General features: G+C 33.9%; 3 protein-coding genes, 1 long non-coding RNA gene and 1 pseudogene across 6 annotated transcripts; 3 read left to right on the top strand and 2 right to left on the bottom strand.

The window, feature by feature from the left end:
• Positions 1-1,535: 1,535 nt before the first annotated feature.
• Positions 1,536-32,575, bottom strand: LOC128039973 (triosephosphate isomerase, cytosolic-like; annotated as a pseudogene).
• Positions 23,960-24,925, top strand: LOC105794562 (uncharacterized). Its single transcript, XR_001134039.2, has 2 exons — positions 23,960-24,313; positions 24,407-24,925. It is a non-coding gene; the product is annotated as an uncharacterized LOC105794562 (long non-coding RNA).
• Positions 32,576-36,370: 3,795 nt separating the features above from the next.
• Positions 36,371-37,355, top strand: LOC105794560 (protein NOI4). Its single transcript, XM_012623800.2, has 3 exons — positions 36,371-36,535; positions 36,784-36,990; positions 37,084-37,355. The coding sequence occupies exons 1-3, from the start codon at positions 36,527-36,529 to the stop codon at positions 37,105-37,107; spliced, it is 240 nt and encodes a 79-aa protein (XP_012479254.1). The 5' UTR covers positions 36,371-36,526; the 3' UTR covers positions 37,108-37,355.
• A 13,913-nt stretch (positions 37,356-51,268) lies between these two features.
• LOC128039974 (uncharacterized) lies at positions 51,269-51,886 on the bottom strand. The gene has a single exon (XM_052628924.1). The coding sequence runs from the start codon at positions 51,884-51,886 to the stop codon at positions 51,269-51,271; it is 618 nt and encodes a 205-aa protein (XP_052484884.1).
• An 11,317-nt stretch (positions 51,887-63,203) lies between these two features.
• Positions 63,204-70,534, top strand: LOC105794565 (regulator of G-protein signaling 1). 3 transcript variants are annotated; one of them, XM_052628463.1, is made up of 12 exons: positions 63,204-63,520; positions 63,706-63,826; positions 63,915-63,978; positions 64,045-64,129; positions 66,720-66,793; positions 67,238-67,429; positions 67,620-67,708; positions 67,841-68,079; positions 68,273-68,397; positions 69,044-69,165; positions 69,276-69,490; positions 69,781-70,534. In XM_052628463.1, exons 1-11 carry the CDS (start codon positions 63,441-63,443, stop codon positions 69,483-69,485), a joined length of 1,401 nt encoding a protein of 466 aa, XP_052484423.1. In that variant the 5' UTR covers positions 63,204-63,440; the 3' UTR covers positions 69,486-69,490; positions 69,781-70,534. The 3 variants fall into 3 exon arrangements, with proteins under 3 accessions (XP_052484423.1, XP_052484424.1, XP_012479255.1); XM_052628464.1 differs by having other exon boundaries at positions 69,788-70,533; XM_012623801.2 differs by lacking the exon at positions 69,781-70,534 and having other exon boundaries at positions 69,276-69,574.
• The last annotated feature ends 1,555 nt before the right edge of the window (positions 70,535-72,089 follow it).

Here is a 72,089-nt window from a genome sequence, read left to right on the forward strand (position 1 = left end):
TTCATGAGAATGGGACCATGGGTTTAGCGGCACTATTACGTGATGAGCATAGGGTGTTTATGCATGGAATGCAATGTTGGGTTGAGTACCAGGTCAAGCTCCACAAGGCAAAGGCTATGTTCATCAATGAAGCGTTATAGTGGCTAAAGGACTTGCAAAAACACTATATTATTCTAGATTCGGATTGCTTAAATGCTATAAATTCTTTATACTCACAAAATTATAATATTTCTAATTTTGGTTCGATTTTATAGGATTGTTTAATGTTGAGTTTCAACATGTGTCCTTTCAACGAATTCAATGGACAACAAATAGGGTGACTTACAGTCTCGCTAGGGTGGCCTTATCATCTGCAACCCATTTTGCTTTTAATCATATTCTAGATTGTATTTTGAGTATGTCTTTTGATGCTACTTTAATACCCATTAAGAAAGAGGGACTTAGAACTGGGTGTATAGGGTAAGCATATCGGCTTGGGTTTTAATTTTCCCTTTCTTGATTTGGGTTGCTTCTGTGTTTTGTGGATTAATGAAAGTTGGCTTTTCTTCAAAAAAAAGAAAAGAAAAGAATGAAAGAACGAAAGAAAGAAACGAATACTATTATTTAATTATTTATCTATATTTTGATTATAAAGTTACTTAAATTATTTTTAATTTATATTTTAAGTTCAATAGTTTTGTTTTAAAATCAATTTTACCTTTAATAATATTTGATTAATTTATGTTAAAATTCATGATAAATAATAAAATGACTTATAGTTTAAATTTTAAAAATAATTATTCATTTAAAATTAGATTTTATTAAATATTGTTTTGTTCATATGCATACTTCAAATTTATTAATCATTATTAAACGATTTTGACAAGTGTCAAGGTTATATTTCAACAGAACCTCAACATATTCTTTTAGAAATGATACACCATTTTTATGACCTTTTAAAAGATTCCTTGTGAAATCTTGTACAAATAAACTCTAATCTGTCAAGGTTAGTGTAATGTTTCTCTTATAAATACATGAAACACCCCTCAACCCTCTAATCATAAACTCTAACTCATAATATTAAATCCTTTCAATTGAAATGTGTGATAAAAATTTGTCAAATTATCTTCTAAACCTATTCAAGCTTCGACAATCCTTTGTTGGATAAATGATTTCAATCCAATTCTCACTTCAGTTGAAGATGACATCATTTCTCTTGATTTTTGTAAATCGTACCATTCCTACACTTTGTTTCACTAGATTTTTGTATTATATTACTTTTAACTTAGACAACTAAATAAGATTTTGAATTCAACCTCACTTATATTTGTTTGACATGTTTTTCAAGGAAGTAATAAAGAAAGGATGTGTGGAAACATATAGGTTATCATATGGAATTTTAAATAAAGGATGTCTCAAAACTAAAATTTTAAATATTATTCAAGCTAGAAAAACTATAATACCCATTACCCAAGTCTAATATTCTTTAATTCAATAATGAACTTCATAAGCAAAGGATTTTTGTCTAAAGCAAGTCTATAAGCAAAAACATTATTTTACTTTGTTACTTTTTCAGCAGTTATTTTGGTTTGTGCTGTGACAACAATGGTAGAGCTAGATTTTAACTCTTTAAGAGTCTCTCCAATTGAGACAATCAGTCTTCTTCATCATAAAAAATCATGCATCACTTTCAACCCTTAAGAAAGAGCATATACTACTTTATCTCCAACAAGCTTATTAGACTTATTTAGGAGAGTCGTTCTTTCAGAGTTACCAATAATAACCCATGGATGCCAAATTAACAAGCATCTTAGTACTAGTTTCTCTAGTAAAAGCATCAATTTTGCAAACCTAACAATTCTAAGCAGCAACATGGAAACCAAATCGCAACAAAGTTTTCATGAAGATAAGAAAACAAATGGAGGGGTCGCTGTTAAATCGTAAAGCAAAATTTGATATAAAACTTAATAGACTATGATCTATCTTGTCAGATCATCAAGAATAAATCAAGAAAAAAAACTAAAAGTGGAAGCGTACCTAAATCCATTGATATTTTGAGATCTTCAAGTCTTATAGTTTTGATCTTCTAAATAAACACACAAGTAATTTAGAAAATATGGCTCTCTCTCTTTTCTTTCCTGAAGATGGGATGTCAAAAAAGTTACGAATGTGTAATTTGGGGACAATAACCTTAATTTTGAATTCGCTCATCATCAATTAGAGATTCGTTACTAGAATATCTACACATATTTGACACATACTTTATTTAATAACTAAAGCCCATTAAATCTTAACCGAATTAGATCACTTTTAATTTTGATAACATTTTAAGTAGAATTAGGCAAATATGTTGAATTTAAATGAAAATTAGGATTTTAAAATATGTTTCTAGAAATTTAGGAAAATAGGCCATTTTTGGAGAGAGAATACAAAAATGCCTAATGTTGGATGCGTTCTTCTCCCCGTAATTTTTCCGACGGTCAATTTTTTTTCAAACGGTTACAATTTTTTTCAATGGCTAGTTTATTTGCAATATATACCCAACTTATTTTTTTTTTCTTTCAATCATATTCTCTCAATTATTTTATTCTCAATTTTTCATTCAATTTCTTTCAATTTTGTTCTTGTATCAATTTTCTATTTTGTAATTACTTTGATTTTATTTGATTTTCATAATTTTAAAAATTTTAAAAATGTTAATGCCTCTTATTCGCTTGGATCAAAAACATTTTTTCGGGTTCGATTACAAAGAGTAAGAAAATATTATTACATTTTTTCTTTTAATTAATATAATTATTAATTTGTTAATATTATTAATTTTTTAAATTTTATATGTTTATATAATGAGATCGAAAATCGAATTATTGAGACGTGTATACACAATCTAAGTGCGAGGCCACCGCATGTTATTGAACAACACTTGGAAGAGGTAGGATTCTTGCATGTGTCTTGTATGCTCGGGGGACTAAATTGGAGTCCACACATTAGCGCTTTGCTGGAAAGATGGAGATCCAAGACACATACATTCCATCTTCCGTATAATGAGTGTACAATTACACTTGAGGATGTAGCATTACAACTCAGTTTACAGATTGATAGGCCAGTCATTATGAGGGTAGTGCATGTTGGCGATTGGAACGCAATCTGCTACGAACTATTAGGCAATGTGTCGGACAAGTTTATTAGTAGCTGAATAGAAATGAAATGGTTAGAAGAAAATTTCTCATATCTCAAAACTCCTCTAGTGCAGTTGAAAGACAACAATTCACTTTAGCATTCATATTGAGGGTCTTCTAATGTTAGATAAATCACGAAATCTAATACATTTAAGGTGGCTCCTAGAACTAGTCGACTTAAAAAAAGCCAGGGGACTCAGTTGGGGGTCAACTGTGTTGGCTACATTGTACCCAGAGATGTATCGGGCAACGAAAGCACAAAAAATAAAATCGGTGGTTGTATACTCCTTCTTTAGTCATGGACATGATAAACTTCCCTTATCAATTCCCACTCATAATAAGGCAAAATTAATTTAATAATACAGTTATCATATTATTACTATTCATTATTATGTTTTTGAAATAACATATTATTTGAATTTGAGAAACAATGACGGAAGTCATGTGGGTATACCAAACGAGCTCAAAGATATCCGACTATTGTTAGATCAACGATAGGAAGTCGATGTTAGTTTTTGAAAATTTCAATTATGTAATATTTACGTAAGGATTTGAAATTTAATATTAGGTACATAATAAAATTTATAATTTCGTACTGTAGTTTGAATGGATGTCATACTTGATCTGAAAATTTAAGAATGCATCCCGGTCGAATTTTTGGCGAATCACAATATTTGAAATGTTAAAGTGTCACTGATAGTTTTTGCAATGGTTGAGATGCACAAATCTGATTGAGTAATGTGCTAGTTTTAGTTTATGCAAAGTATTCTGATGTCACCCTAGGAGCTCGATGAACTTCACGAGATCGACTTGCGGGGGAGAACCAATGAAGATTGGCCTAAATTCCATGCCAAATATATCTACACCTAGTAACTTAGGTACAATTTCATACCTATGTGCAAACCAATTGTTTGAGCGGATTTTGCAACCTCTTTAGATTACATGACATAGTTTAGAATTCACGATAAGATATATCTATTACTATAGGAGGAAAGGAGTAGACAAATTCATTTTAGAAGGCCAACACGACCCCACATAAGGTTGGGATCAGGAGTACATGCGTTGAGTTCATCATCATCAGCTTTAACACCAAATACTATACTGGTGGGTGCACCACCTCCCGTTAATATGGTTTATATTTTTTTGGTGCTTTTACTAACCCCATGTTTTTTTACAGAAGCACCACATTATGCACCATCATATCATGTATCAACACCTTCTATAGGAATATTTTTTGCAACACCTCCATCCCTAGGAGCATATTACACACCACTGCTTACAACAACAACCAATGTATCCTCCATTGCCTACAATTTCAGCATTCTATCCACACCCAGGTTATCCAACACCATATAATTCTCCATTGATAGTGTCACAAACACCCCCATCGATGATATACAATGGGAACCTAAGATGCAAAAGCATTCCAACATGAAAGAACAAAATGAAGATGAAGAAAATGTTGGAGATGAATATCAAGATCAAGATCATGGAGGTGGAGATGGAGGTGAAGATGAAGATGAATATGATGAGCCAAAACCCCAACCACAACGAAATCATCCTCGTAACCGACACCCACCGGGTTGTGGCATACATTGGGGCCGAAGATGGAGATGATTTTTTTCATTTTAATTTTTTCTCATGTAAATCATCATTTAGTTTGTATTAAATTGTTCCATCCATAATATACTTATTCATGTTTTATAAAAAAAAGTGTTTGTTTATTTTTTTTACATCAATATTATACTTATTTACAATTTACGAAGAAAATGAAAAAAAACTATTTGTATTGCATTGTATTTTTACATCAATAATATACTTATTTAAAATTTACAAAAAAATGGAAACAATTTTTTATATTGTATTATATTGTATTTTTACATAAATAATATACCTATTTAGAATTTACCCAAAAGTGGAAAAAATGAATAAATGAATAAATTTTTTAATTCGATCCTCTCCTTAATGTTCCCTCCAAGTGTGGACATGTTGTCCTTCTATGCCCATGGTTCTTACAATAACTACATAACCTCGGTTGATCTATCTTCTCCCGAATATCCATATTGTTATGTATTCGACTAGAATTAAGTCGACCTTTTGGCTTGCGACGCAACTTAATATTTGGTAGCAACTTGAATAAAGCACTCAAAACAGACGATCACATACTTTCATTTGGGATAGGTGGGAATTCATATTTCCATACTTTATATATGTGTTTTAGTTTGCACACTTCATCAACATAGCTCATACAATCTAGATGTGCCGGGGTACATACAACAATTGCATGTCCGCTTGGAAAAAGAAGTGCTTGAAATCTCTCACTTTCGTAGGTATTGTGTCTCAAGTATACATGGTATAATCCCTTGATAATACTTTCGTCGAGTCTATAAAACCCCGTAACACAAAATATTTGATTAAGATATAAGTGACATGCTGCAACATAGAGTTCACTTTTTCTGTATTTTTTGTAATATCTTTTATCACTTCCTCGCACCAAATGTGGTTTCCCTTTATCTATCCAACATATTTTTCCGCTCGCTTTGGAAACAAGGCTGATAAGCAGGAATATGTTTCTTTGACCACTGACGTTACTAGCAAATGATGCATCCCCTTCAATACAAAATTTTTGGATTCCACTGTTCATTGGGTATCCCATCAAGGTATTTCACACCGCGTTCATTTATAGCCTGCAAGTTCTCTAAAATTTCATGGAATCGATGTTGGATAAGCTTGTAACCTGTCAAAGAAAATAAAGAGTATATCAATGTATGAAAACAATGTATATGTTAAAGAATGATATAGAAAATGATATTTACTACGTACCCATTTTAATAACATGTTGCCACTCAGCATCCTTATGAAATTGGCCCATGTAATTTGACTCGATATAAGGTATACACTACTTATGGTGTGCATGATCCCATAGGCTTCCACGTCGATCAATTGCAGCCTATTTCCGGGTGCCCTAGTAGTAATGATGTATATACCGGGTTGCGACAAAAGATGTTTTCTCAAATTAGTTAAAAAGAAATCCCACGCATTAGCGATTTCTCTTTTAACAATTGCAAAAGTTATTGCCTGAAATTTTCGATTACCATCCTATACAATAGCTAGCAACAACTGATGTTCATATCTCCAGTACATGAATGTGCTGTCAATATACAAGTGGGTAAAATCATATAATGATTTTTGGTAATGGTGCAAGGTACTGAATTAGTATGACACGGTGTAATTGTATTAACTACAGATATTGACAATCAAAACCGGCACCAAAATTCTAGATCACACTTTCACCATAGGTAAGATAATGTCAGAGATCATGCCAGAATCCAATTTCGAATGATCTTATAACATACCTGCAACAACACAAGTATTTCACCATACGTAAGACAATGTCAGAGGTCAAGTTAGAATCCAATTTAGGATGCTCTTGTGATGTACCTACAATAACACAAGTACAAGAAGCATTATATTTCTTTACTGTTCGGAACCCCATCTTTTTTTCTCACAAATGTTATAATTTATCATGGACATCTATTGTCACACATTGCGTACTTGACCTCATATTTTTTGACTTGGGATTTTATAGCATAGAAGTTTACCCTATGCTTTAAGTTATACCGCTTCATTGCAGCAAAGAAAGTATCTTTGGAGGAAAACTCCATTCCAACTTGTAAATGGTCGAAATTCGTAGAACTCTCATGACCTAGTCTTCTATGAGGAAGTTTTGGAAATTCTAATACACCTTCAACATCAAGGTTGACATTAAGCATGTGGGGTAGAGCTACATATGTCGTAAAATCTAGATGGGTTCTTCCAGCATTTTTCAAACCTTCACCGTTAGAACCAGTCCCTTCTAGTTCAGTAGAAATGACCTCCGGTTCAAAAAATAATGCAATTTTCGAACCATCCAGCCTTTACTCCTAGATTAGATCATCATCGATTTTAGATCCCTCTTTGTTCTTAGCTCCCCCTTCATTTTCTTCATTCTCAGCTTCCTCTTCTTTATCAACCTTAGTTAAATGTCTAGGGTTGGATGTCCCTTCGCCGATGTAAGTTGTAGGAAGTACATTCTCCATTTTTGTAATCCCTACACTAAAACCAATACTACTTGCGGATTTTCCACTAGTGTAATTAGATGGAATACCCACATAAGTGTTTCAAGCGTAGAACATTGGTGTTGGGAAGTTGAAATCAAAAGTACTCACAGAATGTCGTGCTGGGGTCTCCAAGTTCGGGTTACCAATGAAGCTATATTCTCATGAAACTAAAATTTTGATAAGCTTAGTGGAAACACAGAAATCTCAACAGTTACTCGTTCCTATCACATAAACCTGATTCCAATCGACTAATTAAACGGCCAAGAACAATTCCTAACCTTCCAATTACTCAAAACTATACAGATTCATAGTTTCAAAATTTTGACATACTATGGTAATTTTCACGAAAATTCAATAAAACCTTAGAATTCTTTAATTAAACTTTAAGGAATGTTTAGAAACCTGCTAATCACATAAAAACAAGTTGAAAAACACTTTGAAACATCATTTTCCCTTTAAATCTCGAAATCTACCATTAATGACTCAATTTTCGACTTTTATTCAAAACATTCGATTCAATAGGTAAAAACTATATTTAAAAGACTAGATTCCATTTAAAACTAACAGGAAATCGAATCGTTACCTTCAATGGGAGAAAAATGAACATTTGGTTAGAAATTCAGAAAAACTCACAAGTTGTGCAATGGGAAAATCAATGGTGTTCTTGTTTATGGAATTCTATAGAGATTTAACACTTGTAAGTTGATAGGAATAAAAAGAATTGATGTTTGGAAGAGAAAATAAGTGAATGATGCTTAAAAATGTAAGGGACGGCAAAAACAAAGAGAAGGGAAAATGTTTCATGATTTTTTTGTAGTTGGGGAAAAAAACAAGTTAATTTTTAAACTTTGGTAGATTAACCCTTATAGTACTCTTAGTTTTCACCCTCTTTTCAAAATAGTCCTCTATTCAAAATTAAAGGTCTTTAGAGTACCATTTTCAAAAATTGTTTTAATCTTCTAAAAGCCATAGACGAAGACATTTCTGGTTTACCATGCTACGAAATTTCTAAGCACACCAGAGCTAAAATCCCTAAATTACCCTCAAAACTACTAGGCCCAATTTTAAGGTGTGACAACCTACACATAATACTTCTGACATCACTGCATATAGAGCGATTATGTTTTATTTGATATTACAGAAAGACTAGATTTGCATCAACCATTGAAGCTACGAAGAGATGATGAAGTGCATATAGAGTCACAAACAAAGTATTTTTTTCCGCACTTGATCACAACCCTATGTAGACGAGTTGAAGTTTCCTTGTCTCTGGTCGAACCATTCATGCGACCGACGAGGAACGTAATTAGGGGCAACATGTACAACCAATTCATTGAACTCTAAAGAAAGCAAAATTAGGACTTCGAACAGCAAACAAAGCATAGGAGGGATCCCCAAAGGCCTGGTAAAAGGAGGACTAAAGCACAAATATCACAAATGACATGATTGATGAACATGTCAATTTCCGAATAGAAAATGCATTAGATGTAAGACATGGGCAATATTATGATTCACCTTGTGCAGCAAAATGGATGGCCGACACCAACACCACTACCAGACATATTCGTGAGATTTCCACCTTCGAGTGATGAGGAAGACAGTAAGCAGGAGTCGGAGCCTGAGTCCGACTAGTTCTGAACAATTTTTATTTTTTTTTTAAAATTAGACAGTGTACTTTATTTTTTATCTAGGATGATTGTTATTCATTTGTTTTGATTTTTATTAATTAAATTTTTAGTATTTTATAGTAGGAACCCCAAAATTTTGAAGGCATAGTAATGTTGAGCCAAAAATGAAAGGAGGAGTAGTCCCACCGATTGTGTTGCACGAATCACGGCAATCGAGGAACCTCTTTCCTTTATATTTTTATTGCACATTAGGGACAATGTGTCAAATAAAGTGTTGGGGTGACTTAGGAAAATTTTTAAAATTTTTCTGTTATTTTCCTTTATTTTTAGTAGTTTTTTAATTTTTAATTTTGTATGTTTTCTATATGCTTGAGTTTGTAGATATACAAGTGACTGGTTAGGAGCATGCTCATAGAATTTTCTCAAATAAAATGTAAATTTAGTTTGATATTAATTGATTCTAAATTATTTAAATTTAGACTACTCAGTTCAATTTATTACACTTTGAATAAATTTAAGGCGTTAAGTATACCACATGGTAAATAGGTATATAAATAGCTTGCATGTTTAACTAAATTGTAGGTTGTAGAAATTGATAGACTTGTCTGATTTAATCCATGTATAGAATTACCTAGGGACAACCTGAGGCATTGTTTGGTAGAATATTTTTCAAGCCAAAATGCTATTCCGTAAATATTTTCCCTAGCACCTATTTTGAGCCTTAATCTATTTTCTTGATGAACCATGAATGAAACATTAAGTCTAAAGAATATTCTATTTGATCCTTTATTTCTTGGTCCTTGCACGGATTTAACGTCCAGCCATTGATATTGACGGATTAGGTAGATACATCGTGGTTGTTTCAAAAGAAAAAAAAATAAAGAGTGAACTAAGGAATTGTTTGGTATAGTGAGTATAAGATTCATTGAGCTTGTATAAAAATAAGGCAAAATACCAACTGAGAAAATATTAATGAAAATATATATAAAAGCAAAGTGAGTTGGAAAAAAAGTACGCTCACATTTGTTCAAAAAAAATGAGCTCGGACGATTGTACTCATGAATACAATATGACACCTTAGTAAATGGAGAGTTAAGGAATGTGAGAGAAGTGAATATAAGGTGGTGAGCCACATGTACAATTGGGGGAGTGTCGGAGACAATATCACATGCCAAACTACTTTCGTGCTTAGCCATTTTGTCGAGCTTGTTCTTTGAATTCCAAACCAACCTAAGTCATAGAATGTTACAAGCTGAAAAGTCCTATGTGACTTAGGTAGTGCTTATGTAGATGAAATTGTGCCAAGGATTGATATTTTTACCACTTATATTCATTTAAAAATAATTGTATATTTGTTTTGATGGAAGCCTATACTTAACATTCTTTTATTTATTTGCTTTGTAATTTATTGAACTAACCCGTTTAATTTTAGAAGTTGTGAGTCTATTGTATATCATGTTAGAGTTGTATTTTTATTTACATTATCTTGTTAATATATTTCTATCAAATTTCATGTATCAAGTTAGCTCAAGTACATTTTTCTTTCTTGCATGTTTATTTTTCATTTTTAGTTTAGTTTGTTTTTATTTTTATTTGGTTTTTATTTAGTTTGCTCGAGGATAATCAAAGACTTAACTATGAGGGTATTTGACTTATCGTCAAATATAGTAGTAATTTCAGTCTATTTTTGCACTTCAAAAGCTTGTTTTCTAGCCAATTTAGTATTTTATATTATGTTTTCAGTATTTATTAGTTAGGATTAAATATTAGTAAAATAAGTGTTTTTTAACACATTTTGTGTGTTGTAACCTTTTAGGCCAACACAGGCCTTAGGTAGTGCTAATGTGTTAAATTAAGTGTGTAGGATGATGAATCATAGGCCCAATTGACGTGGGAGCAAGGTACGAGTGATCCACAAGCTTTTTCGAGCTGTCAAAGCATGGAACGAACCATAAAAGGCACAAAAGGCTTATCGTGCTGCACCATAAGCATTGCATGGCAGGGCATAGGGCCGACGTGGTGCCTAAGTCTTTCAACGCTATTTTTGTTTCCACAATCGAATTTATACGAAGGCCTAGGACGTGTGAAGACCAAATTCAGGCTGCCAACAACCCTATAAATAAGACCTTAGGGGTTTGATGTAACTAAGTCGTCTTAGATGCCTTCAAAACCATCGTAGTTTAGGATTAGGATTAGATTGAGTTTTCTTTTTGTTTTTCATAAACTCTTTGTTCTTTCCTCTTGGAATTGATTTCGATCTAAGAGTTATTTTATAATATTGAAGTATTTTAGTTATTTACCTTTGCAAGTGACGACATTTTTTATTCTAATTGAGAGATTAACTACTCCGTTCTTCAATCGACATCAAATCCATGATTATTCTAATCTTTTTTCTCTTTCAATTTAATCATGTTTTTTACATGTTTTATGCAATTGAAATTAAGATTATGAATAACATGAGTGGCTAAATCCCTTAGGGGAGATTAACGAGTGGATGGGGATGTGATTAACGGAGGATTTAAGGTTTCTCGAGAGGATTAGTTGGTATAGATTACGTGTTCTTAAACCCTAGGCTTGGCAAACCTAGGAAGTAATAATAGGTTAAACGAGTTTGGGAGATAAGTTTGGTCAAGTAAAATGTAGTTTATCCTGGTTGAGAAAGTGAGGTCAAGAGATAAACGAGTATCAACCAATCGATTAATTAGTTAGAGGCCGAGAGGTAATAATTGGTTAATTGATAGATAATCCATCCTAAAACCCTAATTTGAAGTTAATTACAAACCTTGAAATGAGTTAATCTTCCTGCTGGTTTAATTTGATTAGCCATTTGTTATTGTTTATTTATTTTAGTTATTATTTCTCTTATTAATCCATTTTATGATCTGTTGTAATATATTATTTAACTATTACTATTTAGACTTATTATTGTAAAGAGATTTTCTATAGATTTATTTCATCCTCCCTTGGGTACAATCCTCAGAATACTTCCAGTGTTTTATTGTACACATATAGTGTATTACAATTTGACTCGTATACTTGCGAACACTACAAATTTAATTTCTTATTTTTTTGGTGTGATATTTTTAATATAAACGATAACACATTTATAGACAGTCACCGTGATTCTCGAGTGTAGGGTTAAGGTTGGGTTGCGATTTTAAGAAACTCGCCATGGGGACACGTTTAGCTGGGATAAAAACATATCCAACAGGAGGCGCTTTTCTATTGTCTCTCCAAAAACAACCTATTTCCCTAAATTTTTAGAAAAGCAACCTAAAATCCTAATCTTTGGTTACATTTGACATATTTTTCTAATTCTGCTAACATTTTATGATATGAAATAATAACATATAATTATTCTTATTATATATGTGATGTCCATATTTTCCCAAGAATCTCCTACTTAGACCACATATATATATACATACATACTATTTACTCTATAATTACATGTCATTATAAAACTTTATGAGCTTAAAACTTTACTATTATATCCTCAAGGTATTCCAAACAATCTCGTTCGTTAATTATGTCAACATAGAACTAAGTCGACTTTTTTACATATATTGTAACTAAATTCATCCTTGATCACGCATATTAATAAAAACAAATGACATAGATCAAGTATGAATATGTAGCATAGAAATTACTTGCAATTTGATCTAAACACGTCTATTTCCAATTGATGCTCTTTAAACCTTGTGAGATCAAGCCCTACCAAAATCAAAGTGTGAATAAATAAAATAAACCTTATTTCTATAGAAAATAACCTTAATATCCATAAACTAAAATAACTGAAATGTGTCTATAATAGAAAAGCATTTAAAATTACAAACTCCCACTAAATTGAATATCCTGAAATGACATTACACCCATATGAGCAGTGTGCTCATAAAAAACCTTGGGTGATAGTCCTTTAGTAAGCGGATCCACAATCATAAAGTTCGTCTTAAGATGCTTTATAGACACCTAACCACTCTAAACTCTTACTTTAACAACCATGAGTTTAAATTCTATGTGTTTTGAATTTGATTTGCTCCTATTATTATTGGAATAAATTATTGCAACTTATTGTCACAATTTGCACCCTAGTGACAAAAAATTGCATTCATATTCCATTAAAATGGGAGTTTGTATACCTGGCAATCTTTAACTTATCAGACCTCTAATATGTGAGCATATAATGTTTTGATTTCTGAAGATAATGCATGAATCATTTGGTTACTTTCCAATGATCCATACTCAAATTGCTCAAATATTTACACAACATCCCAACAATGTATGCAATATCCAAACGTGCAGGGAATCTTATGCATTTCTGTAATCTCAAAATCAATCTTGGGGCATTGATTAAGATTATGCTTAATCCCACTGAACTTGTAATATATACAATCATTAACGAAAACCATCTCAAAACCAAATGAGATAAATACTTGGTAAATATTGTAATACCATTGGTAGGAGATCTACTTAAACCCATCAATGAATTTCTTTAATTTGCAAACCATTGACTTTGCATCACAGATCACAAAGTTTTCTAGTTGCACCATATAAATCGTCTCACCAATATTACCATTGAGAAACACAATCTTCACATCCATTTAAAGTAGCTCAAGGTCAAAATATGCCACTAAAGCCATTATAACTCTTTTTCTAGTATACCTTCTTAATGGCATTAGTTCTTGAGGTTGTAGAGTTTGTTGCTTAATTGAGAGGTTCAACGACATTGTCTTGATCTAGAGTTTCCACTTGAATAATATCAGGTACAACAAACTATCATTGATAATTATCAATTGAAATTAAAAGAATATGTTGAGAAATATCAACATATTCTTCTTCAAAGACAATGTCTCAAATTCTTTCTCCCCTCGAAAAACTCAACTTCCTCATAGAGTGAGCATTATTCATCTTTAAAATAACCTTAGTAATAAGATCATAAAATTTTTAACCCTTCGATCTTTTAAGGTATCTAAAAAATTAAAAGGATTAGGAATATCGTCAGACACAATTCTCTTAATTCTCATTTTGGAGATATAACCTAATCTTTTGTGCCACAACGAAGTCGAAATCTTAGTGGTTAATTTGTATCTCTTACCTATTACGGTAGTATGCAAGAATTAATCAGTGGTATTAAAGTATCGATTTAGCTTATCCTCAGAAAGTAAGATCTTGAAAGTCATCCCTATGTGCATGTTACGTAAAATCTGGCTTAGTCCCTTTAATTGTTATTTAGTTATATTGTGCTGTATAGTTAGGTTCCTGCTGATGGATAGTTATGTAAAGTATAAGATGAGGAGGAGAATCTGCAAATTGCTAAAATGAGTACAAAATATGAAAAAACTGCAAGGATCAGAGGGTAAGCAACAAAGGCAAATAAATCTGGAAAATAAGATAAGTTTCAACTAGTTTTGATTCAATCATGGAAAATGAGACATATAATTACAACAAGAAAATTAATTCGCTCCCTCAGTTGGTTGGTTAACGGCAGCAACATTTTCTGAATCCTCTTCTCCCTCTTAACTGGTTTATTCAATAGAAGCAGGACTAGTCACCTCAGGTTCTTTAGGAAGGAAGAAATTATCGGACCCTTTCTGTAAAATCCCGTTTTTCAGTGGTGAGAGAATAGTGGTTTCGAGACTAAAAAATTTCCATTGTGTCAACTCCTAAATATTATTTACAGAATATTTACTAAGTCATTAGAGTTGTATTAAAATTTGGTTAAGAAATTTTGAAGTTTACATAGTTTATTAAGTGAAAAGGACTAAATTGTAAAAAGGGTAAAAGTTGAGTTCTATTAGTTAAAGTGATCCAATAGCTTTGAGATCTTAAGCTAAAGGACTTTAATGGTAAATATATCATTTAAAGAGTTACTGGATGTGCATAGGCATGGTTTTATTGAAATTATTGATTAATGATAAGGGTAAAGTGGTAATTTAACAATTAAAAAGAAAATTAAGTAAGAAAAGATGAAAACAAAGTTATCATCTTCATGATTTGTCATTTGAGAACCAAAATTCACCATTTAAGAGGAGAAAAGCTTCGATTTTGATTTCTTCTTGAATGGTATGTGCATTTGATCCCGTTTTGAATGATTTTTATGTTTTTGAGATTGTTGCAACTAGGTCCAGCTAGCCCGTAGCTTCGTTTTTGAATTTGTTAAAAATTTTAAAAGTTTCCATTGATGAATCTTGAATTTTTTTTATGATATCTATGCATTTAAAGCTTTGATTGTGGTATTTTATTGTTTTGTGAAGTGATTTTTGTTAGATTTTGATTTAATGATTGAATTGTTAAAATGACAAAATTTCAAGGTTTGATAGTGAATTTTATGTATAATATGGACTGTTAAAGTGCCTGGTATATTTTTCTATAATTTTATTCTTATAAAACGGTTAATTTAATGATTTTCGGTTAGAGGACTAAATTGCCAAAGATGTAAAGTTTAGGAAAATGTGTAATTAATGAAAATTTAAGGGTCATATGCATTGAGTGGAATGTGAAATTTGTATGAGATTAATGTATTATGCTTAATTATTATATAGATCAAGATTTGAATCAAAGAGATAATAACTGAGGAAAAGGGAAAATAACAGAATAGTCCCTACGTATTGATCAGAATTAAATCGTAGGTAAGTTCATAGTATTTCAATATGTAAATTAAATTCTATGTGTATATTATATTTTTTTTCTTTATTTAAAATTTTTATATATAACTATTGTATGAATGCACATTTGTGCCCCTATTTTTACTTCGGTACCCCAGAATGCACATACGTGCCCCTGTTTGTACTTCGGTACCCCTGAATGCAAATACGTTCCCCTGTTTGTACTTTGGTACCCCTGAATGCACATACATGTTCCTTTTTGTACTTCAGTACCCTTAAATGCACATACGTGCCCCTGTTTGTACTTCGGTACCCCTGAACACTTATGCATGCCTTGTTTATACTTTGGTAACCCTGAATCAAAGTACATGGACTGTGTCTAATTATATTTAGATTAAATGTTATATCATGTCTTTACTAAGTTATGTAAGCTTATCAGTTCTTGTGGATTATTTTGTATATAATTGTTGCTGACGTTTTGGAAGGATCAATCAATCGGATCACACTATCTATCTAAGTTGAGTTTTTGTATCTCCTAGGGTAGTGGCATGTATATAAAGATATATATATGTGGTTTTGAAATGTATATGATGTTTTGTAATGGTATCTTGGTTGGTTTATGCTTTGAAGATTATGTTTGGTTGGGTGTGCTTTAATGCTTCACCAAGTATTGTCATTTTGGGCACTTTCAAATGCCTGTATATAAGGTTCCTTTTTGGTATTTTATGATGACTTGAAAACGGTTATTTATGATAAGTTTGGTAAGTGCTTGAACTAGATTTTATACATGAACTAAGGTAATGTTGGCTTGTTTTGGTATGTAATGTTTTGATGTATTTGTGGTGCCTTTGAATGACACATTGGTTAGATGAATTAGGATGTTTGAAATGACATAATTATGTGTATTTGAATGATGCTTAGGTCCTTTGAAAGTGTGCATAAATGGATGGTTTAATTATTCAAGAATTGGTTATGAAATGGCTTGATTTTAGGAAAAATTTTAGGTTACACGGCCTGGCACACATGTGTGTGTGGCAACTCAAAGAGTAACATAACCTTGTACACGGCTTGTCACACTGGCGTGTGGGGCATCTTAGTGAGTTAGTTCGAAAGTTACACGACCTGGGGTGATGTCAAACAGTCGTCTGGCCCCTATTTTCCATTTTTTGCAATTTTTTCTTAAACCCTTAGATTTGTTTCAAATTAGTCCCGAATTGTGTCTAAACTATTTTTAGTGCCTCGAAGGCTCAATTTAAGGACGAAATGCCTATGACTGATATGTTTTAAATGTCATGTAATTATTTTAATGTCATATAGATAAATGATTCTTGATTTTTTGGTAATGCTTCGTAACCCTAATCCGGCGACAAAGACGAATTAGAGGTGTTACATTTTCCATTTTTGTTGAAACTCTTCCCACTCCTCACCCGAAGGACAGAGCACATCAAAGCCTAGATCAGTATTGGTGAGCTTATGCATGCAATTAGAGTTCACCTGCTTCACATCGAAAGGTCCCACCACTACTTGGTTATGCAACATGAGATATGAACTCAGCTTAGGCAGATAATCCCTTATACTAGTTGTGGTTACTTCATTGTATTTCTCTAAGGCTTCATGGCTCTCTTTTCCCAACTACTCCATATCAACCTGATATTACTACTTCAAGGTTTTATTTAAATCTCCAATTGGAAGATTCTCTCTTTTAACTCATTCTCTCTAGTCTCCAAAATACTTTTATTTGGTATCCCAAGTGGAGATAGAATTAACAAGTTCCTGGTTTTGGCGGACAACTGCCTCATGTAATTGGCGAAGTTGGATAAGTGTTTGCTCACTGGAGTGTATGACCCTCTCAAACTCTGTAACGCCGCAAAATTTCTAATTTTGTTATTGTGAAAATATGACACAAATATCTGTCAGCTTTAGTGGTTATGTGTTCTGGGAGTGTTTGGGAGGTCCCAAGTTCAAGCCTCCGCTTGGGAAAATTTTGGTATTTTGAATGAATTAGGCCTTACTCTTGTTTAGTAGGCTTTTATTTGATTGTTGGGTAAATTACACCAGAATGGGTCTGCTGGTCTGGTGGTTGAATGGTGTGTTATTATGGTGGAGGTCTTGTGTTCGAATCCCTATGCAGGCAAGGGTATTATTTTTTTTGCTCAGATTTCGGGATAGAGTTATGTAATAGGGGGATTCTGAGTAGCAGGTGTGTAGTGGGAATTAGGGGAGAAGATTAAGGGATTTTGGGAGTTATCAGGGTTTTATTTTATTTTTTCTCATAACCGAATTTTGACTCTCTTTTCCAAAAAAAATTTTGCCATCTATTCTTCTCCCTCTCCTCTTGCCCAAATTCCCTGACTTTTTCCATCTTTCTCTTTTTTTTCTTTTTCTTGATTTTTCCCTAATCCATTTATTTTCCTTCATTTTCGCACGCGGTTAGTGCTCGTTTAGTTTTGGTAAGTGTTTCTCTTCAATTCTGTCATGAATATCTTAACGACTGAAGTGGTAATGTTTTTTCTCTGTGATTTGGGCGTAGGGGGAGGCTCGGACTGGTGAATTCAGTGTTCTCGTCTTAACAATAGTTAAACGGAGGGTTATCGTTGGTGTTAAGTTGGGTTTCTTTTCGTTCTTGGTTGTTAATTCACTTTTAAATCCATTAAATTGATGTTGACTATCTTCATTATAGGCTTTGGAGTGCTCGAGGACTATTTTAGCATCAAACAAAATCAGATGTGTAGCCGAAATGCAAAAAAAAAAAAAAGGATTCGACGAATAGCCAAAATTGCTTGTTGTTTGGACAGCAGCAATAGGGTAAATTTGAAAAATCACCATAAATTATGGAAATTGAATTAGAGGATGAACAAAATATGGAATTAAATTTTATTGAGTCTAGTTTCTCATAGAAGAAACAGTGTAAGTAATGGAATTGTAAATCATGAGGTATAGTAAACTTTGTGAGACAAGATCAGATTGAATTCGGGTTCCCCTATTCTGACTTTGGAAAATCATCAAAAATTGGATAAAAATATTTAGGGTTTAAATTTTACATGTTTAAATTATTAATAAGTCTATTTTCAATAGAAACAAATGGACACATCATCCAAATTTTGTACTAAAAGATAATTAATTTTTAGGAAAGAAGGGACGAAGTTGTCAGACTGCAGAACAGGGGTAAGTTTGAAGATTTTACTGTACTTATTGGTTAAACCAAAAATTATAAAAATTTTATGGTAGAAATCTATTTGAGTATAGTTTCAAATAAATCAAACGAATCTTAATTTGGAATTCTGTAACTCAAGATATAAATAATTTAGTAACAGTGACTCAAGTAGACAACTTTGAAGGAACATATAAGTAAATAGTGAAAACATATATGAATAATTAACTAGCACGGGTTACATTAAAAATGGATCACGTGATCAAGGACAATTTGGGCCGAGTGGGCCACCTGGGCGTGTGAGCCCATTTTTTTGGAAAATTCTGTAAGGTTGCACGGGTCGCCCAAGTTGACTGTGGACCTACTGTAGGGTCGGTAAGCTTTACTTAGACCCTTATATGTGTGATCTGTCTGTCTGATTTCTATACCGAGCATGACTTATGATATTTGAATGTATGTGCTATGAATTGCATAATGGCATGACATATTTTGTATGGTACATTGCATCGGGGTGGGTTGATGATATTTGGAGAAACTGTCTGAAAGGCTATTAAGCCTGTTACTTGGCAGCTCAGCTGCAACCTTCTGATTATGTGCCGCATTTCAGTACAACATGGTGTGTATGGATGGGTGGGTAGATTTAATCCCCACAAGGTGTGTAGGGTTGGACGGAGATGGTGTGTAGAGGTTGGTGGGTAGGATTCTGATTTACTGTATCTGCATTCTGTATCTGATATGGGCCAAGGCCCTAATATATTTCTGAGATTGTATCTGAATGGGCTAAGGCCTAGACTGATTCTATGATGGGCATGGGCCCTAGACTGTATCTAACCGAATTTTTTTGATTATCTGTAAGTATGTTTTCTATAGGGATTACACACTAAGTTTGCGAAAAATCACCGTTTTTTTGTATGATCTGTACAGGTAATCTCTAGACTTGACGGGTCAGTGCAGCGGAGGACTTGACGGTGGCCACATGTAAATTTTAGACTATTTTCCGTTAATGCCTAGAATTTATTACGTATTTAGGGTTTTTGATGTATCTTCTAGACTATGGACTGGTTGGCTTTAAATTTGGGACTTTATACTGTTTTTTATGGATTTTTTTAAAAACTGCAACTCCACAAAACACGATTTTTCTGAAAACTAAGGTTTTTCGTAAGCAGAAACGATTTTCCCTAAATTAATTGGTTGCAAAAGCGCTAAGAGACAAGTTTTAAAGCAAATCAACTAGTTTTTTTTTAATTAAATAAAAGTTAACTTACTGTAACGGTTTTTAAACTCGACAATCTTGTCTTCAAATTCCTTTCCATGTGACATCACCAAATTCAGTCATAACGTCTAGGCCGGGTTTGGGGTGTTACAAACTGATGTGATCCCGATCGCATCATGTAATGACACAACCCAACACTGTCGAGATTGGCCTAAACACGAGGGCCCCAAGTGCAAGATGAAGCTCATTTCTGGTTCATTCGAGCTCAAGTACATGGATATAGGACAACATTTAAATGAGGCATGTTGCCGAATTTAATAAACAGCAAGACATGTATTAAGGGAGCTGTCCAGCATGCAAGGGACGTCTATTAATGCGCTTCTGCACTTTTCCAACCTGCCGAATTAAATAAGTGCATGGGACTTGGGTCGGCATTAAAAGAGGTGGCTGCTGTTGCACATTTTCCAAACTGACTATTCAGCCACCGATGTATTTTTTTAAAACCCCACCAGCTGAAGACCCTTCAATTCCGTCTATTCACACTCCTTTGGCCGATCAGCTCCTTGTGTTCACATTCTATGACTATTGACGAGCCCAAGTTAATCAATAAATTTCAAGATTAATTAGCTGACCAAAGCAGCCCTTTTCAAGGCTCATAAAAGACCTTGGCTGAACCTGGCATGCCTTTTTCAGTTCAAGGCTCTTCGTGCGCATCAAAGACACCTTTCAAAGCTGTTCGTGTAGCTCAATGGTCAGCCAAGCATTGAAGACGTTCCATGAATGTTTCCAGTTGAGTTAACACCATCTATAAGCTGCCCATTTATCTACCTTTTGTGACCATTCGGCTTGACATTTAATATTAGTATAAATAGTTGTTTTGTGATCATTTTGGGGTTAGATAATATACTTTTGAACCTTATATGAAATCTGATTACTTTGTGAGTTTGTTTTCAACTCTCATTGTTCTCCAAAGACTCGTCTGACTTATTAAGTAACCCTTGTGGCGTCAACCCGTCTTTCTTTTTCGAACTTATCACTTTGCACCCAAAAGTGTGGTGTTCAAATTATACCGAGGTTCCTATCATCTTTGATAGTGGGTCGAGGTTCCATTTTATTCGTTCTCCATCCATACAATATTTAACCTACCTAAGTATTCCTAGAATTCCCGGGTTAACACACTTATATTGTGTTGGTTCAACTTGAATACTTGGTTTTCGTTCACCTATCAACCTCAATCCATTCCATAATCTCTTTTGAACTAAATTTGAGCCTTTATCTCTTCTTTCTTAACCTATCTTCGACAAACCTTAATATTACTCCAATTCACGATCAGGCACATCAACGACTCGACTCTCATCACCGAGGTCGGGGCGTATCACAAACTCAGCCTGTTTGGCTTTATTTACACTACAGAATTTTTGAAGGGCCCAGCCGAGGAGTCCGCACTCCTCCACCATCATTTGGAAAGAGCCTACTAATTCTGCCAAGGAAGGTTGGCTGGGCACTTATGGTGGAAGAGGAAGGGAAGGTATGTTCTTTCAGCTCCAAAGGCAGGTCTTCCTCCTACTTTTGCCTGACCTTATGAAGGGAGATAGAATATTGACTGATGCTAACGTGATCTCTCTATGGGAAAAAATTGGATACCTCACCAGAAGGAGCAGTGAAGTGTAGAGAATTAACGAGAAAAGAGTGTGGAATGGTGCAAATAGTGCCAAAGCTGGGTTCCACGGGAGGGGGTTTGGTAAATTGAGTGGGTAAGTCCACAAGAGTGGTGAATTCTATTTGTACCTCAAGAATAGAAAGGATAGTGGATGGGTAGCTTCCCTCTCATGAGTGATCGATTCTTTACCTCATCTGTGGTGGACAAGCCTTCCACCACTACTGTCTTCAGTACTCTATAATCTCTCCTCTACCCTTGGCCTATTGCGACCACTGCTGCTAGCTCGTGTTCTTGGGGCTGCAACTTCTTCATTCTCTCGCACATTATCTACTAAAGCTTCCACATCTATGTTGTTGTGCTGAGAAGATTGAGATTAACCAAAAGAACTAGAATAGCTTGTAGCAGTAAGAGAAGTGTCAACACCATTAGGAACAAGAGCCCTACCTGTTGACTCACCCCGTTCAACTGATAATGAAAAGGACCAGTGACGAGGACGTAGCTTGCAAATTGTATAGAATAAGAGCCCTACCTGTTGACTCACCTCGTTCAACTGATAACGAAAAGGACCAGTGACGAGGACGTAGCTTGCAAATTGTGTAGAATAAGTTAATGGGCTCCCTTCTTTTCCCTACCAATGCCCAGGCTAAGTCATATATGTGCTGAAAACTGTGTAGAATAAGTTAAGCTTGCAAACAATTCCAGTCGAGGCCCCTTGGGTGATGACCTTCAGCTGATATGTGTGTTGGAAAACGTCGATAAAGGACGGCTCTCCTAAAATGTAGTTATCTATAAAAACTGCCACCAGTATCAACAATAATAAGCCGATGAGTTTTCTCGGCACAACCCCGTAGTCGTCCAACACCGCACAAAAGAAGGGATGTAGAAGAAGAATGAACCCATCGTTGGAGTAGTTCAACCAGTGCTCCATTTTAACGATTTAGAAGTCATAGGCAAAGTTGGGCAGACTGATTCCCTTAGTTGCCAAATGTTTGACTATCTCCTCTTCAGTGGTCGTGCATTTGTAAACAGGAGTTTCTACTGGCGTACTGGCTTAATGATTACGTGGCTCATCACCACCTTCAACAATAGGACCACCTCCATAGCCTCTCTGATTTTGGCCATCGCAACCCCTAATCCTACCCCCTAGGCCTACACTGATTCTAGCCATTTGAAGTAGAAGGAAAAACAAAGGATGCTAAAGAGGAAGGATTACCTTTAGAATGGACTGAGTTATGAGAATGAATGAAGTAATGCTCTGGTGATGAGAAACGAAAGAACAAAAGAAGAAGTCGAACCAGTAGAAAAGAGATTAGGGCTTAGAAGAAACTCAAGAGACAAGAAAAATTGGGAGAAAACAAATTGAGAAAGTAATGATTTCCTCTTCTTTGCAATTGATTATATAAGGCAATTTTCTTCTAAAAGTTTCAAGTTTCAACATTTTCGTTCTTTATAAACCTCTTTTCAATTTCGGCCATAAGTTCTTTATCATTATTAATCTTATCGGACATAGTGCCCCTAAATGTTTCAATGCATGCAGTGATGTTGGTAGGTATAATAGTAGTTGAATAAATTCAAAATAAGCTCATTTAATATTACAAATTTAAACCAAAATAATTTGAATAAAGGTAAATTTCATCTCAAGATACCAATCACTCCGTTAATACTTTATCTTTGTATGAAATATTAAATTGTAAGTTATATATTGGCGTAGTAATCAAACATTAACAATAAGTTTTCTTTTGACCTAATTTTTACTCGCATATAAAATCAAATAATCATCACATGTCTATTACCACAATTGAACATGTAATTTTGTCAAATATTAAGCTTCCTTTGGGTCAATCAATATTATATAAGTTATATGCTCACAATATTCTATAGTGTAGAATAAAATAATTTTCACAACATAAGTCACCTTGGCGACTTATTTTTCAATTTAAGTTATTTTATATATATATATATATATATATATATATATAAACATACCAATATTTAAATTTAAAATTCTCATAATAGTCAAAGGTCGAACTAAATTTTTTTATTGCACTAAAGTTTTCAAAATAAGGCTGTCTAAATGACACAATTAAAACCGAAATCCTTAATATTTGAATGATTTTTTAATACTTAAACAAATAACCATCAAAATGTTACAATTAAAATTCAAAACCAAAATTTTTAAAACCAAACTAAAAATAAAATGCTTTAAACACGTATCATGGACAATATGATTTTGCATCAAATCACCAAGAAATTGAATATATATATCCATATAAAAAGTAACAACTTTAACGAATACCCATATCAAATCAATTTTAAAAAAAAAATCATAATTGAATCCATAACGAGCAGGCCACAAATCCAAGAATCAGCAAAGCCAGCTGTTCACCTATAAATGGGCCACCAAACAGTGCACCCTTAAAGAAAAAGAAAAACAAAACAAATCCTAATTCAAAACTAAGCAGAAACCTAAAAGAAAACAAAACCAGCCTCTGTTCGTCTCCCTCAAACCATTCCATCGCCATTTTCGCATCAGTAGCAGAGGTAAGTGCTTCTCACCCTTCACAGGGAAATAACCATCAGAATATCCAAGCCCTCTGCTTAAAACTGAGTTCTTCGGAACCAAACTGACGAATTTCCGGTCTCAGCCTTTACCTTTCAAAATCATTCATTTCCAATCCCAATCCTATCTTTATTAACAATATCTTCAACTGAAGCCGGAGCCTCCTCCATCCAGTATTCCAGTCGTTCATGACTTCTTCCTTCCTTTGCAAGTGCATGTGCAGTGGCATTGGCCGAACAAGGTACAAATCGAAACTTTATTTTTGTGAAATTTGCACATTTGCTCTTAACTGCTTTAATCACATTGCTAATACAAGATCTATCTTCCCCTGTAGTTGTTACCCCTTTATCTACCATCAACGTATCACCTTCCACACAGATTTCCCGAAAGCCTAACTCTTCCCCGAAGGTGACAACATGCAAGCACGCCCAAGCTTCTGCCATTTCTGGTGTCGAGATATTTGTACTCGGGTTAATGCATGCAACCATAATTAATCCATCTTTATTTCTTGCAATTATACCTGCCTTGGAAGTGTTAAGATCTTGTTGAAACGAGGCATCGAAATTGATTTTAGCCATATCTCCATCAGGCGGTTCCCATTTAACACTTTTAGTCACTGTTTTTGGCACCAAAGAACGTTCAAGTAACTCATTTTCCACCATGTATGCATTAATAAAAGAAATCACATCTTGTTCTTTTGGTTTTAAACCCTCATGGTAGGCTCTGTTTCTGTTGAACCATAGTGCCCAGAAAGAAACTACAAGAATCTTACATTTTATACAGTCATTTTTATGTTAGACGTCAGAAATCGAAGCAAGAAAAGATAGAGAAAGGCGAGGAAGATTTTAGAGAAGATGAGAGTATATTGAAATATTTCTTCTGAATTTTCGATAACTGCCTCCCATGCAGCACATGCAATTTAAAAGGAAATAACAAAACTAGACGTGGCACATTTCAGTTATTTGCAAAACGCACAGTTCTACTAATTCCCAAAACTCCCCGTTTTAATTAAACTATTTTAACTAATTCCTTCCTGTTAACATTTTGACTCGTAACAATTCCCTCCCACAAACACATTCTTGACCTCAAAGATAAAATTGAGGAAATTTGGGATTGAAGTGCAGCAAGTGGTTCCCATGTCGCGTCCTCCGAAAAGGAATTAACCCATTCGACTAACACTTCAGTCATAGCTTGGTTTTCTCTCTTGACTATTCATCTGTCTAAAATGCGGATTGGTTCCTTAGGCAAAGCACCGTGATCATCCACCAGAGGTAAAAGAGCTTGAGTTGGGGCCAAACCAATGTGTTTCTTCAATTGAGAAACATGAAAGGCAGGGTGGATTCGAGAATTTTGCAGAAGTTGCAGAGTATAAGCCACTGCTCCTACCTTTCCAATAATAGGAAAGGGTCCATAGTACTTTGGAGACAGTTTCTGATTGATGATCCTTCGAAGAGACTGCTGTCTATAAGGTTGCAACCTTAAGTAGACTAAGTCACCAATTTGAAAGCTCCTTTCCAAACGATGCTTGTCAGCAAAGTGTTTTATACGAGCCTGAGCTTTTTTTAGACAGAAGTGAAGTAGCTTCTTTGTGGCCTCATGAGCTTGTAGGCTGCGATCTACAATAGCAACAGAAGAGGCACCAGCTAGATAAGGCATGTGCGTTGGCAGAGGTTGGCCATACAGAGCCTCGTACGGTGTGAGCTGAATCGAAGAATGGAACGAGGAATTATACCACCATTCAGCAAGAGGTAACCAATGGAACCATTGAGCAGGTGTTTCCCTTATGTTTCCCCTGTCATACAACGCAAGTAGTTTTCAAGACACCGATTCAAGACCTCAGTCTGGCCATCCATTTGAGGGTGGTAGGCTGTTGATAAGAGAAGCCTAGTCCTCGATTTTCGAAAAAGCTTTTGCCAAAACCTGCTGACAAAAATTTTGTCTCTGTCCGATATGATAGACTTGAGCATGCCATGGAGTTTATAGATATGAGTCAAATATTCACCAGCTACATCTTTGGCTGAGTAAGGATGAGACAATGCTATAAAATGACCATACTTAGTGAGGTGATCTACCACCACTAAAATGGAATTCTTCTTGTTGGAATATGATAATCCTTTAATGAAGTCCATACTGATTACCGACCAAGCTCGATCCGGAATGGGTAATGGCTGTAGCAACCCCGGAGAAGCTACTATTTCACCCTTGCACTTTTGACAAACCACGCATTCCCGAATCCATTTCTTAACATCAGTAGTGAGACCCTTCCAATACAGGAGACTTGAAAGTCGTATCCTAGTGACATGCACCCCTGAATGGCCTCCTGTCACACTGTCATGAAAATGGGAGAACAACTTCTGATGCAAATGTGGAACCTGTCCCACCACAATCTTCCATCTTCTCAGCAAAAACCGACCATCCCAAGAATATTTCTGGTCCTGTCCTGGAAATTGTTGAAGATTTTGAATAATCTTCTTTAATTTGTCATCCACAGTGTATAATTGTTGCACTCGCTCTAAGAGACTCGAAATAATCAAGCTAGTCGAAAACTGATAGTGCTGACAATGTTCTAGTTGGGGTTGACGAGAAAGAGCATCTGCCACCCTGTTGTTTATTCCCCTTATGTAAAAAACCTCAAACTCATAGCCTAGCATTTTAGCCACCCAACGCTGCTGAAACGGGGTAACCGCCTCTTGATTGGACAAAAATCTCATACTCTGATGATCCATTCAAATTTTAAAGTGTCGGCCGACCAAATAAGTGTGCCACTTGCGCACAGCTAACAGAACCGCTAACATCTCTTTCTCATAAATCGATAAGGCCTGATGACGTACACCTAGAGCCTTGCTAAAGAATACTAGAGGTCGACCTTGCTGCTGTAAAATCGTGCCAATGCCAAACCCACTTGCATCTGTATCAACTATAAATTCCACCTGAAAATTAGGGAGCATCAGCACAGGTGCAGAACTCAAAGCTCATTTAAGTGTTTGAAAAGCCTCTGTGGCCCGTTCTGACCAACCCCACCCATTCTTTTTCAACAAATCGGTTAAAAGCCTAGCAATCACACTGTAACCCTTGATGAATCTCCTATAATAGCCCGTGAGACCAAGAAAACTGCGCAACTCCTTTACTGTTTGAGGAATCGGCCATAAAGATATGCATTCGATCTTAGTAGGGTCCATAGAAACAGTACCTGCATGCAAAATATGTCCCAAATAGTGGACTTGAGGTGACCCAAAATAACATTTGGATTCTTTATCATATAACTGTTGTTCTCTGAGAATGAGAAGAACTGTCCTCAAGTGGTTCAAATGTTCTGTCCAAGAAGCTGAATACATAAGAATGTCATAAAAAAAACTAACACGAATCCCCTCAACCATGGCTTAAAAATCGAGTTCATGAGAGCTTGAAAACTAGAAGGGGTATTAGTGAGGCCAAAGGGCATCACGAGAAACTCATAATGCCTCTCGTCTGTCCGAAATACAGTTTTGTGCACATCAGGTTCCCAAATGCAAATTTGGTGATATCTCAACCTCAAATCTTGCTTAGAGAAGACTCTAGCTTCCCTCAACTCATCCAATAGTTTTTCAATGACAGGAATAGGGAATTTGTCTTTAATTGTATGTTGGTTTAGTTACCTGTAGTCCACACATAGCCTCTAACTCCCATCCTTCTTTTTTACCATGACAATCGGAGAAGCAAAAGAGCTTGTACTATAGCGAATTATACCAGCTTAAAGCATCTCCTGTATTAGCTTCTCCATTTTATTCTTCTGGAATGCTGGATAAAGATAGGGTCGAATTTTAATCACGACCCCTTCATCCTTTAAAGGAAATTTATGGTCATGTGCCCGTCGAGGAGGTAACCCCTTAGGAACCTGGAAAATATCATCAAATTCCACCAACAATGTTTGAAGTTGGTCCTCAGGATCCTCGACCCCAGTGGACGAAAGCTTTATTTGCTCAAGTGAACTCAATACTGCTGTATAGGGTCCCAACAACTGCCCCATTATTGCAAAACATTTTGGATCACTATTGCCAACTGCTAGGGCCCCAAGAATAATTCCTTGAATAGTACAAGGTCTCCCATTTAAGTGGAACTGTATAGTCAAAGAGTTAAAATTCCATATGATATCTCCTAGCGACAAGAGCCACTGCACCCCCAGTACCATGTCACAACCTTTCAATGATAAGACCATGAAGTCAGTCTCAAATTTGTGATCCTGCACCTCCCATCTAACTCCTTTACACAATCCCTTAGTGAATAGGCAACTACCATTTGCTACCGATACTTTTAATTGCTCTTGACTTATCACTGGTAAGGACAGTCTATTGACCAATTTCGTGTCAATGAAATTATGAGTACTTCCAGAATCAACTAAGATAATAGCCCAGCATGACCCTAATCGAGTAGCCACTCTCATAGTATTGTGTCCTTGAAGTCCTGTCAGCTCATGCAATGAAATAACAGGAGATTTGGGTCCCTCTTCTTCATTACCATTCTCTTCCAACTTCTCAGAACACTCTTGAAATTCCTCAACTTCATAATCAGAAAAAGGCTCCAATAAAAATTGGTACAACTGAGACTTCATACACTTATGCCCCGCATGATATTTAGCTGCACACCAAAAACAGAGCCCCTTTTGTTTTCTCTCAGCCATCAATGCTGGAGATATGGTTTTGGACCCTGACCTGCTAGATGACATATTATTGACAAATTGTGTACCCGAAATAGTCCTGGTAGAAGAGGAAGAGTACCTTGATACGATCGATATGGTGGGTAAAGTTCTAGGTGAACTAATTCCCATTGTTGTAGGTCCCTTCCCAGAATGGGAAATAAGCACCTCTATTTTTTTGGCCAGCTGGAAAGCTTCCAACAATGTAGAAGGTTCAAACAAGTCCAAGTAATGACCTATTTCGGCCTTCAAATTGCTGATAAAAATACTAAGAGCATAGGTTTCAGGGAGATGCAATTGATTCAGTAACCCTACAAACACATCCTGATATTGCTCAACCGTACCATGTTGCTTCAAGTTGACTAGCTCCCTCATCGGAATCCTGAACTGCCCAAACCCGAAACGATCTTGCAAGCTCTTCGAATATGCAGGCCACGACAGTATGTGCAAGCCTCCATTTCTCTGAGAATAAAAATGATGCCATTCAAGTGCACGCCCCTCCAGATTCAACATTACCAGATGAACCTTATTAGTATCTGGTGTACCTTCTGCCTCAAAATATTGTTTCAGCTTAGTCCACCGTCCCCTGAAATCAGTACCATCAAACTTGGGGCATTCTAACCTGCTACATTTCCCCGAAACTCTCGATGTAACTGGTTGCTCTCTCACGTGTACACTACCCCCATCCGTAACAAACGGTTCTAGCTGAGCATGGGGTGGATCAGAATATTTAGGTAAAAACCCAAGAGGAGCTCCCAAAACCCCTTTTCCTTTATCCGCTATAACATTTGCCGATGAACTTGTCGGCGGTGGTCTAAAATACTGACCCAACAATGCTTGTAAATCTCCACGGAACTCAGTTTTGAACTCCTGCAGTCAAATTTCCATTTTGGTCTCCCAATGAGCTATTTCCTCTTGGATTTTAGAATTCTCTTGTTGCATACCTCCAACCTCTTTCTGCAGACGGGTAGACACGCCATCACCAGCCATTATAAGGATCGAATAAGCTCTCATACCTTTGTTAGACGTCAGAAATCGAAGCAAGAAAAGATAGAGAAAAGAGGGGAAGATTTTAGAGATGAGAGAATACTGAAATATTTCTTCTGAATTTTCGATAACTGCCTCCCATGTAGCACATGCAATTTAAAAGGAAATAACAAAACCAGACGTGGCACATTTCAGTTATTTGCAAAACGCACCGTTCTACTAATTCCCAAAACTCCCCATTTTAATTAAACTATATTTTTAACTAATTCCTTCCTGCTAACATTTTGACTCGTAACATTCAGCATTGGGCCCCAACTCAAGCTCTTTTACCTCTTGCCTAAGGAACCAATCCGCATTTTAGATAGAAGAATAGTCAAGAGAGGAAATCAAGCTGTGACTGAAGTGTTAGTCGAATGGGTTAATTCGTTTTCGGAGGACGTGACATGGGAACCACTTGCAGCAATTCAATTCAAATTTCCTCAATTTTATCCTTGAGGTCAAGGATGTGTTTATGGGAGGGAATTGTTACGAATCAAAATGTTAGTAGGAAGGAATTAGTTAAAATAGTTTAATTAAAACGGGGAGTTTTGAGAATTAGTAGAACGGTGCGTTTTGCAAATAACTGAAATGTGTTACGTCTGGTTTTGTTATTTCCTTTTAAATTGCATGTGTTGCATGGGAGGCAGTTATCGAAAATTCAGAAGAAATATTTCAGTATTCTCCCATCTTCTCTAGAATCTTCCCCTCTCTTCTCTATCTTTTCTTGCTTCGATTTCTGACGTCTAACATTTTAAAGAAAAAGTCCACTAACCAGTTTTGACAATTTTGATTTCTGTCTGTGGTTGAATCTTCAACTCCTGGCTCTTGCAGGATCTTTCTTGTGAATTTGCAGTCTCGAATCAGGTGTATCACAGATTCTTCATCTTCCTTAGAAACTGGGCAGCACACGTTTCTCACTAGTCATTTGGTTTTTAAGTTGTAAAGCGTAGGCAAAAATCCCTTAGTTAATTTCCACATGTATATCCGAATTTTATTCGCCACTTTAAGATTCTGCATCTTCGTAAAAGAAGATTTCATTCCAGTATTTTGTAATGCGGTGTTATCTTCTGTATTTTGTAGACTATCTGTAATAAGCCATCTGTAACTACTTTTGACTCTGTAAACTTCTGATTTATCACCCCACCAAACCAAAACATCCGTCTGGCTCTGACACACTAGTGGAATCATAAGGATTTGTTTCACCATCTCTTCATCAAACAGAATTCTAAGGGTTTCAACATTCCAGGTAAATTATTCTAGCTTGATTAAATCCCTAACCTTTGTACAATTGATGTTAATTTTTTGATAGCGTATTTTTCCCTCCCAGGTCCTGGAAACCATTTATCGTTCCATATGTTTATAGAGGTGCCATTCCCCACCTTCCATCCCAATCCTTGGTTCAGTAAATAATGGGCATTCCAGATACTTCGCCAGGTATACGAGGGGTAAGAACACAACCTTGCACTTAAAAAATCACCTCATGGGTAGTATTTAGCCTTAATAACTTGTACAAGTAACTGGTAGGGTTCATAAGCAGATTCCATCCTTGTTTAGCTAACAAGGCAATATTAAACTTGTGTAAGTCCCTAAACCCTATCCCCCATTGCGATTTCGAATTACACATGGCTAACCAGCTGCAGCAATCGTTTGTAACTGTATTACGCCACCAGAATCTGTTAAAATGTTTTCTTACTCCCGACAAAAAGAAATTGGTAACATAAAGCATTGCATTTCATAAATCGAGACTGCCTATAACACTGATTTTTATCAACACTTCCTTTCCTCCTATAGGTAAAAACCGCACGCTCCAACTTTCTAACTTCCTTGAAATTCTCTCTTTAATACCAACAAATGAATGTCTTTTGCATCTCCCCACCATTGTTGGTAATCCCAGATATTTCTCAAGATTGTTTGATGTTCGTACTCCAAATATTCTAGCCACTTACTCGTTAATTCGTGTATTTCTGCTAAAGTAAATCAATGAATTGTCAAAATTTACTAACTGACCCGATACATTCTCAAAGTCTGACACCACTACTTTCATCGCTCTTGCACCCTTCTTTGTTGCCTCTCCAAACAATATACTTTGGTTAGTGAAAAATAGGCATGTGATTGCCAGTCCAGTTCTTCCTACCTTAGCTCCTTTAATAAGGCCATCACTTTTTGCCCTTGTAATCAAAATGGAAAAACCGTGCACGCATATAATAAATAAATATGTTACTGTAGTTACAAACTTCATTATTAAATTAATTCAACCATTGCAAAAACCCATTTTTTGCATCATCTTCTTGATAAAATTCCATTCAACCTTATCGTACGCCTTACTCATGTAAAGTTTTAAAGCAAACAATCCATCCGGTCCTTTCTTTTTCTTTTTGAACGAGTGCAGTATTTCGTAAGCCACTAATATGTTATCTGTAATTTGCCTTCTTTCCTAGAATGAAAGCGCCTTGATGTTCATCCGTACATATATCCAGTAACCTTCTAAATCTATTGACCAGTATCTTTGATATTATTTTATATATCACATTACACAGGTTGATCGGTTTATTTAATAATAGAAGCTTAATAAGTCCTAATCAAATTAAATCACTTTTATTTAGGCTAACCTTTTATAATAATAAATAATAGCATGTAATTATTCTTATTATTTATGTGATATTCGTATTTTTCCAACAGTCACAACCTCTACGAAATCCTCGTAAGGGACTTCAACTTCCTTCAGTGATGTAACACGATCTTTTTAACTTGCTTAATTGTTCCATCACATTTCCAATTGCTACCGACGAAGAATTTCTTAGCCATGAAATTTTGCTTGGGATCTTTTCTTTCTGATAATGAAAACGAGAATTAAGAGAGGAACAAGAAATCGAACGCTACAAAAGCTCACTATAATAAGAGTAATGGAACAATTTGTCGATTCATCGTTTATTTCGAGTGATGGATTCCTCCTCTTCTACATTTCAAACAATATTTTTATAATGTTTAATGGGATGTGAAAATGTTAAAGCTAGAAAAGGTTAATGTAGAAATGAAATTGAATACGTGACAAAAAATTGTAAACTAGGCACAAATAGGGTGCAAACATTTTTTGTTTCTTTCCAAGATAATGAAGCCATTTTTCAGTAAAAGAAAAGAAAAATCTTAAAAGAAATGCATAAAAACCATTTTGAAAACAATTTAAGTAAAAGGTTGATTATATAATTAGTTCCTATAACTTAATGTATTGTTTTTTCTTTCATTTGATAAATATTTGCTTAATTTGACTAATAATGATGAATATTTATTTTAAAAATACAATAATTAATTTAGTGAAGAATAATTTCCAAAAAATTTTAATGAAAGATACTCGTAAAGTACCTAACTTAATAATCAATTTCAACTCGTTGGTATTTATAATTCAAAAGAGTTATTTATAAAAGAATATACCAAATGGAAAAATTATTTAGAAAATTAGGTTAGTTTTAGATTATTTAAAAAGTAAGATAAAATTTTAAAAGTTAAAAGAGAAAATTGTTATATCAAGCTCCTAGAATAGAAGCATTTTATGCGATTTTCCCATCTCTATTCATTTTTATGCAATTTGTGTTGTAGTATATATATAATTATAATTTATAAAATCTATAGGAATAGATAATAATGACATTAAAAGACCGATCGTTTTATTTTAAAAATAGATGTCTTTGACATTTAGCATTGAATAACTTTTCTTTTTAAATAGCAGTTCCAAAAAAACGTACTTCTACAATAAAAAACCTATTTAAAAAAATGTTTTATAAAACTAACATGTGTCGTAGCTCAATTTTGACACGAACGCAACCACGTGATTTCCAGTACCTAAAAACAGTATCCCAATGATTAATTTAGTAATTGATTTACAACTCAAACACAAATTGATCGTGAGCTTAGCCTCTCAAACCCGAACAATGCACACGTACACTTACTGCCAAAAAACCGATCGCCTCTTGATCTTCCCCTAAGAACATACCGAAATTAATACGAACCCCAAAACACTTCATAACCCCATCATCTAAAAATATTTGCAACCCATAACCTTATAAGAACGAACAAAAAGAAAGCTTACCCACCACAACTTGCAGTCAATAGATCGAAAATTACAGCTCCAAGCAATTTATTGAACGCAAAAAGAAAGAACATCGAGTAACCATGCACAAGAACTTAACAAGGAAGATAAACAGAATTAAAGAAAAAGAACATGGAAATTGGATGGATGAAAGATGTTTAGCAGGCTTGAAAGAAAGAAAAGAAAAGAATTAATTAATGATAAAATCAAATAAAATAAAAGTTGAGTGAAACATGGAAAGAGAGGAAACGTGCCTAGCCACCCCACTCTTTTGAATTTGAAACCAAAATTAAACAAATAAATTAGGATAAAAATAAATAAAAGATAATAACCACCCTATTTTGAAAACTTATCAAACTTCTTATTTAACTCAAACACACCCAAATTCTACTATCCATCAATTCCACCGACAAAAGCTAAAATATTGACACTTCGCTCAGACTTATGAAATTCTAATATGAGTTGACCAAAAATATAACTTAAGTCAAGCAGCTATGGATAAAGCTAGAAACAAAATAAAAATAAAAATTTAAAAGTGGGGCTTGAACCCAATATCTCAAACACACGCCCAAATTACTTAACCATTAAAGTTATGACAGAATTCGTAACAATAGGATTAAATAAATTAGGGCATTACAGTCACTACTAGAACTGTTATTGATGTGGGTAATGGTGAGCTTGTACTTAATGTAGGTGATGAAAAAGTTACTCTTCAAGCACGTGATTTTGTTAAAGTTCCTAGTGAGCGAGATGATACTCGTTATTCTATTAATGATAGTAATCATGTGGCATAACATTCTTTGCAAGAATTTACTAATGAATATGTGTTCAAATAGTATTCATCTCAAGGTGATAAAAATCAAGGGACGATGGAGAGCAAGTGCTACAACTCGATGAATTAGATGAATGGCGAACAAAGGCTAATGAGAACCTAAGAACGGTCAAAGAAATAACTAAGCAATGTCATTGTGTGCATGTAAAGAGAACGAACCAATTTAAAGTTGGGGACAAAGTGCTGCTAGACAAATCAGATCCACGAATGTTCCCTTTGGAGCTTAAGTCAAGAGGGTCGAGCCCATTTGTGGTACAAAATGTATTTCCATACGGAACCATTGAGGTAACACACCCTGATTATGACACATTTAAGGTAAACAATTTTCGTCTCAAACTTTATTTTGGTGGTAATATTGACAACGAGAGAAAGGAGCTTCGGCTCCAAGATCCACTTTAACTGTTAGCTTGAAAAGGGAAATCGAGCTTGGACTCTGAATAAGCATTTATTGGGAGTCAACCCGAGTATTTTTATTTTACTTATTTATTCATTTTAATTTCATGATTATTCTAAAAAAAAAGTTGAAAAAATTCAAAAAATTCAAAAAGAAAAGAAAAGAAATTCAAAAAAAAGGGTCACACGATCTGGGGTGATCCACATGGCTTGGAGGCACGGGTGTGTCACAGGCCATGTGAAAACTAGAGCTAATTTTTTTTAATTTTCTTTTAACCCACAAAGACACAGAAAATTACACAGCCTAACGACACGTCCATGTAATATAAATACAGAAAATTCTGGAATTCTAATTAAATGAGTTATCAAGGCATGAGATTGCTTATTTATACAGCATAAGCAACTAACTCATAACAACATAACTAATCTATAACAGACACACACTCAAAACTACACTTAACTGCTAACTGAAGTAACTAACAGTTAGTCCAAAAGTCAGTAACTTATGTCTAAGTGATTTAAAAAAAAATCATACCAAGTAATTTAAATAAGTAGGTAGGAAGCAATAATATTAAGAAAAGTTTTTTGATATAACATATCTTCTAAGAAAAATATAAGATCTCGTGATAAGTTGTATTTAGAGTAATCATGGACAGTCCAATTCCACACTAAGTGCCTCTAAACAAAGTTAACCTGTGCTTATGTCAAGTCCTTAGAGTAGAGGAAGTAAAAATGACAAATAAATCTATGTGAAGGTTCCTAAAAAGAAAAAAATCTATGGTAAAGATGTTATGAAATTAGTGGGAAAATCTCATACCAAGCATTCTTAAAAAAACTAGAATACTTAGAATTATATCGAAAAAAATTAAAAAATTAAATAAATATCCCATACATCTAATCAATCATTTCTTTTAAAAAGAAAATAATGATATACACATAATAAAAGTTATCGTGTACATTACTCGGATCTTCATGCATCGACGCTTGAACAAACGTATGTGTGGGATCTTTGGCCATTAAGAGTAGGAATTGGATGCCATTTCGACAATGTATAATCCTGATGGATAACAAGAAGGGGAACATTGTCAATTATTTTTGTAGTTTTTTATTAGGGGTTTAAAATAAAGGGTATTCAATCCTAAAAGCCCTTTAGGCCACCGTTTAATACCGAGTGGTCGAGTCTCCCACCCACCCCAAGACCCCACTGTTCTGTTCAAAAGCAGAGTTAAAATAAAATGGAAAGATCCCGTGTCTTAGACGAGTTTGATCCGCGTGGAAAATCATTCCCATCGTTTGCGTTTTCGATTTCCCCCCTCTAAACTCAAAACCCCCCACCATGATATAAATTCACTCACCTTTGAATAATCATCACATCTTCATCAATTCATCCATTAACAAAAAACTATCTTTTTCATTTCCTTTACACTCCCCCTGTTACTCTTCAATCATGTCATCCGTAAGATTCTCTCCACTCTCCTTTATTTTTTTTCTCAGGAATCTTCTTTAATTTTCTGGGTTGTCTGTTTTATGTTGATTTCTTCAATCTCATTTTCAGATATTGAAAGAAAAAGTTATGAAAAGAAGCAAAGTTTTGTCTTTTTTTTTTCAATTGCATTGTTTTCTAGAAGCAAATGAAACCCAGAAAGCCCATGAAAAACCCAATTTTTTCCCTTCACTAATTTGTTGATTTTTCCATGTTTGCAGTATGGTAAAGGACAAGCACTGCCAAAATTTGGTGAATGGGATGTAAATGATCCAGCCTCAGCTGAAGGATATACTGCCATTTTTAACCTAGCTAGAGATGAGAAGAGAACTGGTGGGAATGTCACAGTTGTTGCCACTGAAGGTATAAAATCACAACAGAAACAAGGTGCGCGCAAGGAGAAAAGAAAACACAAATATTGCATTAAGGTTAAGACCCATAAATTCAAAGATTATTTGGGATCTCATTTCTACAAAAATTCACCTCATTAGTAACTTTCCTTTGTTTCGATCTGAATGCAGAGAAAATGGTTTTGCTTTGCTTGAAATCTGGAAATTAGTCAAATTTATCTTAATGCTGAAGCTCTCAGTTGAATTGATAGTACAAGATAGTTGACAGTGTCAATATTTGTTGGCAATTTTCTTGTATCTTTTATTCTGATTACTTTTTTTAGTGCTTATGGTGTTCCCATGTTTTTCATGGAATTTTTCTATGCACTTTTTTTTTTTGGTTATGTACATGTTTCATTTGTGTAAGAAGGCCATCATAATTTATAAAGCTGCAATTTTGCTCATTTTCGTTTGGAATGCCTTCTCACTTGTGTTATTTGATTTTGGTTATTCGGAGAATTGGCTATAAGCATATGATTATATAAATTACTTTTTATTTTTATTTAAAAGTTTTGTTTACTTGTTTGGTATTTATTCATTAAACACTAATAGCACATTTAATTCACTGAGATGGAATAAGATTGTAACGGAGTATATATTATGTGGAATAAAATAAAGTTATAATGAAATTGAATAGGTATAACAGTGATTTGGTTGGATTGAATAAAATGAGTATTATAATAATATTCATACATTTAATTGAGAGGAATAGATATCTAATAGTAAAAAATATATATTCGAATGACAAATATGTCCTTTTAACATTTAAATATATTTTTCACATCGATTTAGTATTAAAGAATAATATTTTATATTAAAAGATTTTATTTTTATATATTCTAAAATTTGAAAATAATATTTTATATTAAATTATATTAAAATATTTTATATTAAGATTTTATTTTTATATCTTCGTTGGTCCCCTCTCTCTCCTTAAATTCATCTTCATCTTCCTCTCCGACATTTTACAAGACAAAAAGCATCAATTGCATCATTATATGTGCATTCGTTTGGTTCCTTCCACTCAATAACTCTGATTATTTCTCCATTTGGCCTTAACCAAATCACACTGTCCCAACATTTTCTCCTCCATATCACAAACCAAAAGATTTAATCCACCGATCTCTCTTTATCCCCATCCATGCATATCTAAAGAAAAAAACAATGCAACCCAAGCAACATATAATTCCTGGAAGTCCGGGACTAACTATACACATGCACAAGAGAGCGCTTCACCATCCTTATTTATATTTCATAAGCAAAAAAAGGAAAAGAACCCATGACTTATCACAAAACATGTCAAAATCACTATAATTTCATTTCATTTCAGAAAACAACTAGTCATTTACAACTCCTGAGGGGCAAAACACAACTCTATTACGTTTGGAGTAACCAAAATGTTCAGCTTCTCAATGCTTGCTTTATCTAAAATTACAAGCAAATTCGAAACGGTTTGAAAAAAAATTACACCAACTTTCTACAGGTAATTTGAGACTGGACATCAGGAACTGGCAGTCGCTTTTCAATAGAAACATGGCAGAACACCTTTTGCACTTCTCACAGCAAGTGCTGAGAAAGAAACAACATTATTAATAATTAAAGAAAACAAGTTCCACATCCTTTGATAAGAAATGAAAATATTACACACCATATGCCAAAAATATGTTATGCCACTACAAGTCATGTAAATACCATAAGAATATATTTATGAGTATATATGATGCCTAAGCCAAAGCTTTCATAGACATATTTGCATTAAACAACAGTCCAATATTGAGAAAACAGCCAAAATGGAAAATAACATTGTCAGTATTACAAGGGCAGATGCAAATACTTGCAAAGAACATGATGTCTACAAGGAAGCAGAACTACCCTGATTTGTTCCTCAAAGCAAACTCTACACAGAAATATTTTCTGAGTGACAGATCCATTCAATTAATAAGCAAGCAATACAGTATATATTAGCCAAACAATTAGAATAACTTGGTAACAACTTAAGCTTGGTGCTAAAATAATTAAGATTTAGTCCCTATAGTCCTTGAAATGCTTAACGAGCAGGTTACCAAGTTTCAACAAATTTTGGAGGACAATTAATAGAAAAACCCTAACTCATTATGTTTCTATACATACATGTGTGTCAACCATCATCATTATATATTCTAGTTCCCTAACTTCCCCTTACATATGTATCCAACAATGTACATACCAAAAGTATCAATTGCTTACAATACAAAACAAAAACCCAACTCAGAAACCAATTCAGTCAACCAGCCTATGATTGACCCATAATTCCAAAAGAAAAGTTGTTTAAAAACGATAATGACAATTCAAATGAGAAGAATCTTTAGGAGAAGAGAAATAATGAGTCAAACTGTGAAACAATGGCACGAAATCTTACCCGATAATTTATCGGAGCCAAAATCCAATGAATAACAACCTGAAATTGAAATCTCATACTATTGATACAAGCAACCTGAAATCCCTTGCAATAAAATAAATTCCTATAAAAACCAATCAAAAAACAAGCAGAGAAGCAAAAAAAATAGAAATGCAATTCGAAAAAAACAAGCTTAGATTTCTAACCCTAAATTGCCCTAAAACAATCGAATCAACCAATCGACCAAATTTTTTTCGAAAAATCATTTTTTTCACAGCTTCCTACTAATGAAATACAAGCAGAGAAGCAAAGAGATGAAATTCTCACAATGAAAGTGAGATTGATGGAAATAATAACCTTACTCGTATCAACTTTAGATAAGCTTTTTACAATGTCGAGATATCTATCGATGATCGTTGTGGGATGAGAATAACCAAACGAAAACGAGGAGACAAGGCTTGAGGTGTGGTGGCTTGAGATGTTTGGTGAGGGAGAGTGGTAAAGGGCAATAATGGGAAGTTATGTTTTTTTCTTTATTCGGTGGAGGTTGTAATGTCCTATTCTTTGGGTCTGGTGAGGAATGACCATTACAGGAGAAGGTGGAATAAGAGATGAATGATGATTTTGTTGAATAAAGGATTCGATGAATCAAACTATTGAATCATTGTTTATCACCGAATCAAACCAGAATAATTTGGTTATTCATCCCAAGCAAATGTTCTGTAAAGGTTTATTATAATTCCAATTACAAAGATAAAAGCTTTTTTTTTTAATATTACATGCAACTAAAAACATATTTGCGAATTATACAAATACAATATTGAAGTAAAAATTTTGGCAGGGACAAGTCACCAACTCGTCAAGGAAATGAGTTAAGAATTTTTGAACACCTATACGCTCAACGGTTTGTAACAATCTTGACATGGTTGACTCTTGAAATATATGAACTGTCATATTAGTTGTTTGGATCAATCGATGAGGTGAATCATTTTTGTGGAATTAAAGATGTAACACCCCAAAATGTATAGAGTTAGAATAAATAAACCACCAAGAAATGACTTAGTTTTGATGGTTATGTAGCTAAAGTAATCCTTAAGAAGTCTTAGGTTTAAGTCACACTCTTCCCATTTTCTTCATTTTTTTAGCAACTAAGGAACAAAATCTAACTAGAATACATATAAAATTGTGGTAGAAACATGCCAAGGGTGGTTAATTTCCCAAATGGTTAAGCATTTGTATTCCTTCCTTTGCTTCCAATGTTCAAGTCATGCTAAACACTTTTCCATTTCCTTTCCCCTTTTTAATTTCAGCAAGAAGGGTTAATTGCCAAGTAGCCCCTCAAATTTTGAAAACCTAAGTATTTAATTTCATTCTAATCAAAATAAAACTTTAGTTTTTCGTTTCTAAATGAATTAAAAGTTTGTTTTCTTTTTCTTTCCCTTTTTCTTTTTCATCCTCCCTACAAATATTTTTTCATTCACTGCTAAAATTTTATTTTGATCCTGAACCCAAAATCGATCTTCATTCTTCTTATCGATTTTACGAAATGCCGACAATCTCGTCTCTAATCCTAGCCAAGAATAGGTAAGTATGTTTCAATTTCGATACTTGATCTTGAAATTCAACAAAATTTTCACTTATTGATAAACCTTGCAATCGTTAAAACAATCTTTTCGATTATTTTATAAAATCTTTCATTAACCTTGGTAAATATTGAAAATTTTTGTTAATTCTTGCATAATTGTCAGTTGAAAGACTTGTAGGTATCCTGGATCAGATTTGGACAGGAAAACCACCATTCGAGACCCCAGTGATAGGTGTGTGTTCTTTTACAAGAAAATCGAGCAATATCAAACCAAGATTAAGGCCACATGGCCAACCATACAGATGTGTGGACCACCCATATGGACCACACAACCCCTCTCAGAGCCATGTCCCCTTAAAGCCCTAGCATGTTCAATTCTCACATAGCCTAAGACCCCCCACACGGCCGTGTCACCATCTGAAGCTTAATTTTGCATGATCCACATGGCCATAGTTTGTTACACGGCCACAGTCTGTTACATGGCCTAGTCACACAGCCCAAGGCTTTTTATAGAGCCGTGTGCTATTACATGGCCTAGTCACACAGCCCAAGGCTTTTCACATAGCCGTGTGTCCCCTAAAACTCAAAAATTATGGATTTAACCTAGAATTTTATGTTTTGTTCAGTTTAGTCCTTGATTAATTCCCAGACTAATTTTAATGTTTAATTTTGTTCAATTAAGTCCATAACAGAATGATTTAGGCTAGAATCCATGATTGATTGATTTAAATTATTAATATTATGTAAAAGTATGATATGTTAAGTTTAGTCCCTGTACATTCTATAAATTATTTTTAGAGTTTTTTACTTGCTCAATTAGGTCTCTGATAGTGTATGAATTTTTAAATTTATGTCTAATGCCTTAAGTTTTCTTATTATATCACATGATATGTGAACGTTATGAGTTTTCTGATAAAATGAAATTGCTAAATTGAGAGTGATAATATTGTTACCGCCCTACGAAGAACATGATGAGCATGTTAAGTGTTAGTGATGAATTGAGTACACGATACATGACTACTACTAGTGTTGATATTTCATAATATAAAGCATGACATAGTGCATTGCATGGGGTAGGACATTGTACGGAGGAAGAGTGACAGTTTATTAAATCTGCAATCAAGTGGTGGCTCGTCCACAAAACCCAGTGGCAGTCTGTTTAATCTATGAATATGTTCTGCACTCACAAAAAAATGACAGTAACTATAAATGTTTTTATCTAAAATACTAGTGGTTTACCCATGTTTTTCTTTACAAAGTGGCGGTTTAACTGCAAATTAGTGGTGACTCACCCACAATCCGAAGTGATATGGTAGATGAGTTCTGGCAAACTTATAAGTGAGGTGCGTAACGGAGTTGGGTAGGAATTTTTTGTTAATTTGAAACTGCATTGCATTTATAAGTATGTCATATAAAACTGTGAATACCGAGATAGTGAAGTGAAGTGTTTTATGTGAAAAATCGTTAATCTGATGTGCTTTATAGTTGTGTTTAATCTCAGATTTACTAATCTATGTGTTTTATTTGTTTATTGTTTTGTTCAGGTATTTCTTGTGATAATAACTCACTTCCTTTTTAATTTTCATATTTACAGATAACCCACCAAGTTAGGACGAGGACATGGCATATGGAGGGCTCGGAATCATATTATTTATATGAAAGTATTATTAGGCTTATTATTATTATTTTATTTCGAAACTGTGCTATTTATTTATTTTGTGACATGAGACTCATATTTAGGTTTTGGTTTTTAATTAGCTTGCATGATTTTTAAATTGTTTTTTTAAATGAGGAAATAAGGATTATAATCAAATATGCATTAAATACAAGTTTTATTAAAACTAAGCTAAAAATCACTTTACGTTATAAGTAAATTTTGGAAGAATAAATAAATTAACCAAGTTTTCAAAAATAATCACCGTTACTTAGAAAAGTTAAACTAAAATATTTTTTTATAACCCATGTATTTTTTTCTAAAAATAGGTTAAGTTTTGTTCTAAAATAAATAAATTGACTGTTTTTAAACTCTTATCGCTACTAAAACCTTTTCGGTGGCCGATGTAGTCTCATGAGTTTGGGTCTAAGCCGAGTTGGGGAGGTTACAAAAGAAATAAGTTAATATTATGTTATTAACTAATTAAATTAATTGATGTGTAATGTGATGTAAATTATCTTATTTTAATCAAATTTTTCTTTAATTAGGTATCTTATATAAATGTGATATTAATAAAATTTTATTACTCATTAATTTTTCCAATCTTTGATGTACCTAAATTCTAAACATTAATCCAAATGGATCAAAACGAACAAAACTATATTAAAATGGCGAATTGAGTTATTCCAATTATTTTTATTTTCTAACAAAAAATGTTAGGATTTTCACTTAACATACACATTTTAAAATTCTTTACATATACCTTAATCTCTAAAAGAGTAAAGAAATAACAAAACTATTAACAAACACTAAACCTTATACACGCTATTTTTTAATGGGTGAATTAGAAAAAAATGCCGGTTTCAAAATATTTAGTAAAATAAATCTATTTTTTTTTCCAAATTTAGGGACATAGGTCTATTTTGGAAAGAGAATGAAGCGTTTTCAGCCGACACGCCAAAAAATGTTTTTTACAAAACATGTTTTCTTTTGATACATTAGTTCTTTTGATTAGATGGTTAAAATGTTAGTGGTTTTATCATTGAGTCCCGGGTTTGATTCCTCTCATACTCACATTTGTATTTTTTTTATTTCATGTTGTTTTAAATTTTTAAAATTTTAATTAATAAATATATTGTTTTCAAGTTTTTTTAATTCATCTTTTAATTAATAACTTTTTATTTATATATAAAATAAAAATTAATTTTGATATTATAATATTAGAATTTACCATACCCACAATGTAGATGAAAAACAATGCTATTTGAAATATTTTACATATAAAAATAATAATTATATTTAAAATAATTATTTAATTTTATAATATTAGAAATCACCATACCCACAATGTATATAAAAATATATCAAACAAATTAGTTAAAAATAAAATATATTTAACATAATGATAAATATTAAAATATACAATTCCATTATATAGTAACATATTTATTAATTTATTTATATAAATAAAGGAATTATTAATTAAAATATTTTTAACATAATACTATATATAATATATATTATTATATAATTACATATTTATTATTTTATTTATATAAATAAAAGAATTATTAATTAAAAGATGGATTAAAAATAATATATTTATTAATTAAAAAATTAAAAAATTTAAAACAACATGAAATAAAAAAATATAAATTTGAGTAGGAGAGGAATCGAACTCGGGATTCAAAAACAAAACTACTAACATTTAACCATCTAGCAAAAAGAGCTAGTATGTAAAAAGAAAATGCATTTTGAAGAAAGCATTTTTCGACATGTTAATTGAAAACGCTTCCTACAGGAAGGGTTTTCTGTTTCTCTCTTCAAAACTGGTCTATTACACTAAATATGGGAGAGAAAAAAAACCTACATTGTAAAAAAAATCGCTTTTTCCCTAATTTTCCCATTATCTAATTAAAGTATTAGAAAAAAAATCATTCTTTGTCTAGTGGGTGCATCAAATCTTCATCCATTATTTGCACAAATTTAAGATTGACATCTACGTCTACGAAGTCAAGGCCTTTGTCAGGCTCGACAAGTACAAGAGCCAAGAAATCTTCAACACCAACGCCTCTATCTTGACCTCTACCTTTACATTGAGCTTAACCTCCACCTTGACCACGATCTTGTTGCTCAAGTTTAACTATTAGAAAACTATTTAGAAAATAGGCAGAATTTCTTTTTCTAAATTAAACATTTATGGTCTAATTAAATAACTACCTGTGTATTGAGGCTTAGGGAGTTTGTCCTTGTCACAATACCTCTTTAGGAAGGTTCCCAAACTTTTCAATTAATCCGAACCAAAGTTTTTAACCAATTGGTCTTTTTCGGATGCTAGAGAGTGGGTTTTACATTAAAGAACTTAACACAAGACAAAAATCGAGACTCTTTTAGGAGAGCCTTGCAAAAACCTTTTGGTATTTTCGAAATTGAAATTTCAACTTTTAAATTTAAATTATAATTGATGTTAATCTAAAATCTCAACTTATGAAAAATAGATATTTTATTTGAGTAAAAAGATTTTACTCAAATGAACTTTCACTAAATTTCTATAAAGATTTCCTTAGTTTTTGATAATCTTTAATTTTGGGCAAAGCATAGGGAATTTATAAAGGAAAATATATAAGTTTAATTCTCATTCAAAGTTTTTAATTAATTAAAACAGAAGTTTAAATTTGGATATGACTTCCCAAAAGAACATAGTCGACGACATACATGGGAAAAACACTCCCATTGCCACGACATCCTAATCCATTTGGGTTAGTTGGGTTTCCACTTCTCTGAATTTAAATAGAAAAATCAAGCTCAAATATTTGATTAACTAAATTATTAAATATTCTTTGAAATTAATTATTAAAAATTAATTTTAATTAAATAAATTAGTTATTTTAATTAAATAAATTTAATTTAATTTCAATTCTGTTAAAATCATGATAATTTTATCATATTATAATTTATTCATTCAATTAAATAATAATACAAAGAAATTAAATTAGTCTTAAGGCATTTCTTGTCTTCTCAAGAAAATGCATTTACAGTAAATAGTTTATTTCTCATTCATCATTGTTGTCCATTCATTCAAAGTTGTTATTATCAATCTATTCAGTGTTATAGTGAGGTAGCAGAGGGATCGAGTACTGAACCTATACAATTTGGGCAAAAATAATTTGTAATTAAGTTCCAACTATTCATTTATTAATTACAAAGTTATTTAGTCATGACGTTAATCTACTAAAAGTATCATGACTAAACTCCTCAATTATATACCACTATGAAAGCTACTTAAATTAAACTTTGGTCCAATGACCTTGTCATATGTGTGTTATATTCATAAGATATTCATAATACCTTTAGGTTAAATTTGTTCATCTAATCCAATCCACTTTTATCTTATGGCCACAATTGTATCTTCCGCAATGAAAATGATCTGTACATATACTCATAATGATTAAATCATTTTTTCCAGACAAATGATCCATGTCCATGTTTCATTTTCATAATTAATACAATGCCAATTAGAGGATACCATTTACCTTTTTTTTTTTATTGAGCTATAGTTCCATTATTGTGAGTAAAACTATGTTATATGCATAAGTCATGTACCCAACATATAAGCTTTCAATACAATACCTTGAGAGAACAAGTTTTCAATATTTACGTGAGTCATACACACACGATCATTCACTTAATCAAGATTATTTAAGTCACACTATGAATGTCTTAAGTGAACAAATAAACAGGTCTAGGGTAAGTTCAATTTGGATTTTGTTCAATGTATTGTTAGTTCAAACAATTACATCTATGTCTTTATTTTTTAGAGTCAATCGAACTCTGATAACCAAAACCAACTATCTCCTTACTTAAACTTATAGATGATATAGTAGTTTTAACGTGAGTCATTTTCTCAATATGACCTTGTGAATTACAAACAATTTAGATTACCTACTAATATAAATTGACTTTCTGCATTACAATCCAACCATGTAATACAACTTAATATTGGTTAAATTTTAGGTATTCAATAATTCTATATTTGCTAATATAATTTGTTTTACATGAAAAAATCATTGAAGAAAAATTATACAAAGAAAATTAAATGATCATGTAGAAATATATATTTATTCAATTCAAAAATTACAAGTAGATAATGATAAAATTAACAACACTCAAGGCACAAATCCTAACATCAACAGCTTTGCTTACGCATTGGTCTCTACCACGAGGTCATAGGTTTCTCCCTCCTTTAGCTTGGCCTACTTCGACAGGTTCGTCTCATACTTCTATGTTTTTCCTCCTATATTGCAAAATTGGATATTAAATTCGATGTATAGGAGCATGTCCCAACGAGTTCATATGCAATTTACCATTTGCCTTAAACCATTCGACATAAATCATGGATGTTGCATAGTTACCATCTTTAATCAATGCAAATTATGGTTTATACTGAAGATGATTAATGTGTTATGTGCTCAACATGTTTAATAGCTTAATTATTATTAATAGAGACCACTAAACATGAATATTCAGTTACCATATACTTTTGCTATTGATCCATAATCTCAAGAATATTTAATGTATGTCTTTTCCTTAATATGTATATTATTTTCTTTGATTTACGAGCTAATTAGAGCCCTACTTGTATATAATCATCTCATTGTTTTGTAATAAAAATAAGAAATACATCCCTTTCTTCATATTTTAGCATGGTATCAGAGTGTGGTTAGAATTCCAGCTCTTTCTTTTAACCATGACAGAAGACTCTTCTTTAAAAACCCCTCAAATAAACTTTGAAATATTTTCACCCTATATCCTTCATGCTTCTGACAACCCAGGGACATCTTTAGTAACTTGTCTCCTAAAAGAAGAAAATTACCCCACATGGCGTCATTGTTGGAGCAAAGTGCAACAAACAGCAAGGTTCAACAGAAAGCTTGTCGAGCAAGAATCTTGACTCGTGGCAGAAACAAAGAAGGAAAAATGAAACAAATTTAAAGCAAAGCTAAAATAGAGAGCATATGGATGAAAACTTGTTGAATTCATTCAAAAAACTAAAAATGGCATAAAGCCAATACATAAACAAGTTTACAACCTGACAAAACAGTAGGTTAACCTAATCAACACCTACTACCACTAAGCAACTTGGTAGCTTGAGCTAATTGACTTGTACAAATAAACAAAGCTGATTTATCAGCTCAATCACCATCAATTTTACATCAAACATAAACCTAACATAGTTGAAATACAACTAAGTTACATTACATCAACTTAAAATACAAAATAAAGCAAAAAAAACATGCTGCTTGATAAACTAGCAGCTTCTGCATGTGATGGCCTCGACTGTTTTGGTTGCTGCATACTGACCATTGCTTCAACACTCCTCATTGGTTAGCATGTTGCGAACTCCCATCTTAGCTCTCAGATATTAAAACTTTGAAACACTGAGTGCCTTTGTTAAAATGCCAGCAATTTGCTCTTCAGAACTGCAATGAACCAGTTTAATAGCATGAGCTTGCTTCATTTCTCGAACTGCATGAAGCTTGATATTGAAATGCTTGGTCCTCCCATAAAAAACAGGGTTCTTTGCAATTGCAACAGCAGATTGGTTATCACACATTATCTCTGTTGCTTCATTTTGTTCATGGTTAACATCTTTTAAAATTTTTCTAAGCCATATGGCTTGATTGACTACTGCAGCAGCAGCCACATATTCTACTTCTGCAGTTGACTGAGCCACTACTCCCTACTTCTTTGAGCTCCAGCAAACCATAGCGGTGCCTAGGTTGAATGCATAACCTGTAGTGCTCTTCATGTCATCCAAAGAACCAGCCCAATCATTGTCACAATAGTCAACTAGCTTCAAGTTCTCAGCCTTGGTAAACTGCATTCCATAGGACAAGGTTCCCTTGATGTATCTTAGAACTCTTTTTGCAGCTCTAAAGTGACTTTCATTTGAACAATGCATGAACCTCGAGAGTAGGCTTACAGCATACATTATGTCAAGTCTAGTAGCAGTCAAATACAGCAAACATCCAACTAGACTTCGATAGGTTGTTTCACAAACCTTTTCATGCTTATCTTGGCTCGATAGCTTTTCTCCAATAGCAACTGGTGTGCTGGTTGCTTTGCAATTCTCCATTGAGAATTTGTTGAGAACCTTCATAGAAAAGGTTTTTTGACTTAGCCAAATTCCTGTTTCAGCTTGAGTTACTTCCATGCCTAAGAAATAAGACATCAATCCCAAGTCTGACATCTCAAAGTGCTGTTGCATTTTGGCTTTAAAGCTGCTTAGCATCTCTTGATCTCCTCCTGTCACCAATAAGTCATCAACATATATTGAGATAATGAGTTGAGTTTCAGTACTAGTCGATTTAACATATAGAGTTGGTTCGCTGAGACTTCTTTCAAATCCCAGACTAGTCAGATAACTATCTATTCTGCTATACCAGGCCCTTGGAGCCTGTTTCAAGCCATACAAGGCTTTGTTGAGCTTGTACACCATTTCTTCCTTTCCAGGTGCCTTGAAGCCTTGAGGTTGCTCCACATAAATCTCCTCTTCAAGGAATCCATTGAGAAATGCTGATTTTACATCAAGTTGGTGTATCAACCACTGCTTTTGTGCTGCTAAGGCAACTAGCAGTCTGATGGTGTCTAGCCTGGCCACTGATGCAAAGGTTTCCAGGTAGTTTGATCCATACCTTTGACTAAACCCTTTCACAACCAGTCTAGCCTTTAACTTGTTTAGGCTACCATCAGCATTGTTCTTAACTCGATAAACCCATTTAACACCAATAATTTTCCTATTTGCTGGTCTTTCAACCAGACTCCAGGTCTGATTCTTTTCAATTATCCTGATTTCTTCAATCATTGCTTGCTTCCAGCCTTCCTGGCTTTCTGCTTCTTCAAAGCAACTTGGTTCAACAGTAGCCACTTGTGCTCTTTCATAGACATCAGCCAGTCATCGAGTGCCTCTGATTGGAACATCATCTACATCCATTTCAGATGTGTTTTCATCATTTTCAGCTTGGTCCAATGCCAGGTCTTCAGCCACTGCCTCTGGTTCAGCCTTCTCCCAATTCCAGCATCTTTTTTCATTGAACACAACATCTCTGCTCACCAAAATTTTGTTTGTACTAGGTTCTAGAATTCTATAGCCCTTTTTAACCATGCTGTAGCCAATTAGAATCTCTGCTTGAGCCCTTTTATCTAGCTTGCTTCTTTTCTCAGCTGGAACTTGAGTGTAGCATAGACAACTAAAAGTTCTGAGATGAGCCAGTGACGGCTTGAACCCAAACCAGGCTTCAAATGGAGTCTTCTGAGCTAGAGCCTTGGTTGGGAGCCTGTTTTGGAGATAAACTGCTGTATTAACTGCTTCAGCCCACAAAGTTTTGGGCAAGTTCTTCTCAAACAGGAGACATCTTGCCATGTTCATCAAGCTTCTGTTTTTCCTTTCACTGACCCCATTCTGTTGGGGTGTATACATATTAGTTAGCTGGTGTTTGATGCCTGCTTCTTCACAATAGGCTTGGAACTGAGCTGAGGTATACTCAATTCCATTATCTGACCTCAGTACTCTAAGTTTGCAACCAGACTCAGTTTCAACAGCAGCTTTATACTTCAAGAACACAGATGCAACTTCTGATTTTTGCTTTAAAAAATAAATTCAGCAGTATCTTGTAAAGTCATCAATAAAAAGAATAAAGTATCTGCTTCCTTTGAGAGACTCGGTCTTCATTGGTCCACACACATCAGTGTGCACAAGATGCAGCTTCTCTGATGCTCTCCATGTTGTGCTTGTAGGAAATGGCAATCTTGCCAATTTTCTTTGTTGATATATTTCACAAAGCTCATCATTCTTTACTGAATCATTGAAGTTTTCAGCAAGGCCTTCATTGGCCATCCGAGCTATGGACTTGTAGTTTGCATGTCCAAGTCTCTGGTGCCAGAGTCTGGAGTCATCAGAGGAGGCTATGCAGGCTGAATGCAGGTCATTTGGCCAGTCTACTTCAAAGCATTTGTCAGTCATAGTGACTGTTATGAGGTTTGATCCACTTGGATCAGAAATTTGACATTCTTTCTGCTTGAACACTACCGAGTAACCTTTCTCAAGTAGTTGAGTTATACTGAGAAGGTTCCTATCGATTTCAGGTACTAGAAGTACATTTGAAATGATTTTGCCACCTATAGGAGTATGAATCAGCACATCTCCTCTTCCTTCAGCATTTATAAACTGACCATTTCCAATTTTTGCCTTGGTTTTACAGGTTCTGTCCAAGGTCTTGAAGATGGTTGCATCTGGTGACGTATGGTTTGTGCATCAACTGTCTAGAAGCTAGCCCTTTGACCCCTTCTTTTGATTTGCTGCACATGACACAGCAAAAACATGTTCTTCTTGATCACTACTCTCTTCAACAACTCGAGCTTCTACTTTTTGTTGATGAAACTGATTCTGTCTTGGTTTGCTTCTATTTTTGCAAACCTTTTCAACATGGCCCTTTTTCTTACAGTGTTGGCATACTGCATCTGGTCTAAACCAGCATCTGTCTTCTGGATGACCAGCTCTTTTGCAATGTCTGCAGAGTTGATCACTGCTCTTAGCAGCATCAGGCTTAGACCTGCTTTTCCAGAGCCTTTTGCCTTTATGAGCATTGAAGCTCAAGGCCTCTTTTGTTTTGGCTTGAAAAGCCCATTCCTGGTGCTCCTCTTATCTGCTGGCTCTTCTTTGCTCTTGTGCATACAAGGCATTGATTAGCTCAGTTAAGGAGATAGTTGTCAAGTCCCTTGAGTCTTCGAGAGATGAAATTTTGGCTTCATACCTTTCTGGTAAAGTGGACATGACTTTCTCAACTATTCTAGCTTCACTAAATTGCTCTCCAAGGAGCTTTATGCTGTTTACAACAGCCATAATTCGATCTGAATACTGCTTGACTGTTTCTTCATCTTTCATTTTGAGATTTTCAAAATCCCTTCTCAAGTTGAGCAGCTGTTGTTGCCTTGTTCTCCCAGTCCCCTGAAACTCTTCTTTCAGCTTGTCCCAAGCCTCCTTTGGTGTTTTACAGGCCATGATCCTCATGAAGATCACACCTGTCATACAGTTTTGTATGCATGACATGACCTTGTGCCTTTTTGTTCTTTCATCCGTATGTTGCCTTATCTGAGCAACCGTTGGGTTGGCTCGAAGAGGTGGTGGCTCAGCATTTGAGTTAACAACTTTCCATAGGTCGAATGCCTGCAGGTAAGTCCTCATTTTGACTGCCCAAATGTTGAAGCCCTCTCCATTGAAGACAGGTGGTGAAGCTGGTGAAAAACTTGATGAAGTCATGGTTCCTGATACTGAACTACAACAGGTCCTCTAAGAATAAGGCTCTAGATACCAATTGTTGGAGCAACGTGCAACAAACAGTAAGGTTCAACAGAAAGCTTGCCGAGCAAGAATCGTGACTTGCCGCAGAAACAAAGCAAGAGAAATGAAACAAATTTAAAGCAAAGCTAAAATAGAGAGCATATGGATGAAAACTTGTTGAATTCATTCAAAAAACTGAAAATGGATACATAAACAAGTTTACAACCTGACAAAACAGTAGGTTAACCTAATCAACACCTACTACCACTAAGCAACTTGGTAATTTGAGCTAATTGACTTGTACAAATAAACAAAGTTGATTTATCAGCTCAATCACCATCAATTTTACATCAAACATAAACCTAACATAGTTGAAATACAACTAAGTTACATTACATCAACTTAAAATACAAAATAAAGCAAAAAAACATGCTTGCTGGCTTGATGAACTAGCATCTTCTGCATGTGATGGCCTCGACTGTTTTGGTTGCTGCATGCTGACCATTGCTTCAACAGTCGTGCCATGATAAATGCTTTGCAAGCCAAAAGTAAATATGGCGTTGTTGATGGATCCATTACAAGTCCATCATCTGGAGCATAAGAGGAATTTGCATGGATTAAATGCAATTCAATGGTGCTTTCTTGGATATTTAATTATCTCCATCCTATATTACATGATAATGTAGCATTCTTTGTAACAGCACAAGAATTATGGGAAGATTTAGAAGATAAATTTTCTCAAGGTAATGCTCTTTGTATTCATAGTTGAAAATTAAAATGATGAATACCTTACAACAAGGGATGATTGTCTTTTCCTATTATACCAAATTAAAGGGGATTTTGGATAAGCTTAATACTTATTCAAAAATTCTACCTTGTACATGCGGTTCAGCAAAGGCACTAGCTATGGAGAAAGAGAAATAAAAAGTGCATCAGTTCATCATGGGACTGAATGAAAAATACAAAACGGTCCATTCACAGATCTTGAACATGGATCCATTGCCTTCATTGTCTCGTGTTTATACACAGGTGGCTCAGAACGAATGTCAACAATTAATAGTGGATTCCAGACTTTCATCCATTGAAGCAACAACTTTCTTTAGCAGCAACTCAAAGGCCAATACCAATTGAAAATCCATAATCAGCCGAGATCTCTCCAAACTATTTTGTGAATATTACAAAAAGTTAAAGCACGCTCAAGAGACTTGTTTTGAGCTCCATGGCTATCCTAACTGGTGGGAGAAAGGCAAGAAGTTATCTAAACCAAAGGCATCCAACAATGCACAACATTTGGAGAAAGATGAAGGCAACACCAGTACTGTCCCAACCACTGGATTAGCAAATGAGCAATACACTCAACTCATATCTATGCTTAACCTTGAAAAGAGTCAACCCTCTACAACCAATTTTGCAAGTAAGGCAAATTTTTTGTCTAATGAAAACACTGAATGAGTATTGGATTTAGATGCCTCTGATCATATGACCTACCATGAAAATTGTCTCTCTTCATAAACAATCATTCCTCATTTGCTACCAATAAAAACACCAAATGGAATGTGTGTACCAGCAAAGTCAAAGGGAGTTGTCTCTTTTAATTCTCACATTATTTTGAAAGATGTTCTCTATATACCTTTATTTTTTTTGTAACCTCATTTCCATTAGCAAATTAACCAAAGACTTAATTGCGTTGCTCATTTCTTTCCTTCCTTTTGTGTTTTACAGGACTTACCCACGAAGAAGCTAATTGGAATGTATGAAATGCGAGATGGACTTTATCATTTTTGAGTAATCAAAAATTATACAGCAACAACTGCCACTACCCAAGATTCTTTAGTCACCATGTGGCATCAATGTCTTGGGCATTTGTTTTTTGATAGGATGTCTCTTCTTAAAGATTTAGGTCCATTTTCTTTTAAGTTTTTCAATAAATGCTGTGAATCTTGTCATTAAGTCAAGCAAGCTCGATCTTCTTTTCCTATTAGTTCAAGTAAAACACATGAAATTTTTTATTTAATTCATTGTGATGTTTGTTGACCATATCCAACTGCGTCTTTATTAAGGGTTCATTATTTTTTAAGTATTGTTGAAGACTATAGCAGAACTACTTGGGTCTACTTATTATAATCTAAATTAGAAGTTTATACCGAGTTAGTTTCTTTTATGGAAATGGTAATTAAACAATTTGGTAAAACAATAAAATGCATTCGTAGTGATAATGGAACAGAATTTACAAATCATAACCTTCAATTATATTGTCAACAACATGGGATTTTAACTCAATTTTCTTGTGTTTCCACACCCCAACAAAATGATGTTGTCGAACGCAAGCATTGACATATACTTGAAGTTGCTAGAGATTTACGTTTTCAAACAAATCTACCCATTACATTTTGGGGTGAATGTATTTTAAATGTTGTTTACTTAATTAATTACATCCCTACTGCTCTTTTATCTGGACGCAGCCCTTACGAACTACAACATGTCTTTGTTATGCTTCGATTTTGCCTCGCTCAAAGGATAAATTTTGTAAACGAGCTACAACATGTCTTTTTCTTAGATACCCACATGGTCAAAAAGGGTACAAGATGTATGACTTACACACATAAAATTTTCATCTCTAGAGATACAGTTTTCTATGAAAAATATTTTCCTTTTCGTGATGCTCTATCTTTAACTCAACCTACAAATATACCCATCCCTTTATCTCTTATTGAAGATGAATCTGAATCTTTACCAAATATTGTTGTTCACCCTATATCTCCACCTCCTCCAAGCACCGACCATATTTCTAATGCATCTCTTGATAATGCTCAACCTCTTTGACTTGCATCCATACGTCCTACACGTCAAACAAAATTACCACCTCACCTTTATGATTTTCACGTTGAATTTCCAGGACAACATGCATCCCATTTCACTTCTTCCAATCACGCATCCTTAGGTATGTCTTACTTTTTGTCTCAATTTCTTTCATATTCTAAACTGGCACTTGATCAAAATCAAACATGGGCTCTAGAACCACTATCACCTGGGAATAAACCTATTGGTTGTAAATGGGTTTACAAAATCAAATATCATTCAGATCGAACCATTAAGTGATATAAAGCTCGGTTAGTGGCCAAAGGTTACATACAAATTGAAGGGTTGGACTACACTAAGACATTTGATCTAGCCACAAAACTCACCACAGTCCGAACTTTGTTGGTTGTATCTGTTTCCAAAACATGGGAACTACACCAACTTGATGTCCATAATGCCTTCTTACATAGCGATCTCTACGAGGAAGTATACATGACGCCACCACCTGGTTATTTATCACCTAATGACAATCAAGTCTGTTGTCAATGGTTTGCAGACCTCTCGCCAATGGTTTATGAAATTCTCTCATGCCATTCTTAAATTTGGGTTTACTCAATCTAAAGCAGATACTTCCCTTTTCACATACCACTAAGGCGATTCATTCACTGTTTTACTTGTGTATTTGGATGATGTTATTATCGCTAGCAACAATAGTGTGCATACTCAATCACTTAAAATTTATCTAGACACTTGGTTTCATGTCAAAGATCTCGGTCCCTTGAAGTACTTTCTTAGCTTAGAGGTGGCTCATTCTCTTAATGGCATTGTCTTATTGCAAAGAAAATATGCGTTAGACATTTTGAAAGAAGCAAGCTTACTTGGTACTAAACCTTCACCTATTTCTATGGAGCAAGATCACTGACTAGCATTAGACGATGGTGTTTTCTTAGACAATCCAAGTTCTTATCGTCACCTTGTTGGGAGGCTCATTTACTTGACAATCATTCGTCCTGAGATTTGATATTTCATTCATATCCTCCCTCAGTTCATGCACCAACCTCGACATGGCCATTGGTTAACAGCTCTTCGGGTTCTAAAATATCTTAAAGTTGCTCCTAGGCAAGGTATTTTCCTACCTTCTAATTGTGACCTTCAACTGCACACTTACTGTGATTCAGATTGGGCTGGATGTCCTCTTGCTCGTCGTTCCCTCTCCTTAGTTCCTCTCCCATTTCATGGAAAACCAAAAAGCAGACTGTAGTTTCTTACTCATTCGCTGAAGCTGAATATCGCTCCATGGCAACTTCTACCTGTGAAATAATTTGGCTCCATACCCTCCTTCATGATTTAACAAATTCAGTTTCCTCCGGCTAATTTATATTGTGATAATTGTGCTGCTCTTCACATCCTTGCCAATCTTGTCCATCACGAGCGCATAAAACACATTAAAGTAGACTGTCATTTCATTCGGGACTGCATCAAAACTGGCTCCATCACTACTTCACGTGTTTCCTCTAATCACCAGCTTGCTGACATTTTCACGAAAGCTCTTGGTTCTTCTCAATTCTCTTTTCTTGTTAGAAAGTTGGGCATACTTAATCTCCATGATTCAACTTGAGGGGGTAAATTAACAGAGGCCACTAAATGTGAATATTCAGTTACCATATACTTGTACTATTGACCCATAATCTCAAGAATATTTTATGTATATATTTTCCTTATTTATGTATATTATTTTCCTTGATTTATGAGCTAATTGGAGCTTCTACTTGTATATAATCATCTCATTATTCTGTAATGAAAAATAAGAAATACAACAACCTTTTATTCATATTTTAGCAATTATGCTTCGACCCCAAACACAAATGAAAACCATTAATGTTCTTTAGATTTATCGAAATTTCTTGAAACATCCAAAATTCCTATAAAACCTATTAGATTGGTGCCACTTGATGCAAAATAAGAATATAAGCAACATCCACACATTAAAAACACATTCGTGCACATGTTCGTTCATCAGTAGTATGTTAGTAATCTCTATCGTTTGATAGAACATTCACACAAGCTAAAAAAAATAAAAATAAATAAATGCATTTAAAATCAATTATAATATGATATTAATTATAGTTAATAAATATCATTCTAACACGAAATCATCAAATTATTTTATTGAACATCCATAGATGATTGTATTGTTATGATTTCATCCTTTTAGTAAGTTGTATAGTCACAATGCCCGAACCACCTATTTAATATATAATGTTAGTACCAATATAAAACATCTATAATGTAATACATTTATAACATATACCACTAATTTTACCTTCTAGTGAAAGGAAACTAAGATCTTCAAAGAATATAAGCACAATCTATGAAACTAGATACCGCCTCATGATTATAAAATCATAAGGCAACTATTTACTTCTATGTTTCCCATTCTACAAGCCTGTATAGGCATGCCAAATCCATATATTAAATTGTTTATTCTTATTATTTCAAAAAATATTTAACAATTGAAGATACATGGTATGAACTAAATTGCCATACCTTTCTAGTATTAATATACCTCTAATCTATTGAAGAATATAAGCTTTAGTATGATATTGAATATCTACGGGTTTGGGGTTTTTTGGGGAGATGCTTGAAGTTACTTCTAAGCCATTTTAGCTTAATATGATGCCTTTTGAAATGGGAATCATGATTGATACCTCTTTCTAATGATGCAATTAGGTCATCTGCTAGATTGTATTTGTTATTGGGTGTTCGTTTATTAGGTTGGTCAATAACACTACATCTTCCAATGGTACTATCGCTTTACCGCATGGGAGATTAAAAATATGGGTCTAGGGTCTAGGGTCTCTATCGTTCAAACAGAGTAGAGATGAATAATGGCACAAAAGTAAAATTCTCAATTTGGCTAGCATGATAAAAACCGATGTCTTGTCAGTGACAAATGATTTTGTTGTCAAGTGAATTTATTTCCATATTATTGCGACGTCAAGCTATTAGAGAATACTCCAATATTCCTACATTTTGAAAATGTTTTTTTTTTTGGATCTCAATAAAAAAATGTGTCAATTATGGTATGATTGAGAATTGATTTAGAAAAAATATAAGATAGTATAGATAGTAGATGATGAATGTTTTAAATTTTTTGTGAAAAATTAACAAGTGGGATTGATTATTTATAGATTTTATGGTTGAGTTACGTTAATATTTTAATAGTAGTTCCGACACACGGGTGGAAATTTTCATTTTCCTCTTTAAACAATTTATTAAAGATTACTCTTTATTTTAAATTTTATCAAAGACCTTAAAGTCCATAAATGTTAAATTATGTATGTTGGAATGTTTTCAAATATTTATAGTATCCCAATAACTATAAATGAATGGGTGTAATTAATCAAAAGATAAATCTTTTGGTCATTGGTCAAAGTTATATCATTTGATTTTTTTTTAAAAAGAATTATAACTATTCAAAAAATATCAAATGGTTGATGGTCGCTTACATTATGGAACAATTTCGTGATATTGAAAAGATGCTGAATCAATTTAAGCAATATGATATGAAAATGGATGAAATGATTGTGGTATCCTCCATAATAGACAAACTTCCTCCATCTTGGAAAGACTTTAAAAGAATTCTAAAACATAAGAAAGAGGAAATATCTCTTGAGGCTTTGGCAAATCATCTTCGTATTGAAGAAGAGTATAGAAAACAAGATCAGAACCTAAATTCTGAAAATGCCAAAGTACATGTTACGGAGGAAGTACAGACTACTAAACCATTCAAGAGAAAGTTCAAACAGACTGATAGAGCACCTAAGTTCAAAAAGAAACAAAAGGGCTCATGCTATCATTGTGGAAAGCCGGGACATTTCAAGAATGAATGTCGATTTTTAAAGAAGAAATCATCTTCTAAGGCTAATAATAATGAAAAGTTTGTTGCAATGATATCTAAAATTAATATGGCACAAGATGATAATACATGGTGGATTGATACAGGAGCAACCAAACATGTGTGCAAAGACAAAAGCATGTTCACAAAGTTCACACAATGTGAAAATGACAATGTCTTGTACATGGGAAATTCTTCCACCGCAGCAATTAAAGGCAAAGGGTATGTTGAACTACAATTCACTTCTGGAAATGTTTTAACATTAAATGATGTATATTATGTACCAGAAGTTAAGAAGAATTTAGTGTCTGGAAGTCTGTTGAATAAGTTTGGTTTCAAACTTGTTTTTGAGGCAGATAAGTTTATTTTGTCTAAGGGAGGAATTTTTGTGGGGAAAGGCTATATGTATGAGAGCATGTTTAAACTCAATATTATTAATAAGAATAAAAATACTATTTCTGCTTATATGGTTGAATCTTTTTGTTTGTGGCATTATAGATTAGGTCATTTGAATTATAGAAAATTGAATGACATGTATAAATTAGATTTAATTCATGTTTTAATAATAATATTGAAAAATGCAATACTTGTATGTTGACTAAAATTACAAGAAATCCTTTCCCTAAGGTTAAAAGGAAAACAAAATTGCTTGATTTGATACATAGTGATTTATGTGACTTGCATAATACTCCTAAATTAGGTGGAAAGAAATATTTTGTTACTTTTATTGATGATTGTTCTAGATATTGTTATGTACATTTATTGCATTCAAAAGATGAAGCACTTGATAAATTTAAAGTTTATAAATCTGAAGTTGAACTTCAGTGTGAATCATTTATCAAGTGCTTAAGATTGGATAGAGGTGGAGAATACTATAATCCAAGTTATTTTGAACTCACTGGAATTGTCCATCAAGTTTCAGCCCCTTACACACCACAACAAAATGGTGTAGCTGAAAGAAAAAATAGTCTTGACTGAAATGGTAAATTCAATGTTATCATATTCAGGTCTTGGACAAGGTTTTTGGGGAGAAGCTGTTCTAACAGCTTGTCATATATTGAATAGAGTTCCTAATAAGGAAACTAAAATAACCCCCTATGAACAATGGAAGAAAAGGAAACCAAACCTTAATTATTTGAAGGTTTGGGGTTGTAGAGCTATTGTAAAAGTTCCAACACCTAAACATGAAAAGTTAGGTGAAAGAGGAATTGAATGCATATTTATAGGTTATGCACATAATAGCAAGGCATATAGGTTCATGGTAATTGAACCAAATGGTTCAATTTCAATTAATACTGTTATTGAATCAAGATATGCTATTTTTGATGAAAATAGATTTAATTCTATATCAAGACAATTACAACCACAACAATTGATTCATTCTTCAAATGAGAATAAGATTCCATTGAAACAAATTGATAATAATGATGACTCTTGTCAAGAATTAAGAAGAAGTAAGAGGATTAAAAAGGTCAAAGATTTTGGACCAGATTTCATTATGTTTCTTGTAGAAGGAAAAGGTGAAAGTATATGCAATAAGGTACCTTATTGTTATAATACTGAATCTGATCCTATTACATTTAAAGAGGCAGTGAAATCTCAAGACTCTGCTTTTTGGAAAGAAGCAATAAATGATGAGATGGATTCAATAATGGGAAATCAAACTTGGATTTTAGTTGACCTTCCACCAGGTTCCAAATCAATAGGTTGTAAATGGATCTTCAAAAAGAAAATGAAGGTCGATGGAACCATTGATAAATTTAAAGTAAGGTTGGTAGCAAAATGTTTTACACAGAGACAAGGTATTGATTACTTTGATACCTATGCTCCATTAGCAAGAATTGCTACAATTAGACTCTTAATATCACTTACCTCTATATATAATTTGGTTGTTCACCAAATGGATGTTAAAACTGCATTTTTAAATGGTGAATTGGAAGAGGAAGTGTACATGGAGCAACCGGAAGGATTTGTTGTTCCAGGACAAGAGCATAAGGTATGTAAGCTTGTTAAATCTTTATATGGGCTTAAACAAGCACCAAAACAATGGCACCAAAAGTTTGACAAGGTTGTTTTAGCAAATGGCTATAAAATAAATGAATCCAATAAGTGCATATATAGCAAATTTAAAAATGGAAAAGGTGTCATAATTTGCTTATATGTAGATGACATGCTTATTTTTTGCACGGATTTAGAACAAATAGAAAACACAAAGAAATTCTTGTCAAACAACTTTGCTATGAAGGATATGGGTGTAGTTGATGTTATTCTTGGGATTAAAATAACCCGAGATGAAAGCACTATAGCTTTATCACAATCACATTACATTGAAAATGTGCTTAAAAGTTTGATCTTTTCAACTGTATACCAAGGATCTACACCCATGGATCCTCAATTAAAATTAGTATCTAATGCTGGTAGGAAAATTGATCAATTGAAATATGCAAGTCTAATTGGTTGTCTTATGTACATAATGACTTGTACAAGACCAGATATTGCATATGCTGTTGGAAAATTGAGTAGGTGCACAAGTAATCCAAGTAGTTTGCATTGGCAAGCTTTGAATAGAGTACTTAGGTACTTAAAGAAAACTATTAACTATGGATTGTGTTATAATGGATATCCTCCAGTTTTATAAGGGTATCCGGATGCTAGTTGGATTACAAGTTTGGAAGATCATGCATCTACTAGTGGATGGATCTTCATTCTTGGTGAATGAGTCATTTCTTGGGGTTCCAAGAAACAAACATGTATTACTGATTCCACCATGGCAGCAGAATTTATTGCATTAGCTGCTGCATCTAAAGAAGTAGAATGGTTAAGAAATTTGCTTTATGATGTACCTTTATGGCCTAAGCCAATTTCACCTATTTCTATCCGTTGTGATAGTGAGGCTACTCTAGCAAAGGCATATAGCCAAGTATATAATGGAAAGTCTAGACATATTGGATTAAGACATAGTTATGTCCGGCAATTAATCTCTGATGGAGTGATCACTATTAATTATGTGAGGTCAAGTGAAAATTTGGCAGATTCTTTAACAAAAAGTCTTGCTAGAGATGCAGTAAAAAGGACCTCAAAAGGGATAGGACTCAAGCCTATTAATTAGAGTCACCCATGATGGAAACTCGACTCAACGCTTGGTATAACGTCAAGTCTTGAGTTCAATGAGACAAAGTACATCATTAGTATGTGACTGTTAGCACTATAAATAAATACATCCTAAGATTAAAGTGCTAGGTACCCGTAATGATAAGGGAAGGATGAGTAATGTACTCTTAATGGACCCATAACATAAATATGTTAGAGTGTTATAATTACGGGAACACTTTTGATGGGATCCACCTATGTGAGTGGAAGTGTGGCCGCTTCTAGGAGCTTAAGGGCTTGGCTCTGACAGCACTCATGAAAAAAGGACATAGACACATGGCCATAATAGTGTCCCTAGATACTATGCATTGACCGATGTTGAAATCATTGTGTGAGATGTGTTTAGTTAATCAAATGGAATAGTTGGTTCAAAGCTTAGTCTACCATGCAATTTCGATTAACTTTAACATGTTTTCACTAAGTGAAGGTTCAATCGTAAGACACCTTTATTTATGCAAATTGATTTCCAAGAATATCAAAATCTAAATATGTTGAAAATGGGGAAGATTGTTGGAATATTTTCAAATATTTATAGTATCCCAATAACTATAAATGAGCGGGTGTAATTAATAAAAGATAAATCTTTTGGTCATTGGTCAAAAGTTATATCATTTGATTTTTTTAAAAGAATTATAACTATTCAAAAATATTATTTGAATAGTTACAAAATTAAATGAATAATTATTATTTATTTATTTATTCATAAAGACACCTATTGAAAGATGTCTATATGAAGAGACATGAAAATTCCTATAAATAGGAATGGAATTTCATTTGGAAACCATATCAACAAATTCTAATATTATTTCTTCTCTTCCTTCATTTTCTAATATTATTAGATTATTCTATAAAGTATTACTGCAGAAATCCTTTGTAGAAATTGAGTTTTTGTTATACATTACTCAGTGCATAGTGGACTATTCTCGTAAGTGCAAAACACAAATAGTCATTGGCTTCATTGTATCCTCGAGGTTAATTTGCTTGGAACTCATTTGCACACTGAAGATAAGTGGGGGCGAATATAACCTTAAAAATAGTGGCTTGATACACGCCTTGGAGTCTTGTCCTATTTTTCTTTTCTTTTCGAGTTCTGATCGTGTGTTCGAGATTTTCCTTACCGGAGTTTTGTACTAACAATGTATACAAAATTAAATTATACTGGTATAGTTTAAAATTGAAAATATTTCAAGTCATTTCACCACCATTGCTTTGATTTTAATGAAGCTCCATAATGCATACTATTAAACTCAATACTCATGATTGTCAAATTAACTAAAAAAATTCATAATTTTGAAAATAACTTTGGAAGAAAGCTACTTTGATACTTGTTGAAGTAAAAGGACAGAGTAAGAAAGCATCGGCGAAGTTAAAAAGTTCAATAAAAGAAAGATATGAGACAAGCAATGGAGCTGATCATTGCTTACGGAAAAGTCACGTGTATATGTTACAGACACGGAAGTAAAAATTTGGGAAGTCCTTGATTTCGGTAAATATTGCTTTGGCTTGATCATTAGTCAAACAAAGCCCTCACGTGGGAAATGGAAACATGGCGACTCTTTGGCCAAGAAAACGAGGCCACTGCCGTGTTTTTCCCACCCAAAGACTAATCAAACCTTACTCTTTTCTTTTCCCCGCATCTAATTCCTTAATTTGATCTTCTATCAATCATATGTTGAAGAAAAAACGATGGCAAACTGTCCCGCCGTTCATGGTGGCTACCCCTCCGATTATGTTGCTGTTTCCATAGCCATCTTCGCCGTGATTCTGTACCTTCTTTTGAATCTTTATTAAGAGCCCCATTTTTTATATCTCATAAAAATTTCATATCGAAGTCAAAGTTCATTCTTTTTTGTCTTTAGATGGGTAGTTTTGCACTGTCATCATCTATTCGATGTTATGCCTCAGTGGGATTATTTTCTTTTTGAAATTGTGCCTTTTTCTTTTTCTGCAGACTTATTGTGAGGTCAAGTTTCCCGTTTTTGATACACAAAGTTCCAGGTGCAAGAGGCAGTGCCTTTTGGATTCCAGTCATTCAAGTTGTTGCCAGCTTCAACTTCCTGTTATCGCTTGTGGTAAAGCAATATAGACTTCAATTTCCTTGTTATTTATATATCTACAATGAATGACTTCATTAAATTGTTAACCATACGCTTTTTACAGATGGCTGGGAATTTCCTCAAGTACAAAAAGAGCCACTGGTGGTTGTCTTGCTATGTTTGGGCAGGTTTATGGATCTCTAAATTACTTTATATTTTTCCATGACATTGTCTGAAGTATGTTTTGGTTTCAGTATGGGTTGAAGGTCCACTTGGATTTGGTTTGTTGATGAGCTGCCGCATAGCACAGGCCTTTCAACTATACTATGCATTTGTCAAGTAAGTGGATATTCTTCTACTTGGGAGATTTTAAGACAGACTGTAAATAGACAAATGATAGAACCATGTTGGTTAAATTGTTTAGGAATGCTTGATCCTGTTAATTTTTAGGTGAAATGTTTCAGTTAGGGGTGAGCATTCGATCGAATCGAATCGAAAATTTTCGAGTTAATTGAGTTTTCGAATCTCATTTTATCATCCTAACTTTATTTGAAGTTTTCTCGAATCGAGTCGAGTGAGATGAAATTCGAATCGAATCGAATCGAATATATTTGTTCGAGTTAAATTTTAAAAAATAATTTTAGGTCCTTATAACCACTGCCACCCATCGTAATAAAATTTGTCCACCTTAATCAAATTTTTTATTAATTTTCATCACCTCATAATTTATTTATTAATTTTTATATCTTGGTTAGCTTCTTTGCTTGCTTAGTTGTTTCAATTATCTTGATTCTTGTCACTATGTATTTTGGAATTAAAAATATATTAAATGTAAAATATGATTTTTAATAAAAGTTATGTGAAATTGATACCAATATAAAATTTTAACACAAATATTTTATGGCATAATTAATAATTCAATTTTAATATAAATATTAAATATGACTAAACAATTCAATAATATAAATAATATAAAATGTGAAATTTAATTTAATAATATAAATAGTAGATATAAATAAAATTATTACTATTTATGTTTAGTGATTTTTATTTTGGATAATTTTGATTTTTATTTGAGAGTAATGGGTGAGAAGTAAAAGTTTAGGGGAAAATAAAAGTTTTGGGGAATAAAAGTTTGAGGAAAGTAAACAGGGAGTAAAATTTTGGAGGAAAATATTAAAAAAAATTGGAGGGGGGAGGGTTTGGGGTAGATGAGAGGTGGGATGGGAAGGGAATAAAAGTTTTAGGGAAAAAGTGGGAGGGAGTAAAAATTTTGGGAAAAAATAAAAGATTTTGAGGGTTTTGGGGAGTAAAATTTTGATGGGAAATGAATTTTGGGTAGATTGGGGGGTTGGGAGAGTAAAAGTTTTAATGGAAAAGTAAAAAAGTTGGGAGTTTGGGATAAAAATGTAAAATATTATAGTTTGACATTCGAATTATTCGAATTCGAAAACCCAACTCGATTCGAACTCGAAATTTGAAAAAAAAATTCGAGTTGATTCGAATAACTCGATTAACTCGATTCGTTTAACTCGAAATTCGATTTTTATTTTATTTTTTCGAGTCGAATCGAATTTTGCTCACCCCTAGTTTCAATCATGGGACTGCTATAATTTTTTAATCAATAAGGGGACGATTTATTCACATATTATTGGTGCAATTTTATATTCTGGAATCACTTTCCCATGTTTGGATAAAAAAAAAATACTTTCAGTTTGTTATGTGACATTACCAATAGTGTCAAGATTTGATATATAGGAGTCACTCTTAATATCGGTAATCTTACATTGTGAGATTTTTACAATTTTACACTTTGATTCTTTTACTTAAACCAAAGCTAAACTATAATAAAAACTATTGAATCAATATTTTCAATTTTTGATATATTATTCAATTAACATTTCAACTATATATATTTATTATAAGTTTAGTAAAGTTAACATTTTGTCTATTGCATTGTGCCTGAAATGTTATTTTTATAACAATTTATTATTTCTTTTTATCATTTTAGTCAAATTTACCTTTAAACCATAACAAATAACATATTTTAATTCAAAAAAAAATTCTTTTTCTTTTCCTTGTCACTTTGATCAAAATAGAAGCCCTTAGCTGCTTATAGCTCCTCCCCATTTCATTTTATTTGTTTGAGAAAAATATATGAAATTAATTTACTAGATAAACGTATTCATTTATTAGTAAAATAAAATACTATAATGCTACATTTGGTAAGAGTATTATTTTCTACATGTTTTTGTACATGAGTTAGCAATAAACTAATTACAATTGATAATTTTAGCCAATGACTTGTTTTTGGCAAAGGAAAACTTTTGCTTATTTTGAAGAGGTCTTATTTCTTACAAGAGTTTTTGCTCATCCTTCTAATTTCAAATTAAAATTTGTACTAATTATTCTTTATTTTATGTCTAACTATTTTAACATGTGTATTAAATAAGTTTTTTCCTCGTGTTATTACACTAGTAACCAAACGTGTCATAAATTTCAACCTTTGTATAGTTAATAATAAAAAGTAGCAAAGTTGTATGAGGATAATTTAGTAAAATATGTTTTTAAGGTAATCTTACATTCCATCAACCAAATAGAAAAACCTTACATTTCAGTCAAAATTGAAGAGGATATTGTAACACAATTTGTAATATGCAAGTAATCTTACATTTCAATTATCCTATTACTAAAGATGATCTTACATTTAGTGAATCAAACACTCTCTGAATTTAACTGCAATTTTCTACTCCGAGACTTTGCCATTGAGCAAATTTCTACTCAGTCTGATGGTTTATCAGAGATAATGCTGCCAAACCACAAGTTTTGTATCACATTGCAGTATTAATTGTGGCAGAGGTGATGTTATCTGTTTAAACATTCCATTTTAGCAAAAATTGGTTAGTTTATGTGTTATCGCATATTTCAGGAGGCGTTTACCACCAGTCAGATCTCATATTTTTCTTCCACTAATTGTCTTGCCATGGATCGCCGGTGCTGCAAGTAAGAATCTTAGAAACGTACCAATTTCATCAAGTTGGACAGATAGCAACACTTTCTCCAAAAGAGTTGTTTCGTTTGTTTATCTAGACATATTTATACAGTTATCAGAGCCAAGAGTCAACAGATATCTTGAATTAATATTTGCAATTGTTGTCTACAAATATTACGGAGCTTAAGAATATATTTGGTTGCTTAATTCTCATTGTCCATGTCCTTAGTCATTTATTATGTTCATAATGTTAACAAATGCATGAAACTTATAAACTACCATGCAAGAGTGACAGGTTCAAATAGCACTGCTGCACTTGAGTTATTCTCGCATCCAGTAGATATTTTCTTATTGACGTTTTGTAACTTATGGATCTTATGATAATTATTTTGACTCCTTTTTGCTCTTAACTCCAATGTGATTCTTATTTTAACTGGAGGTTTACTGTTCTGTAGTTATTCATGTGAAGAAGCCTCTCAATTGCAGATGTCACCTGCAAACTTACTGGGTAATAGCTGTAATGTGTCTCCACGCGTTGTATGTAGCTGCTTTGGTTGGGTTCACTGGGGCAATTCGGCATATAGAGTTCAGGTTTGATGAACTCAAAGACCTGTGGCAAGGAATACTTGTCTCAGCCTCACTAATTGGTACATGTTTATCTACGTTTCATTTGGTCTGCATGTCTATATTATATTATCATCACTGGTGATAAAGGAAACAGGCTTTAGTGTGACAAATAATGATACAATGTATTATTCGGATTATTTTGAATGATATCTCTGTCATTTAACTATGTTGACCTTCATTTCCTTTTTCATGCTCCTTTGTTTTTCTCAGGACTTTGGGTTTCAGCTTACATCTTGAATGAAATTCATGATAATATCTCATGGCTTCAAGTCACCTCCCGATTTATCCTTTTATTTACGGTATGTTTGTTATTGATTTATTCCTTAGCCTCTTGGTTAGCTTGTCTGCATCATTAGACAGTTGAGATAGAAGTAATCCGGAGTCTTATGTTTTTCGTGTTTTTGCTAAGATGGTTCAGGTATGTTTCGCAGGCAAGCATTCTTGTACTGGTTTTCTTTTCCATATCAATTTCTCAGCCTCTGCTCACACAAATCAGCTTCATAAAAAGGGAACCTATAGAATTCAAAACAATGTGTCAAGCTCTGGGGATACCAGATAGCGGACTGCTATTGCATAGAGAACAAGCTGTTGTCATCGATCCTAATGAACCATTGGATAAGCTTCTTACTCACAAAAGGTTCCGTCAGTCTTTTATGGCATTTGCAGACAGGTACTTCTTACGTTCCCAAAGCTCCACTTGGTTAGAGTTTGACAAAAGTTTATTTTATCCAAAGAAAAATAAAGAGGGAATGGTTTTCCCTGAAATTTTTTCTTCACTGTTATAAACCAAAGAACACATTATTTACGACCTTAAAAGATTAAAAGAAATTTTAAAATTGAATATTGTTTTGTCTTGATCGCAGTTGTTTGGCTGGGGAAAGCGTGCATTTCTTTGAAGAGGTGCATGAGCTTGGCAAAATTCCGATAGATGACCCTGTAAGAAGGATCTACATGGCAAGACATATTATTAATAAATACATAATTGCAGGTTTGTTATTTTATTTTTCAAGAAACCACTGCTTAAATTTAATTTTTTTTTATTGTTTCTCACTGCATTATTTTCGGTATTAAGCCTTGTGCTATGGAGAAGTTCATATAACTTACGAAAACATCTTTGCTATCCTCCAAATATTAGTTATTTTCTCCTCTCAGAACATTTCTTCACTAGCAGGATATATTAATACATGGTTCAAAATTTAATGTACATTTCGAGCTCCATCTTTTAGAAAGCTTAAGTTCCGAGGGGTGATGTTCTGTGCTAAATTGAGTCATTGAGATATTTTGACATGCAAACTCTGAAAGAAACTGGTGTAACCCATTTTCAAGTTCCGGCCCGAGGATGAGCCGCGCTAGCTATTAGTAAAACTACGATTACCTAACATAGATTTCATGCGTAATTAGGTAAACATATCGTTGACGTGCATATATTTGTACTTGAAATTGAAGCATGATTTGATTCATAATTAGGTAAAATAGTCAACAATCACTAAGGGATGAGTGGTCTGGTATTAATCTCCCATGAATATTTCATTCATAATGCTCGGATCTCGACCTTTATATTTCATCTGTGACTTCATGTTTGCTTAATAATTGCCATGGTCTTATTATTTAACCTTGGGCAAACTATCCTGCAGGTTCAGCAATGGAAGTTAACATATCTCATAGAAGCCGGCAAGCGATTTTATCCACCACTGATCTAACACATCCTGATCTCTTTATCAATGCACTAAATGAACTTATACAGTTGATGAAAATGGTGTGTGTTTCTTTACTTAGCATATGTAAATCAATAATTATTATTAGTGGTTAATCCATTAAATTGACTCATAACACAGTTCATTCATTTTTATGTATTTTATACTATAGAACTTGGCAAAAGATTACTGGTCATCCATGTACTTCCTCAAACTCAAAGATGAAACCAGTGTGAGATCTAACGGCTATGAAATGGAACAGATGAGTGGAGCATATAGTTTCTCACCCAGGTTGAGTTGTGTTAATGCTTTTGATGATCCCTTTCACCAGGACCATTTTTCAAGTGGCTCAAGCCAAGATGTTCATCATCCCTACCAATAATGGAAGTAAGCTTTGTAAATTATCATTCTATTTGAATGTAAATTCACTTCACAAATGAGTTGAATATTTCATGTATGTTTTTCCCTTTACTTTTTTTCGTTTATTCATCAAACTCAATATAACATAAATGTTAAAATCTTTATAATATAAATTATTGATCTGTTGAAAGTTATATAAATATAAATTATTTTAAGCTCAATAGATATTAAAAAATACATAAATACGAGACAAATATATGAATTACCATTGTTACATTTTTTCTATCTATCAACTATATATTAATGATAATTGTTAGGATTTAGGAACCGTAGGCCCAAATGACCTAATAGGATCCAGATCTCCGACACGGAAGAAGAATGTTCGCCTACAGGCATAGTTCGCTGGGGACCCACCCTGTTGGAATGCTAGATGTTCACAAAGATAACTTGCACGGGAAGCTCACGAGGAGAGCTCGCATAAGTCTCGCAAGAATGAGGTCGTGAGTTATGTCCACAGAAGAGATCGCGAGCCTTGCAAGGGATCTCCGCTCGTGACTAGCAGGTACGAGGCTCGTTGGAGAAGTCAGTCCTAAGATAAAAAAGGACCGCGTGCTCTGCAGACACACGTCCAATAAGCCAAGGGATGCCTAAGGAATGTCAGTACCATCGACCCCAATACTGAGACAAAATAGTGAGTACTATTGTAAGCTGTAATAGTAGCAGTAGGAACATGTATAAATACGTCTATGTTTCCCTTAATACGATACGAAACAAATATTACTCAACAATTGGTGCGGTGTGCGTTGACTTCACCAACCTGATCAAGGCATGCCCCAAGGATAGCTTCCTCTTGCCGTTGATAGATCTCCTGGTTGGCGCCTCCGCTGGGCACAAGTTTATGAGCTTCATGAATGCTTTTTTGGGCTACAATCAGATCCTGTTGGACCGTGATGACCAAGAAAAGACAACTTTCATCACCGAAGAGGGTCTCTTCTGTCATTGGGTCATGTCATTTGGACTAAAAAACGCGGGTGCAACTTATCGAAGGTTGGTAAACAGGATATTCAAGGAGTAGATAGGTCGCGGCTTGGAGTTGTACGTAGATGACATTATGGTAATAAGGGTAAGTATTCGATCAAGTCGAATCGAGTTAAAAAAATTCAAGTTAGTCGAGTTGACGAATCTTATTTTAGCAATCGAACTCAATTTGAAATTTTTTTGAATCAAATTGAATCGAGTAAAAATTTTTTGAGTTAAGTCGAGTCGAGTTAACGAGTCCTATTATTTATATTCAATGTTGTGTTTACATTGACTGATTATTTAACTAGCAAACGAAGTACAAGATTATTTAACTATTTAATGAGTAAACATTTATCAAAACAACGTAGTTTTGCTTTTTAACTTAATGGTTTTGACTTTTAACTTTAGAAATCAAAACATCGTAATTTTACCTTTTCTTATTTGGATTTTCGAATAACTTGAATTGTGTAATTATATTCGAGTTAAACTGAAAAAATTAATTTTTTATTCGAGTTGATCCTAATAACATGATTAACTCAAATAACTCGAACTATTTAATTCACAATTTAAATTTTTTATTAAGTTTTTCAAATCAAATCGAATTTTACTCACCCTTAGCTGGTAAAAAGCGAATCCATGAAAAAACATGTGCTGAACCTCTCCGATGCGTTTGCGACATTGAGGGCCCATAGCATGAAGCTTAATTCGGTGAAATGTGCCCTCAGTGTGCGAGTCGACAAGTTCCTGGGTTTCATTGTCTCAAAAAGAGGAATAGAGGTGAATTTGGAAAAAAATTAGGCCATTGCAGAGATGCCCCCTCCCTGCAAACTATAAAAGAAATCTAACACCTCATGGGCAGGGTGGTGGAGCTGAACAGGTTTATCTCCAGAATGGCAGACAAGTGCCTCCCATTTTTCAAAGTTTTAAGGAAACCCTTCTCGTAGACCAAAGAATGTCAAACTGCTTTCGAACAATTGAAACAATACCTTACTTCCCCCCACTGCTAAAGTCACCTCAAACGGGAGAAACATTATACATGTACTTAGCAGACTCAAAAGAGGCAATCGCGACTGTCTGAGTCAAGTTTGAAGGCATCCTCCAATTTTTCGATGTACTATGTCAACAAGGTGCTTCAGCATGGCAACCTCAGGTACACAGAAATAGAAAAATGCATCTATGCCCTTATCATAGTAGCTCGCAAGTTACGATCATACTTCTAGGCCCACCTAATTGTTGTAGTCACCGACCAGCCAATGAAGGAAGTGTCTGCCAAGGCAGACACCATGGGGAGGATAATGAAATGGAGCATCGAACTCACAGAGTTCGGGATAGATTTCACCCTGCGAACGGTGATAAAAGGGCAGGTGTTGGTAGATTTCGTGGTAGAATGCTCGTTCGAAAGAAGTGAAAACACGACAAGTAACATAGATTATAATTTGATGCATCAAATGGTGAAATATCTCGTGGAGATAATGTAATATGCGAACACTAACGAAAGTCAGCAATTTAATGATGGCACATTTTATGATGAGTAGTACCACTCTAGCGATTCTCATATTTTGCAAAAAAACGATACTCACTTTGCATTTTGTACTAAAATTACTTT

This window comes from Gossypium raimondii, chromosome 3 (genome assembly GCF_025698545.1).
Source record: "Gossypium raimondii isolate GPD5lz chromosome 3, ASM2569854v1, whole genome shotgun sequence".
NCBI lineage: Eukaryota > Viridiplantae > Streptophyta > Magnoliopsida > Malvales > Malvaceae > Gossypium > Gossypium raimondii.

What these genes read in the sequence shown, in the direction of transcription:
- LOC105794560 (XM_012623800.2), top strand. An exon ending in AACACAAATATTGCATTAAG is followed by an intron (nt 36,991 to 37,083) that starts GTTAAGACCCAT and finishes ATCTGAATGCAG; the next exon opens with AGAAAATGGTTTTGCTTTGC.
- LOC128039974 (XM_052628924.1), bottom strand. Translation starts at nt 51,886, where the DNA reads ATGACTTCATCAAGTTTTTCACCAGCTTCACCACCTGTCTTCAATGGA.
- LOC105794565 (XM_052628463.1), top strand. Translation starts at nt 63,441, where the DNA reads ATGGCAAACTGTCCCGCCGTTCATGGTGGCTACCCCTCCGATTATGTT. An exon ending in GTCTTGCTATGTTTGGGCAG is followed by an intron (nt 63,979 to 64,044) that starts GTTTATGGATCT and finishes TTTTGGTTTCAG; the next exon opens with TATGGGTTGAAGGTCCACTT. An exon ending in TGTCTCAGCCTCACTAATTG is followed by an intron (nt 67,430 to 67,619) that starts GTACATGTTTAT and finishes TGTTTTTCTCAG; the next exon opens with GACTTTGGGTTTCAGCTTAC.